The 72,089-nt window shown below is 46.6% G+C and overlaps 3 protein-coding genes across 3 annotated transcripts in view; 2 read left to right on the top strand and 1 right to left on the bottom strand.

Moving 5' to 3' along the window:
* Nucleotides 1–1,711, top strand: part of LOC103304369 (zinc finger protein 345-like) — a 12,157-nt gene extending 10,446 nt beyond the window's left edge. Inside the window, exon 3 of the mRNA XM_054713204.1 lies at nucleotides 1–1,711. This exon is cut by the window's left edge and continues 398 nt beyond it. Coding sequence (XP_054569179.1) covers nucleotides 1–1,405 — 1,405 coding nt within the window. The 3' untranslated portion in view covers nucleotides 1,406–1,711.
* An 11,817-nt stretch (nucleotides 1,712–13,528) lies between these two features.
* Nucleotides 13,529–15,281, bottom strand: LOC129148327 (zinc finger protein 135-like). The gene has a single exon (XM_054713179.1). It carries the CDS (start codon nucleotides 15,279–15,281, stop codon nucleotides 14,121–14,123), a length of 1,161 nt encoding a protein of 386 aa, XP_054569154.1. The 3' UTR covers nucleotides 13,529–14,120.
* A 24,997-nt stretch (nucleotides 15,282–40,278) lies between these two features.
* Nucleotides 40,279–50,360, top strand: LOC129148326 (zinc finger protein 271-like). Its single transcript, XM_054713178.1, is given in 4 exon segments — nucleotides 40,279–40,776; nucleotides 40,816–40,968; nucleotides 49,723–49,882; nucleotides 49,884–50,360. Coding segments are annotated over 4 exon segments (1,257 nt in total). The 5' UTR covers nucleotides 40,279–40,309.
* Nucleotides 50,361–72,089: the final 21,729 nt, after the last annotated feature.

Genomic DNA, 72,089 nt, shown 5'->3' with positions numbered 1-72,089 from the left:
TGAACATGAGAGAATTCATACCGGAGAGAAGCCTTATAAGTGTGGAGAGTGTGGCAAAGCCTTCAGGAGGTCCTCGAAGTGTCGTCGTCATCAGAGCATTCATACCGGAGAGAAGCCGTATAAATGTAGAGCATGTGGTAAAGCCTTCAGTGAGTCCTCGATCCTTAATCAACATCAGAGAGTTCACACTGGAGAGAGGCCTTATAAATGTAAAGAATGTGGCAAAGCCTTCAGTGCTGCATCAAGCTTTGCTCATCATAAGAGAGTGCATATTGTAGAGAAGCCCTATAAATGTGCAGAATGTGGCAAAGCCTTCAGTGTGGCATCAGCACTTACTATTCATCAGAGAGTGCATACTGGAGAGAAGCCCTATAAATGTGGAGAATGCGGCAAAGCCTTCACTGTGGCATCAGCACTTACTATTCATCAGAGAGTGCATACTGGAGAGAATCCCTATAAATGTGGAGAATGTGGCAAAGCCTTCAGTAAGGCATCAAACTTTGCTTATCATCAGAGGGTGCATACTGGAGAGAAGCCCTATAAATGCGGAGAATGTGGCAAAGCCTTCAGTGCCGCATCAACACTTACTTTTCATAAGAGAGTGCATACTGGAGAGAAGCCTTATAAATGTAGCGAATGTGGCAAAGTCTTCAGTGACTCCTCAAACCTTAATCGACATCAGAAACTTCATACTGGAGAGAAGCCTTATAAATGTAGAGAGTGTGGCAAAGCCTTCAACAGGTCCTCAATCCTTACTGTACATCAGAGAGTTCATACTGGAGAGAAGCCTTATAAATGTAGAGAGTGTGGCAAAGCCTTTACCAGGTCTTCATCCCTTACTTATCATCAGAGAGTTCATACTGGAGAGAAGCCTTATAAATGTGGAGAGTGTGGCAAAGCCTTTAGGAGGTCCTCAGTGTGTATTCTTCATCAGAGTAGTCACACTGGAGAGAAGCCTTATAAATGTAGTGAATGTGGCAAAGCCTTCTGTAACTCCTCAAACCTTAAGCGACATCAGAAACTTCACACTGGAGAGAAGCCGTTTAAATGTAGAGAATGTGGCAAAGCCTTCATTGTGGCAACAGACCTTACTTATCATCAGAGAGTTCATACTGGAGAGAAGCCGTTTAAGTGTGGAGAATGTGGCAAAGCTTTCAACAGGTCCTCATCCCTTACTGTACATCAGAGGGTTCATACTGGAGAGAAGCCTTATGAATGTAGACAGTGTGGCAAAGCCTTTAGTAAGTCCTCAAACCTTAGTAATCATCAGAGAGGTCATACTGGAGAGAAACCCGATAAATGTAGAGAATGTGGCAAAGCCTTTAACCAGTGTTCTTGCCCTATTGTACATAAAAGGGTTGATGACTCCTTGCATTTACAAGGAGTGACATTAGTACTTTACTAGCAGTGAGACCTTACTCAGCGCCATAGAATTCATGCTTGGATGAAGCCTTATGAATGTGAAAAATGTGGAAAAGCCTTTAAAGATATTCATGATTTACTGTACATGAGAGACTTCATAGTGGAGAGAAATCTTACAAATGTAAGGAGTGTGGCAAGTCCTTTCCTTGTCAGTGTGATCTTATTGAATATCAGATAATTCATTGTGAAGAGAAGCCTTCCAAATGTGAACAATTGGCACATTTTTTAATGACCATTGGTGTCTTTCTCAACACAATACAATTCGTACTGGAGAGAAGACCTATAAATATAGAAGTTTGTCAAAGCCTTTAATCAGGAGTGGTGTCTCACTCAACAAAAAAATATATAATGGAGTGAGACATTACCAAAGGAGAATGTGGCAAAGCTTTTAACCTGTATTCAAACTTACTAGTAATTGGAGGGAATCATTCTAAATAGAAACAGTAAAAATATAAAGAGTTTGCCCAGAGATTTAACCAATGTTCCAGTTTCATTGATCATGATCAAATTAAGCTTTATAAATTGTAACACATGTGCCAAAGTATATATTCTCATTTATATGTTATTCAACATCTGATAATTATTGCTGGAGTGAAGTCCAGCAAATATAAAGAATGTGGGGGAAAAAAAAAAGTGGCAAAGTTTCACTCGGTACATGAATGTATTTGAGATCAGAATTCATACTCTGGAGAAACAATGAAAAAGTAAACAATGTCCAAAAGTCTTTATTCCACACATAATTTATTCCTCACATTGAAATTCCTGGCAGAGGTAAACTCTAAAACCAAAGAATGTGGGAAATCCTATAGCTGGACCTTCAGTCTCAGTCATTATCAGGGATTGCAATGTGGACTTAATTCTGTGTTTTGGATTTAGGAGGAAAGACTTTTGTTAAAAAGATATGCTTCTCAAAAACCTAAAAAATTTTCCAAAGTATACATTTTAAATTAAATTTTAAAGTATCACAGAATTCACACCAGATGAATAGTCAATACTTTTCTAAATCAGAATACCTTTATAGAGGATAATCCAATGTTTAAATGAACATAAGTAATTTTTAGTATGCTTGAATATATTAAAAGAAGCAATGTTTCCATAAGTATAATTGCTTAGAGTGTTGTCTATTTTTTATTGACATTATTTGAGACATACTGAAAAGGAAATATTAATGTGATTCTGCTCCTATATCACTGATGATACCATGTTTTATTCCTGGTGTTGGTGTGAAATCATGGGGTTGTTACTGCCTTAAAGACCTGTGAAGTCTTATATATTGCGTGGGTTTCACTGACATATTCTTTTCCATGGAATATTGCATATATTGTAATGCACACTGCTTGAAGACCATCTAAATGGACATTGTGGTTGATTTAGAATGTTGTTTTATGTCATCACGTAGGGCATTATAAACTTTGACTAAATTTGCCAATTACACTTTCAGAAAAATATGGTGGCAGTTCATTAAAATCCTGATGTATCTATCTTCATAGTAGCCATAGGTAGAAGTGATGAACATTGGTTGATGTGGTGAAATAAAGAAGATATGAGGCATATCTGAGAACATATAAGGCAACTCATCCCTAAGTGCATAAAATTATTATACATTCATGTTTTCTAAATTTTTAGCCTGCATTCAAAAGACCAGATGAAGCACAGTTATTACATTATTATATCAGAATGCCACGACCTTCCCAGCGAGTTCAGGATGACTTGAAGGAGGGCCGACTACACAATAAATACACTATACAAAAAATATGAATTTAGAAGGCATTTGGGGGGGTCAGGTGAAACCTCTTTAATGAAGAAGAACGCCGAGATCGGGTCCTGCCCACTTTGAATACACATTTGCCCTTTAGCAATGCATACAGGCAGATCAAAGGTAAAGTTTGGTATACAATGTAAAGATTATCTATCAGGTCAGGAAATAGCCTGCATCCATTGTAATCAGAGCAGGGCAAACTTGTGCTGATATTCAGCTCTGCTGAATATCAAAGTCCATTGGCCTTCCAATGTCTCTTTTGCACTTTTATGCTAAGTGCTGTTTGCTTTAGCCTCCAGCTTCAGAAGATTAGTAATACATCTTAAATGTTTGTAATGTACATTTTGACAAATGGTTGCACTTACAGTATTGGTTTTCATACTTTATTTAGAGTATGGGTGAACTTCCTATTTTCTTTTTTTAAATATATTTTTATTGATTTCAGAGAGAAAGGGAGAGGGACCAAGAGATCAAAACATCAATAAGGAGAGAGATTTATTGATTGGCTGCCTCCTGCGTGCCCCACACTTGGGATTGAGCCCGCAACCCCGGCATGTTGCCCTGTTGGGGAATGGAATTGCGAGGTCGACGCTTAACCACTGAGCCATGCTGGCCGGGCTGTTTTCATTAATAAAGCTGAGTGAGTGTGGATGTGTCCATGTGTTCAACCTTCAAGGTTGTAGGTAACAGTATTTGGAGTTGGCAATGCAGTGTAGTTAGGTCAGTAGCAAACCCTTTTCCCAGTGGCCTTGAACTTTAAATAATGCGAAGAGATTTCTCCCTTGTTGATGTATTTTTCTTGTTCTTGTATCTTCGGGGACATCATGATGGTCACGATAAATATGACAAGTGTTTCTGAGAGTTGAGCCAAACTACGTTCTGATGTTGCTGCCATGGCCTTTATGTTCTCCAGCAAGGAGCCTTGAAGTGACGCCCCCCCTTTTCCACAATTGCCTGCACCACCTCAGGTCCTCTGTGCCCGCAGTCTGGCACCAGAGAAGCTCATGCAGGGGTTGGCGGCAGGTACTGGTCTGGGGAGCCCAAAGGGAGGATCGCTGGGGAGGGTACCCCGGCACCGCCTTGAGCACCAAGTGGCCTTGGTTCTGCAGTTTAGAGCCGCCAGGGGAGGAGAGCGGGAGCCGAGGCTCTGCCCCACTGCCGGGCACTATTGCCGGCTTTCTCCGCTTCCCTCCCTGTGTTAAGTCTTCAGAGTGTTCTAAATACCTCTTTTGTTCATAAGTGATCTTAATTTTTGCAGCTACTTATGATAACCATAATACAATGTGGTCCTAACTTCAAAAATGAGTGAGTTGATTTCCAGGCATTAATCAAAACGCATTTACACGTGATTCATCCCTGACTCCTACAACTTACCATTAGGAAATGATGTGAGGATCCATTTTGAAGTTAAAAGTCACAAGTCTGGCAAAGTCTAGATGTAGGACATAGCCCTGGTCCTTTTAATTTTGTTAAATACCATGACTTCTTTTTTTTTTTTTTTTTTAAAATACATTTTATTGATTTTTTTACAGAGAGGAAGAGAGAGGGATAGAGAGTTAGAAACATCGATCAGCTGCCTCTTGCACACTCCCCACTGGGGATGTGCCCGCAACCAAGGTACATGCCCTTGACTGGAATCGAACCCGGGACCCTTGAGTCCGTAGGCCGACGCTCTATCCACTGAGCCAAACCGGTTTCAGCTCCATTACTTGTTTTTAGAGATAGTCAACTCCTGATTGGATTCAGAATGTTACCAGATGGGGTCCATGCCCAGGGTAGGTCTGACTTAGCGCCCCTCCCTTTAGCGTGTGGGTTCTTGACTGTGTAGGAAAGATTTCACACCAGTCCAGGTGGCTCTTGAGAGTATGTTTATTAAAGCGTGAAACAAAGAGGGCTTAAGGGAGGAGAAGCAAGAGGAGAGCGTCAAGAAAATGGGGGCCTTAGAGCCCATTTCAGGGGATTAGTGTTCTATTGTAAATCAGCTAGCTAGACAGAAGACGCCTTAATCAGTGAGCCAAATTTTGGAGCGCTAATTACGCTAGAGGTCTCAGAGGAGTGACCTCCCGAATCTGAGCAAAAACATAGAGGAACCCCACGCCTTTTATATCTTTCCAGCCCTTTGTCTCCCAAATAAGGGTTTTTTCTGGACCTTCTGCGGACTTGACGAAGAGCTCTATGTAAGTTATTTTTGCAGGCAGCTTGTAAACCTGAGCACAGTACGTTCCAGACAACTAACAAATACCTGGTATGGGAGTAGTTAGAAGCGGCAACAGAGCGGCCTGCAAGGTCACATAGTTGAACTTATTTTCCCAATTATTTAAGCAAGCAAACACAGAAGCCAAAATAGCAGGGTTAAAATGTCAAACAGCAGATTTTTTTTTTTTTTTTTTTTTACAGAATAGAGATTATGGTAGCAAGATGGAGTGCTTATGCATCATTAGCCTGGGTCAAGCTGCGATTGCCCGCTGCTTACCTGGTTGCAAAACTCGTGACCCTTCGTGTTTAGGAGAAAAATAGCAAAGACGTAAGGCAGCACAGATTCTTGGAGACCAGGAAGCGGCTAGCGAGGAGTAGCAGTCACCTGGGTCTCCCGGGTCTGGTTTAAGGCAGTTCATTTGCACATGGGAATCCTGAGCATCACTGCAGGCGTTGAAATGCTCACTGCTGTGCCTCCGACAGCGGTGAGTCCACATCCATGGGGGATGCCCCACACCCAGCCTGCTTCCCCGCCCAGATGGAGGGTCTGTAGGAGGAAACTCCCTGTGGTGTCTCTGCTTTCTGGCTGTCACACACTCCCTGCTGTGTGGAGGGCATTCTGCTGCAAGCCCTTTCGGGACAGCCCTCCCACCCCACGAGGTTTAAAGCCTCGGGAGACGACTAGAGTTTAGTCCAACCCTTTGTGTGCCTTTCCCCACCATCTCTGCTCCAGGCCCTCATAGTCCTGATGGCTCCCCAACATGGGGATCTGCAGACCCTTCCGCCATGCACCCATTTAATAAGGGCCCAGAAGGGCGCATTTCAGATCTTGCCTCTGGTGTGTCATCAGTTTGCTTCAAATAGTTTAAATTGCCCCCTTCCCCAAAAATAATGAGCCTAGATTCCCAGGAAGAGCAGTCTTCAGGGGGCGGAACTTAGGGAAAAAAAACAGGGTATCCCCAGAACAGGTCACCTGCCTGCAAGGAGGGGTTTTATGGGAGCGGTGACTGCGAGGGGGTGGGGAACCAGGCTGGGAGGGGACAGGAGAGGGAATGAGAGAGACACATGGGAGGGAGAAAGGGTCAGTGAGGGGCCCCATAGGGGATGTGGCAGGGACTGGAGAGCGACAGTACGAGTGAGAGGGTAACTCGGGAAAGTGTAATGAGGAGGAAGAAAGGGGAGAAGAGGGAGGAGTCCCCGAGAGATGAAGGGGAGCTTATAGGGAGCGGGGCCTAGTGAGCAGAAGTGGAGCAACAAAGGAAAAGAAAGAGTGGTTCTGAGAAAAGTTGGAGGGATGGAATGCAGGGACTCAGGGATGAAAAGGGAGGGGGGGCCGAAACCGGTTTGGCTCAGTGGATAGAGCGTTGGCCTGCAGACTGAAAGGTCCCAGGTTCGATTCTAGTCAAGGGCATGGACCTTGGTTGCGGGCACATACCCAATGGGGGGTGTGCAGGAGGCAGCTGGTCGATGTTTCTCTCTCATCGATGTTTCTAACTCTATCCCTCTCCCTCTCTGTAAAAACATCAATAAAATATATTTTTAAAAAAAGAAAAGGGAGGGGGGTTTAGGGATGTTGGAGCAGAGGGAGAAACAGCATTGAGAGTCCGCCAGCTTGGGTAACAGGACAGACTAACAGCGGAAGCAGAGGAGACACAGGCATGGGGAGAGAAAGTCGCGGACCTGTGTGGAGATGGAAGCCATCAGAAAGACCAGGGAGAAAGGGTAACTGAAGGGACATAGGCTTCAGGAGTTTCATGGTCCAGGTGTAGGGACAGACAGAGAAAAGGGGAGAAAGAGCACGGGAGAGGGAGGTGAAAAATAGGAAAGGACCGCAGTGGAGAGAAAGGGAGCAGGGAGACAGAGACAGATCCACAGACAGAAATACATAGTAGTGGGAAGGAGGGGAACCCTGGTCTGAGTGAGTGGTGAGCTGATGGGATGTGGATGGTTAAGTTGTGATATATTGTCTTGTGACTTTATATGTTTAATTCAACATTAGCTGAATTGTTTAGTTAAACAGAGTTGAATGAGAGTGACAAATCTCCAGTTTATAAGGCTTAGGAATTTTTTAAAATATATATATATTTTATTGAATTTTTACAGAGAGGAAGGGAGAAGGATAGAGTTAGAAACATCAATGAGAGAGAAACATTGAATAGCTGCCTCCTGCACACCCCCTACTGGGGATGTGCCTGCAACCAAGGTACATGCCCTTGGCCGGAATCAAACCTGGGACCTTTCAGTCCGCAGGCCGACGCTCTATCCACTGAGCCAAACCAGTTAGGGCATGAATTTTTTAATTACTTGCTTCCAATTGCAAACCCTTATTCACTCAGCAGGGAGAGACTTGTATGTTGGTCAGGGGTCCCTTTTCATTTCCTGGGATGGCAACGAGGAGGTGACCTGGGACAAGAAATGCCTGAGTCTGTCTCAAGCTCATAAAATATCTTTAAAGGAAGAATTGCTCAGATATAGAAAACAAAAATAGAGGTAAAAATACTACCATTTTAAAATAAAAAGTAAACTTTGTAATTGTTCTCAGAAGGAACATATAATGAAATTGCAATTGCATTTAGATATGATTGACCCAAGTACATTATTTTATGATTTGAACAAGGTGGTCTTTTGGTTGGTTTGTTTGTTGTTTTTTTAAATTGATTTCGGGGAAGAAGGGAGAGGGAGAGATAGAAACATCAATGATGATGTTTCCTGTTGCACTCCCCACACTGCCTCCTGTACTCCCCACACTGGGGATTGAGCCCACAACCCAGATATGTGACCTTGACTGCAATCAAACAGTCACTTCCTGGTTTGGCGGTTGATGCTCAATCATTGAGCTACACTGGCCAGACTGTTTGCTCTTTTAAGAGTTTATTTGCCGGGAAATGAAAGCATGTGCTTGGGAGGAAGATCTCAAATATCCCCTGATTTGAAGGTAATTTATTCCAAGTGTGGTATAGAACAACAATTATCCTAAAAATTCAATTTATAACTTTTATTTTATTTTTTAATATCTTTACAGAGAGGAAGGGTTCTCCTTGTACATTCTTTTTTTTCTAAAGATATTTTATTGATTTTTTACAGAGAGGAAGAGAGAGGGATAGAGAGTTAGAAACATCGATCAGCTGCCTCTTGCACACCCCCTACTGGGGATGTGCCCGAAACCAAGGTACATGCCCTTGACCGGAATCGAACCTGGGACCTTTCAGTCCGCAGGCCAACGCTCTATCCACTGAGCCAAACCGATTTCGGCTCTCATTGTACATTCTTATCTACAAATATGTATAACCTAAATATTCCAAGTTTTAATGAAAGACTACAGAGATGAGCAGCTAGCACTGGCCTAGAGCAATTTGGCTTGCAATAGTACTTACAGAAGGTAATATTACAAACAACAATTGAAGTGTTGATCTTGTAAGAACAGCTCAGATCTTGTGTGATCTTGTAAGAACAGAACTTGTCTGTTCTTCCTCTGAATAGTTTTGGGAAAACATGAGAACCCTACCTCAGACCATGTCCCTCTTTTGTTCACAACCACTGATGGCCCCAGCATCCTGACATTGAAAGTATCAATCCAGCCGAAACCGGTGTGGCTCAGTGGATAGAGCGTCGGTCTGCGGACTGAAAGGTCCCGGGTTCGATTCCGGTCAAGGGCATGTACCTTGGTTGCGGGCACAGAGGGCCTGATCCCAGCTTTCTGGGGGGCTCAACAAGCCTCAGGAACACCCTGCAAAGTGGAGCTGTTGCCTCCCACATCTCCTCCTACTCACGACCACCAGTGTGGTGAAGCCCATGAGTTCATGACCAGAAGTCAAAATGTCCTCCATGAGGAAGATGCTGGAAGTACCAACCTCACGGGCTGCGCGCTAAAAATGCTTTCTGGGTAATGGAGTTTTCTCAACAGTCCAAAGGAGGGCTGTCATCCCAGGCAATGACCTTGGTGAAGAAAGGTCGTTGTAGCACAGCCAGTAGCTCTGGGGAAGGTCAAGATGGGACCAGAGGTCTGGTTAACTGGAACAGTCTAACAGGTCTCGGAGGGGAGGTGGGAGGGGAAGACTGGAAGAGATCCACGAAAGAATATATACCTGGTGGGGGAAGGAGAGGAAGGGGAAACATCTGTAATACCATAAAAAACAAAAACACTGGTTGTCAGTCAACCTATGTACCAGGAGGTCACCGTTCTATTTCTGGTCAGACACACATGTACTTTGCAGGCTCAATTCCCTGTGTGTGTGTGTGTGTGTGTGTGTGTGTGTGTGTTGAGGGGGAAGTGCAGGAGGCAGCTAATCAGTTGATGTTTTTAAGTATCCCTCTCCCCTCCTCTAAAATCAACAAAAATATACCGTATTTTCCGGCGTATAAGACGACTTTTTAACCCAGGAAAATCTTCTCAAAAGTCGGGGGTCGTCTTATACGCCGGGTGTCATCTTATAGGGCGGGTATATCCCAAACTCTATATTTTAACTGGAAAAGTTGGGGGTTGTCTTATACACCCAGTCGTCTTATACGCTGGAAAATACGGTATTTTAAAAAATGTATATACGTATATGCATAGCCCATGGACACAGACAGTAATGTGGTGAGGGCCTAGAAGCTGTGGGGGCTGGGTAGATGAAAGTAAAGGGAGAGTGTGGAGGCAGGAAATGGGGGATGTCTGTGAAATAAGAATTTTAGGGGTGAAATAGGCAGGTTTAGGAAATTTTAAAAATTAAGGGTCAATGGAAAACACACAGGGCTACAGAGAAGAGGTTACATTTCTATAAGATAAGGGAGAGGCAACAGTTACATTTACATAAGATAAGGGAACTGCCGGGACCGGTTTGGCTCAGTGGATAGAGCGTCGGCCTACGGACTCAAGGGTCCCAGGTTCGATTCCGGTCAAGGGCATGTGCCTTGGTTGCGGGCGCATCCCCGGTGGGGGGTGTGCGGGGGGCAGCTGATCGATGTTTCTCTCTCATCAATGTTTCTGGCTCTCTATCCCTCTCTCTTCCTCTCTGTGAAAAATCAATAAAATATATTTAAAAAAAAAAAAAAAAAAAAGATAAGGGAACTGAGAGTAACAAAAGGTCTATATTTACAGAATAAAGAAGGAGGAAGAAAGCCCAGAGGGAATAGGAGGACCATGAGGGAGGAGGGCCTCACATTCCCATGTGAGATTTGACCTTTGAACTCAGGGGTTACTATAGTAACCAAATTCAAAGGGAAATATTGACCAATCTGAGGGGATATCAAGGCACCAAGAATGTCAGCCTTTATAAACTGGAAACAGGAACTCGGTGGGACTCTTTCCCCCTCCCCACGTAGGTAGGAGTCTGTACTTGTTCTTCAATAAATTTCCACCTTTGCTATACCATCTTCCATCCGTGGATTCATCTTTGACTCTGACAGACCAAGAATCCAGGGAATCATCCTGCCCAGGGGAACTCCACGAGTCACAGCCCAAAAATCCTGTATCATAATTGGTGCAATGGCTAGGAATTTTGTCCGTCAACCCTCTTCACATCGAATGGTGAGTATACCCACGGAGTCTGTCCCTTTTCTGTCTCTTATATGATTTTGGAGGCTGACGGATGCCCACCAGCCACTTAAACTTGGCTGCCGTCTAAAAAGCGGGCATCTCTCTCTCTCTCTCTCTCTCTCACTGCTCCTTTCTGGATGTATTCTCCAGGGCCAGAACCACAGCTGGCATGGGTCAGTCAAGTAAAAGCCACCAGGGCTATTGCCGCTAAAAGAAAAACATCTCCCATGTCGGGATAAACTGGCGCTGGGTTAAGTGTTAGGCTGCCGCCAGTCTGAAGACAGAGCCTGGCCATCGACTGAATGAGTGCTTGGGTCCCTTCCAAGGCTCCAAAGAATCAGAGAGGCAAATTCCTCCCAGTGGTTCAAGAATCTTGAATGTCCTTACATGAGTAAAGACCCTGCAGGGGTGCTGGGAGAAATGTTTCCATGGCGTGAAGTCGGCCTCATAGAAACAATACATGTAATTAAATTCTGATCCGTCCAGGGGATGCATATAAGGATTGGTCACCCAGTATTCTGGGTCCTCGTGGCTGTCTTAGAGAGCTGGGAGAGAAACTGAGATACGATTCCAATCTGACCCACTACCTATGTCCACTGCTCTGGCCCAGATCCCAAGCAGGTTTTAATTGGGGAATCATCTGCCTTTTTCTTCTGCTCTCTATCTCAATCAGGTCAGATAGTATCCAACCAAGATGGCTGCCTCCACAGTCCAGATCCCACTAAGCTTAACTCCTACTTCTAGGCAGGAGTTAGGACAGGTGGGGCCAGCTACCGTATTTTCTGGCGTATAAGACGACTTTTGACTTTTGAGAAGATTTTCCTGGGTTAAAACGTCGTCTTATACGCCGGAAAATATGGTAACTGTTTTCTACTCCTGGCATATGAGCATGGCCCTGGATCTTCCCATCCGGCATAACAGGAGTTAATCACAGCCCTTAGCCACTCCTGCCACCACCCCTGTAGAAGTTTTAGCCTTTCCGAGAATTCAGCATTATAGCCAGACACAGCTGTTAAGTTATAGCCCATTAATGACTAGCCTCTCGCCTTCATTGTGATCCTGTAAAATGGGCGCCCGCTCTCAGGAGTGGTATTAAATGTTTCATCTTTGCCATGTTTTTGTTTCCCAGTCTTGTCATTTGAAATTCGGATAGGTGAGCCATTTCTCATAATTTGGGGATGCATCCGGGACTTCTATACCCATGGAGAGGGAAAAGCTGGTTTAAGGGGCGGCGCCCCATCTGATTTTGGATGGCCTCTGGGCCTGAGCCTCATTTCTTCACAGACGCTATAGAATAGGCCCAAGACTTTTTTTCTTTGGAAGATGGCAAAAATGACATGAAGGGAATATACGTGAGGCAACCAGGCAAGCCACATGCATGGGCCAAAATATTCCATTGGGAGAATACTGAGGTTCTGGGGAGGGTCAGTCCCCAAACCAGGGACAGGAGACATTGCTCTGCTTTGGTACTTTTTCAATGGAGTGGTGTCTGTGGGTTGTGCATTCTTGTAAACATTATGTATAAGAGTGTTTCTGTTGACGCTTGGAGCCATCTCTTTAAAGATGGGGTACATCCCACTTTGCTGGGGGCCCAGCTACTTGTGGACAGGCTGAACACATGGCAGGGATTGCAGGAGCTTGAAGGCAATCAGTGACCAGAAATTCAGGGTTTGAATTTTGAGAGACTTTTTGTCGGTGTGTCTGTAATAGAACTTTGGTTACTGATGTTCTTTGCTAGCTTAGTTTGCTCTTTGCTGTCTCTGCACTGTGTGGGCTTTGTGCCACTCAGAACCAAAGGTCATTTTGCTGCGCTGGGTTCAGATTCTAAGGCTAATCTGAAAGTGTAAATTTGTGAAGTTTGTGTGTCCAGCTGCAGTGGGAACATCTCAGGCAAAAGCAGGACAGAGTGAGGAAAGGTGAGTTATGCAGGCAGGGGCCCCTCCTCAGGGCACTGGGTGAATGTTTGGGGGTTTTTGGTAATCCCCATCTGAGGATATTTTCCCACTGATTTTTAGAGTGCAAGGGAAGAGCCAAAACCGGTTTGGCTCAGTGGATAGAGCGTCAGCCTGCAGACTGAAAGGTCCCAGGTTCGATTCCGGTCAAGGGCATGTACCTTGGTTGCAGGCACATCCCCAGTGGGGGGTGTGCAGGAGGCAGCTGATTGATGTTTCTCTCGCATCAATGTTTCTGGCTCTCTATCTCTCTCCCTTCCTCTCTGTAAAAAAATCAATAAAAATATATTTTTTAAAAAAAAAGGGAAGAAGGAGAGGGAGAGATTGAGAGATCAATGTGGGAGAGAAGGAAACAATAGATGCCTCCTACATAGCCCCATAGTGGCCAGGATCAAACCTGCAAATTAGAACTACCAAATCATGCGGTCTTTCAAAGTCCTGGGCACTATATGCCAATATTGGTTAAAGAATGATTGTCTGGCATTATACTGTCACTCCTGAAGCACAGAAATGATGGTATCCACACAATATTTGTTAACTCTCCATGATGATGATCACAATTGTGCTTGAAAATCATCCCTGGAAGTGAATATAACCAAAAAAATTAAAGGTACAAAAGATAAAAACACCTTTACTAAAAGATCATAAACCACAACAGAGAACAGAATGCAGTTGGTAGCTTGGTGAATTAGAACTTGAAACAATTCATCACAGCATAATGTGAGAGCCACACTGTCCCTGAAAGAGGCAGTAGTTCTTTTTTTTTTTTTTTAAGTATATTTTTATTGATTTCAGACAGGAAGGGAGAGAGAGAGGGAGAGAGAAATGGAAACATCAATGATGAGAGAGAATCATTGATTGGATGAGGATAGCTTCCCTGGAAGAATCCTGGGTCAGGTGCATTCCCTCGTCAGAGAGAAAGGAATGACGATCCTGTCAAGAGCTGGAGTAGTCATCATTTTCACAAGCACAAGTTCTCACACAGAATACATTTCCCCTGAGCACGCAGGGGTTGGGACTGATAGACACTCTTCAGAGGAGCCAGGTGGTAGAGGTGAAATCTCTTCAGCCACAAATCAACTGGGTAGTAGTTCTGGGCATGTCAGCAAGTGCAATGCAGCTCCTTTAAGCCTCACTTGTACCAGAAACTTAGGAGGAATCTAGCAGAGTGTATGATCCATTAAAAGGGGTGTAAATTCAGGAAAATAGATCATAAAGAGTTGTCTTCAGTGTTGTTATTCTAAGTGAGAAAAATAAAGCATTACTTGCACATTTAACACTGCTCTCCAGAGTGAACTCTTTTGAGGTGTGCAGTGAGGTGAGCACTTTGACGAAAGGACATCCCACACTTTCTACATTCGTACGGCTTCTCTCCAGTGTGAACTCTGTGGTGTTGTTTGAGATGAGACTTATAACTGAAGGACTTCCCACAATCGCTGCACTCATATGGCTTCTCTCCAGTGTGACCTCTCAAATGATGAATAAGGCTAGAGTTTTGCCTAAAAGACTTCCCACATTCAGTACACTCATATGGCTTCTCTCCAGTGTGGACTCTGAGGTGTACAGTTAGGTGATCACTTCGGCGAAAGGACATCCCACATTCTCTACACGCATATGGCTTTTCTCCAGTGTGAACTCGGTGGTGTTTAATGAGTTTAGTTTTTTCGCTGAAGAACTTCCCACAATCAGTACACTCATAAGGCTTCTCTCCAGTGTGAACTCTCTGGTGTTTAATGAGTTTAGTTTTTGCACTGAAGAACTTTCCACATTCACTACACTCATAGGGCTTTTCTCCGGTGTGGATTCTATGGTGTTGTTTGAGGTAAGACTTATCACTGAAGGACTTCCCACAGTCACTGCACTCATAGGGCTTTTCTCCCGTGTGAACTCTCTGGTGTTTAATGAGGGTAGTTCTTATACTGAAGAACTTCCCACACTCAGTACACTCATATGGTTTCTCTCCAGTGTGAACTCTGAGGTGTGCAGTGAGTTGAGCACTTTGACGAAAGGACATCCCACATTGTCTACACTCATAGGGCTTCTCTCCAGTGTGAACTCTGAGGTGGTAAGTGAGGTGAGCCCTTAGACGGAAGGACATCCCACATTCTCTACACTCATATGGCTTTTCTCCAGTGTGGACTCTGTAGTGGTTAATGAGCGTAGCCCTTTCTCTGAAGAACTTCCCACACTCAGTACACTCATACGGCTTCTCTCCAGTGTGAACTCTGAGGTGTGCAGTGAGTTGAGCCCTTTGACGAAAGGACCTCCCACAATGTATACACGCATAGGGTTTCTCTCCAGTGTGAACTCTAAGGTGTACAGTGAGCTGACCTCTTCGACGAAAGGACATCCCACATTCTCTACACTCATACGGCTTTTCTCCAGTGTGAACTCTATGGTGTCTAGTGAGGTAAGCCCTTCGACGAAAAGACATACCACATTCTCGACACGCGTATGGCTTTTCTGCAGTGTGAACCTGGTCATGTTGATTGAGGTTAAACTTCCGTGTGAAACACTTCCAAAAATCACTACACTCATACAGCTTTTCTCCAGTGTGAACTCTCTGATGTCGAAAGAGGTTCAAGAGTTGTCTAAAAACTTTCCTACATTTGTTACGCTCTCCAGAAGAGACACCCTGACATTGAGCAACATTCAGGTTGTCGCTGCAAGCGTTTGCACATTCACCCCACGGGTGGTGACTTTTTCCATCAAGAAATTCCTGTGAAAGCTCACTGCTGCAGTTTAGCTCCTCAGTGTTGAGAGAGGCCTGGTGCTGGGGAAGCTCTGAGTTGTATCGCAATTCTTCTCCCACCTCCCTGCTGATTGCAGGCACTGAAGATAAGTAGAAGTTGCACCTGCTCACATAGGATGCCCTGTCCATAGCTTCTTTCCAGGGCTCCTCCCTACATTCATTCCTCTGTTGCTGGTGAGTGTTTCCACGGAAACAGATGTTTCCAACACCTGTGTCACTACAGAAGGCTTTCTGCTCAAAGTATGCTGCATGTGAGTCAGTCAGGTGCAAAATATCTTTCAAAACAAAGAAACACCGCTTACACAGAAGGGTCTTCTGAGTGGCTGGAGCTCTCTTAGAATCTCTGACCTGTGACTCTCCTTGTATAGATACACTCTGCTCAGAACAGGTCTCCTTATCATCCGTTTTATGCCGACAACCTGAAAAGTGAGAAAGGGTGAGGAAATACATGTTGAATGTGGTGACAGGGGGAAGTCCCATTGCAAAAGTGTGTTGTACGTCACACGTTGGTCCCATGAAAATGTGTGAAAATAACAGATGTGCAGGAAGGATGAATAAGAGGCTCCTGTGACTTTCTGGGTTAATGAAAATCACAAAACGAGGGAGGCCTCCCCAGAAATATGACACAAACATGGCAAGTACCACATGGATGAGAATATGGATCTCTAGCTAACCCTTCAACTGACAGCATTCAGCATGGCTTGTCTGTTGGGGACAGGGGTGAGCTGTACAACAGGTTGGTTAGGTCTTACTCCAAGTAAAATTCAATAAAGGAGTAGCTGGTTTCATGGACTACTTAGCACGTAGGTGCACCTTGTAACACATGTGCAAGTCAATGTTGCAGAATACTGCAGAGGCAGCAATGCAGAGGAACAGGTGATGAAGAGGTGAGCAGTCAGCACTGGGCCAGAGCAACACAGCTTGCTATAGTATTCAGGGAAGAGAATGTTACAAACAATTGAACGAGGGACTTACAAGAACAGCCCGTGGTTCATGTAAGTAAAGACCATAACATGGCACAGGTCGTCACAAAGAACCTTTACCTAGAGAAAGCGTGCAGAAGTTGAGTCCATGCATGTGGACACGTGTCAGTTTACTATGAAGATAAACTGCAACCTGGGACCCATTAAGCTCACTGCAAGACTCCTGACTCCTTGAGACTTGTTGCACTTTTTGAGGGTATGGGTGTTAGGGATGTTCGTGGAGCCCTTTGCTCAGGACTCTATAGAGCTCATCCCTGGCAGCCACAGCACATTTGACAAGACAGTGGGGGAAGTTAGAAGAGGCCATGTTCTGGCTGTGGGAGTGAAAACACTATGGCTGAGGAATAAAGGAAGAGAGGTCATCACCTCAGGACACTGTGAGAATGTGAAGGTCTTACCGACAGATGACACAAGTGCAAACACTTCCAGCATCGCATCGCAGTACAGAAGTCTCTGAGCCTCATCAAGGATCTCCCACTCCTCCTGAGAGAAGGCAATGGCCACGTCCTCAAAGTTCATATCCTGTATTAATGGGAACAGTACAATCCATGATCAGATTCACTCCTAAGATTCTAGGTCTGTCATAGTCCCCACCCTCCACATCCGTCTGCTCTCTCCACTCTGAGCATCAGAGAAAATACCAGACCTTCATCCCATGAAAGCCAGTGTCTTCTTATATTCCTACTGATATTTTGTCTTCCCACAATAATAAAGGCAGCTGAGCAGATGGAAGTTGCCTGGACTCTGGACCTCTCATGTGAGCCACACTGACCCTAATCAATAGAGTGGGTGTCAAAAACAGGTTGCTAAAGCAGGTATGGCTCAGTGGATAGATTGTTGGCCTGCAGACTGAAGGGTCCCAGGTTTGATATTGGTCATGGGCACATGTCCAATTGAAGGCCTGATTGCCAGTAGGGGATGCGCAAGAAGCAGCCGATCAATGATTCCCTCTCATCATTGATATTTCAATCTCGCTCCCTCTCCCCTCTTCACTGAAATCAATAAAAAGTTATTAAAGAAAAATAGGTTAAAGAAAGATGCTGGCCATAAAGAGTGATTAAGTGATCTGATACCGGTCTTGTCAGGCAATACCCTTGTAGGCCCTCACATTGTTTCTCAAAGACACCAAATACATGGCATCACACTTTACGCTCTTGACCCGAATCCCAAGGTGACGAGGCCATTGCTTTGCACTGCCTGTTGCACATAGTTCTTTGAACAACACTTCTCTCACACAGCTTCCTTCCCAGAGGCACAACTTCCAAGGTAATGCATATTTGCCCTGGCGAGGACAGCTTGTTTCCTAATCACCTTCTTTTCCAAAATTATAGTTCACCACCTGCATAATCCATTTCCCCTTACCCTTCTCCCTTACCCGTGCCAGTGGAGATTTTGAAGCCTGGGTAACACTGATCTATGCTATCTCATTCTTATCAACCAGTTTGTCACCCCCAACAACAAAAGGCAGGTGGTTAGTTAAATGGCACCTAAGCTCTGTATTGTGGGAAACCACCCACTGTCTTCACTAGCAGAGGTTTGGACAAGGAACCGGAAGGCTGGAGACCTTGAGCTCTGGCAAAGATCAGAGCTATACACCCACTGTCTAGTTGAGACAAAGGGAGCTGAAGCAACTTCCACCTTTCAGTCTTATGTAAACCCTTGCTGATAGGCTATCACCAAGCTATTACTGGAATTGCCTGCCTAAGGGCGATGGGTGTATCCCAAACCTGAATAAAAGGGATCGCAAGGCCAGAGCAAAGTGGAGTCCTTCCTTGGGTTTCTGCCTGGCTCCCAATTTCCAAATTATCTTGTCTCTTTCATTTGCACACAGCCTCCTCCAGAGCCCGAACCCAAACCTGAAACCTGAACCCTGAGTCACGCGGGACGTGGGTCACTCGCAGCTGGTGCCTTCGACATGGGACCGCTGGAGGGGACGGTTTCACCTGGAGTGAAGAAAGGAAGATTTCACCGAATAGGTGGGGAAGAAATCACCATATAGGTGAGGAAAATTCACCACACGCAAAGCCCACAATCAGCTGCAGAAGTTGCAATCTGTAAGTAAGGTGGGAACATCTTTTTCAGCCAGGCTAATGGGGCAGTATCCTATCTAATAAAAGAGTAATATGCAAATTGACTGTCACTCCAACACACAAGATGGCTGCCCCCCATGTGGACACAAGATGGCCGCCACAAAATGGCCTGCAGGGGAGGGCAGTTGTGGGCGATCAGGCCAGCAAGGGAGGGCAGTTAGGGGTGACCGGGCCAGCAGAGGAGGGCAGTTGGGGGAGACCAGACCAGCAGGGGAGGGCTGTTGGAAGGGACCAGGCCTGCAGCAGGGAGGGCAGTTGCGGGCAACCAGGCTGGCAGGGGAGGACAGTTAGGGGTTACTGAGCCAGCAGGGGAGCAGTTAGGCGTCGATCAGGCTGGCAGGGGAGTGGTTAGGGGGTGATCAGGCTGGCAGGCAGAAGTGGTTAGGGGCAATCAGGCAAGCATTTGGGAGCCAGCAGTCCTGGATTGTGAGAGGGATGTCCCAGAATGGAGAGGGTGCAGGCTGGGCTGAGGGACACACACCCCCGTGCACAAATTTTGTGCACCGGGCCTCTAGTTCGATTATAAAGTAAACTTTATTATAGACTTTGGTTTTCATGCTTAAGGAATTAAAAGTTTCAGAAGGTATTCTCTTATAGTTTTTGCTTGATGTTATAGAACATAACTCTTGGTTTCCTGAGGAAGGTTCATTAGCTCTTGAATGTTTGGGAAAAAGTTGGTCGAAATTTGAAAAAAGATCAGCAGCAGGCAAAAAACTTGCCTCCAAACTGTGGAACACATGATTTTCCAAAATCTTTGATAACTTAAAGACTTTGGAACATTGCTGGGTTAAATGATAAACATCTAAATATTTTTAAATAGCATAAAATACTGAAACATTGACTGCTACACATGTTTTAATTCACTTGCTCTTAGTTTTTATTACAGAAGGTCTCTTGTACTTGGTTGAGTGTGTATTTTCTTGAAAGTAAGAGTGTGTTATTTGTGAATGCCTAGAAGGTTTGTGTTGTCCAGTGAGACAGGACCTCATCACCCCTGATATCCGAAGGGACCCCTTCTCTCCTAGTAAGCTAAAGTAGCCCCACCCACGCTCTCTCCTGTGGCTTAAGTCCTTATATCTGAGCCTAGACTTTCTTAATTTCCACCGCTCATTCAGAGTCCTTGACACTATCACTGAAAGCCTCAACAGGTCTTCCTGCTTGGTACTGAGGAACCTCTCTCCCCGTTTCTAGCCTTCTTAAAAGTCACACACTGCAGAGGACACCGAGTCAGGATTGATCCCGTAGTACAGGGAAATAACAAAGCAGACCAGGAGGCCAAGCAGCTCTTAGCTACACCCCATATAACACCCGAATACACTCCAGAGGAGCTTCAGTCCCTAGTAGCTCTTGGGGCTATGCAGGAAGATGCACGGTTAAAATTTCAGGGAAAATATATCCTTCCCCAGGGACAGGCCCGTGATATCTTACAGGCTATTCACAATTCCCTATGCATAGGATACATTTACAACTCCTAAAACCCCTCATCACATGTCCTAGCCTAGCCTTCCTACTACAAGAAGATATCACCAAAACCTGTTCTACTTGTTACTCAGTATCTCCCCAAGGACAGGTTAAATTAGACCTCCTTTCCCAACTAATAAGGCAAGGGGCCAAATCCCTGGACAAGACTGGCAACTGACTTCACTCACACGCCTCCTATTAAAAAACAAAACAAAACAAATATCTCTTAACCCTCGTAGATACCTTCTCAGGCTGGGTAGACGCATTCCCCTCTGCGTCTGAAAAGTCCTCCGAGGTCACACAAGCTCCCATTCAGCGTTATCATTCCCCAATTTGGCCGCCCCACCTCATTACAATCAGATAATGCAACTGCTTTCATAACTCAAATAACTCAACAATTCTCCTCCACTCTGACATCCAGTGGAACTTACACCCCCCACCAGTCCTAATCTTCAAGCAAGGTAGAAAAGCCCCACCTAACTAAATTAACTCTCCAAACTAAAGAACCTTAAACTACTCTCCTACCACTAGCCTTTATGCACATCAGGGCAATCCCCCCATGCACCCTCCTGTCTTAGTCCCTGTGAGCTCATGTATGGAAGACCCTCCTTATTAGGAAACTTCCCTTCCACAGAGACCCCCCTCGGAGACTATGTCCCCATTTTAAATCTCTTCCAACCATTACTGAGAGAGCATGCTGATCAAGTCCTCCCTCCACCTTCATCGGGAGCCATCCCCCCTGCTCCTCTACAGCCAGGGGACTGGGTCCTCCTAAAGGAAACCCACCCGGCGAATAATTCACAGCCCCGATGGCAAGGCCCTGATCGGGTACTGCTAACCACCCCACTGCAGCTAAACTCTCAGAGCAAACCCCGTGGTTCCACCTTTCCAGATTAAAACCCATCCTCAGAACACCTCCATCACGTGACCTGGAGTCCCCTAACTGTTACAGCCACCAGATCGGGCCCACCAGACCCCGCCTTACCCTCATCTATCGCTCACCCAGTGTAGATGCAGCCCCCCAATAATCAGTCTTTACCTGTCCCCGGAACCCACCATATCCAACAAAAAAGGGCGTTTCAGATAACCCCTCTCCCTCTGACCCTGGGCACCACAGCAGAGGTTGGACCTGGCACAGGGGGCCTAACCACTGCTCTATCCCCTTTGGAAATCCTGTCTCAGGACCTACAAGAAAGCGCAGGATGCGAGCAAGGGGCACAACTGGGAAAACAAGAACCTTGCCCCCAGGGTGACCTCCCCTCCCCCAGCCAATAACGAGGCAGGCAACCGAGACCCCCGATCTTTTCCCCTAAAGATCACATCTAGGCCTCGGCTGTATGTCAGCTCCAGGCCCAGAAAAGCAGCAAAGCAGACAAGTGACGCTGCGGCAGCCTCAGGACCAGCTTCCGCCTCCCGAGTCCCTCAACGGCACCGTTTCCGAGCCTTCCAGGAGGCCTCATGAATTCCTAATTCTTCACCCTTTTTGGCTCCTTCCGCGACCCTAACATCCATGTCCCCAACGTTCTGCAAAACCACACCTCATCTCTTTGTTGCCTTTAGACCCCAAACAGGCCCGGGTTTCCGAGTCCTCCCAGCTCAGTGTCACCATCACGTCCTCACAAGGTGGCACTGCAGCATTCCACCCTCTTCCCCATCACCCACGTGTCACCCACCAGGGACTCACCATTCTGGACGCTGGGACCTGGGCGGCAGGACCTGAGCGGCGCCGGCCCCCAGGCTGGAGGGTTCAGGGGGGTCAGGCTGCGGGAACGCTGTGAGCAGAGAGAGGCGTCCGGGAGGCAGGGGGACCCCGATCTCGGTCTGTTGGGGCTGCAGGAGCCTCAGACACACCCTGCACCGCAGGCAGCGGCCTCCCAGGCCTCCTCCTCCTCGCGATCAGCGCCCTGAAGCCTTTGACTCCGTGAACAAAAGACCTAAGAAGTTAAAATGACCACTCGGAGGAGGAAGGCGGAAGTCCCGCCCTAACCGGAAAGGCCGACACTAAAGTGTCCTTTAGCTCCGCCCACGTGGGCGCATTGCCTTCTGGGTAATGCAGTTTTCTCAACCGTTCATTGGCCTACTAGCACCCTAGTCAATAGTGAATAAATGCAAGTGACTCCTGGGGAAGGAGAAGGTGGGACCAGAGGTCTGGCTAACTGGAACAGACTGACGCATCTCCAAGGTCAAGAGGGTGGGGAGGACCGCAAGAGATCCACCAAAGGATATATACACATATTACAATAAAAAATACAGGGTTTTTTTTTTTGTTTTGTTTTGTTTTAAATATATTTTATGATTACAGAGAGGAAGAGAGAGGGATACAGAGTTAGAAACATCCATGAGAGAAACATCGACCAGCTGCCTCTTGCACACCCATTACTGGGGATGTGCTCGCAACCAAGGTACATGCCCTTAATCGAACCTGGGACCCTTCAGTCTGTAGGCCGACGCTCTTTCCACTGAGCCAAACCGGTTTCGGCAATACAGGGGTTTTTGTACTATTTAAAATAATGTAGCCCAGCTGGTGTGATTCAATGGTTGAGCCTTGACCTATGAACCAGGAGGTTAGGGTTTTTTGTTTTTTTTTAATTTATTTGTTTATTTTATTTATATTTAAAAATTCTTTATTGTTTAAAGTATTACGAATAGTTTACATATGCTTCCTTTTTCCCACCACTGAGCCCTCCCCAGCCATCCCCATCCCTCAGCACATGTCCTCAAACCGCACCCCGACCCCCGCCAGTGTCTGTGTCCATTGGTTATGCTTATATGCATGCATATAAGTCCTTTGGTTGATCCCTTAACCCCTCCCTCCCCTGACTTCCCTCTGAAGTTTGACAGTCTGTTTGATGCTTCTATGTTTCTGAATGTATTTTTGTTCATCAATTTATGCTATTCATTATATTCCACAAATGATGAGGTCATGTGATACCTGTTCTTTCCCTGGTCAGGGCACATACATGGGTTGCAGGCTCAATTCCCAGTGTGGGGGTGGAGTCTTACAGGAGGCAACTAATCAGTGATTCTCTCTCATCATTGATGTTTTTGTCTCTCTCTCTTCCCTTCCACTCTCTAAAATTAACAAAAATATTTTAAAGTATATACATACGTATATGCAGAGGCCATGGACATAGACAATAATGTGGTGAGGGCCCTAACTGGTTTGGCTCAGTGGATAGAGCCTCGGCCTGCAGACTGAAAGGTCCCTGGTTTGGTTCAGGTCAAGGGCATTTACCTTGGTTGCGGGCACATCCCCAGGAGGGGGTGTGCAGGACGCAGCTGATCGATGTTTCTCTCTCATCGATGTTTATAACTCTATCCCTCTCTCTTCCTCTCTGTAAAAAATCAATAAAATATATTTAAAAAATAATGTGGTGAGGGCCTAGAAGCAGTGGGGGCAGGGTAGAGGGAGAAAAATGGGGAAGGGGTCTGGGGGAAATTGGGAACATCTGTAAGAGTCAACAATTAAAAAAATAGTGTGCACAGCCAGTGGGGCTCAGTGGTTGGGCGTGTACCCATGAACCAAGATATCGATGATTCATTTCCAGGTCAAGGCACAAGCCCAGGGTTTTCCCAGAATGCCCATAGTCAGCTAAGAAGTGGTACCTCTTTCAGGGACATTGTAGTTCTCATATTATGCTGTGATGATCGGCTTAGGTTCTATTTCACCAATGTGAAATCTGCTTGCTGTACATGGCTCTGGTTTATGGTATTTTTGTAAAGGTGTTTTTCTTTTGTATCTTTAATTGTGTTGGCTCTATTCACTGCCTGGGATGATTTGCAAGCAGAGTTGTAATCTGTCAGCTTGTAGATGTGAACAGATATTATGGGAACATCAAAACTTTCTGTGCTTCTGGAGAAAGAGCATGCTGGTAGAAAATCACTCTTTGTCCAACATGGGTTTATTTTTCATTGAAAGAAAAAACAGAATGACTTTGTTATTTTAATGTTTAGCCTGGTACCTTTATTAGTGAGGTCAGTGGTCACCCTGAAGAGAGGGTCTTTTACGGTGCTTCTGTGAACAATATGAATTATGTTCTCTATTCACAGTATTACATGAGTCTTAGTAATGTGGAGGGGACCTCCTCCCCACATACTGCAAAGGAGCCATGGGCTGTGAAGTATGAAATTACATGGGATGCTGGCATTTGTTGTAAGGCTCTGAGGTTAAACTACTACTGAGACAGAAACACTGTATTCTTAGTGATGGGAGAGACTGCAATAAATTAGATGGAAAGTGCCTCCTCTGAACGTAAATCCTCAAATGTTCCCGGGCCTGTGGCTTGTGTGACCTTTGTGTACAGACATCCTCAGGATCTCCTTAACTGTTTCCTGTAGCTGAAGTCATTGGCAGGGGAAAGAATTCAGTGGTTTTGTGGATTCCCGTGGCCTCTCTATACGTAAGAACTCAAATCTAGAGGAAGAATAATCCTGTAATCAGTCCCAGGATGTGTCTTTTGTAACCAGTCAGCATTCCTATTGATTCCTATGGCACAATCTTCACTGCTTGCCAATATTTGCTGCCACTGAAGTAATGATGTTTCTCCCAGAATATAAGCACTGACATTCAAGAAAGTGCACTTTTCTAATGTGTGTTATTTCATGAGTCTTGACATAGAGGTAAAGCTGGGAAATCACTGCAAGTGAAATAATTTTATCTTTTTAAAAAAATATATTTTATTGATTATTTACAGAGAGGAAGGGAGAGCAATAGAGAGTTAGAAACATCGATGAGAGAGAAACATCGATCAGCTGCCTCCTGCACACTCCCCACTGGGAATGTGCCCGCAACCAAGGTACATGCCCTTGACCAGAATCAAACCTGGGACCCTTGAGTCCGCAGGCCGACGCTCTATCCACTGAGCCACACTGGTTAGGGCAACATAATTTTATCTTTAACTATATACAAGGTGTGGCAAAAGTAGACTTTCAGTCGTAAGTACACAAACCACAGCGCTTGTGCTTTTAAAAAATATTTTTTAAAATACCTCTATTTTATTTTATTTTTTTAAGGAAAGAGGAGGGAAGGGGAGAGAGAGATAAACCACACATGAGCTCCCTCCTGCACACCCCGTACTGGGGACACAGGTGGGGCTGTTCACTGACTGCAATTGAACCAGGACGTTTCAGTGCCCTGGATGACACCCACCCAGCTGAGGTACACGGTGAATGCAGAGTTTATTCCGGTATGTTTATGTATTAATTATTCCCCATCTCAACAACTCTAATCCTACATTTCCCACACTCTACATTGTCCTCCGACCCTTTTGTAATCTCTCTTTCTAACTTTCCCAGCCTTCCATGTAATCATTTTCCGTCTTTTAGTTCATATTTTTCACAATTGTATATGCACTACAAGGTATGTACTTTTTATCAAACACTGGTTTCCTTAATGCTATAAATATTTTGAGATCCAATACAAATGCTTATGTGAATACTAGAGGCTCGGTGCACGAAATTCGTGCATGGGTGTGTGTGTCCCTTAGCCAAGCCTGCACCCTCTCCAATCTGGGACCCCCTCGAGGGATGTCTGACTGCCCGTTTAGGCTCGATCCTGCTGGCTCCCTTCCTGACTTCCTGATTGCCCCTAACCACTTCTGCTTGCTAGCTTGATCACTCCCTAACTACTCCCCTTTGCCTGATTGATGCCTAACTGCTCCCCTGCCAGCCTGTTTGCCCATAACTGCCCTCCCCTGCTGGCCTGATCGCCCATAACTGCCCTCCCTTGTAGGCCTGGTCCCTCCCAACTGCCCTCCCCTGCTGGCCATCTTGTGGCGGCCATCTTGTGTCCACATGGGGGCAGCCATCTTGTGTTGGAGTGATGGTCAATTTGCATATTACTCTTTTATTAAACAGGGTTGAATTTGTTCTATTGCTGAGTAGTATAGTATTCTATGGATAGCAACTTCATCTATTGATCTGTCTATAACATTGGTTATTTCCAGGTTTGGGGTATTATAAATAAATCTGTACCTGGGCCGGGCTCCGCGCCACTCCTGCTAATCCCGGCCCCGCTGCGCCTGCAGCTGCAGCTATGTAGAGCACGGCCATGGAGGCGGGAGAGGCTGGCACTGCTGGGCTCCCCAGCTGTGAGCCTGGCATCTGGCACCATCAGAGGCGTTCCTGCCATGGGGGCACACTGACCACCTGGGGGCAGCTCCTGCGTTAAGCATCTGCCCCCTGGTGATCAATGCGCATCATAGTGACCGGTCCAAAGGTCATTCAGTTGTTTGGTCCATTAGGCATTTATATATATAGATGTCCATGGCCTATGTATATAGGTATGTACTTTTAAAAATATTTTTAGAGAGTGGACGGGAAAGGGAGAGATAAAAACATCAACGATGAGAGAAAGTCACTCGTTAACGGCCTCCTGCACCTCCCCATCCCACACTGGGAATTGAGCCTGCAACACACGTATGTGCCCTGAACAGGAAAAGACCCAGGGTCACATGACCTCATCATTTGTGGAATGTAATGAACAGCATAAACTGATGAACAAAAATAGATTCAGAGACACAGAAGCATCAAACAGACTGACAAACTTCAGAGGTAAGGCAGGGGATTGGGGACGAGGGGGTAAGAGAACCACCAAAGGACTTGTATGCATGCATATAAGCAGCACCAATATACACAGACACTAGTGAGGTGAGGGCCTGTGCTGGGGAGTGGGGATGGCCAGGGAGAAGCCAGTGGAGGAAAAAGGAGACATATGGCCCTAGCCGGTTTGGCTCAGTGGATAGAGTGTTGGCCTGCAGACTGAAAGGTCCCGGGTTCGATTCCAGTCAAGGGCACATGCCCAGGTTGTGGGCTCGGTCCCCAGTGTGGGGTGTGCAGGAGGCAGCTGATCAATGATTCTCTTATCATTGATGTTTTTATCTCTCCCTCTCCTTTCCTCTCTGAAATCAATAAAAATATATTTTTTTTAAAAAAAGGAGACATATGTAATAATATATGTAATACTTGAAACAATAAAGAATTTTAAAAATAAATAAATATATAAATAAATAAATAAAAGAACCATGACCTCCTGGTTCATAGCTTGAGCCACACCAGCTAGACTATATTATTTAATTAAAAAATGTATTTTTTAAATCTTTTAAAAATATATTTTGTTGATTTTTTACAGAGAGGAAGGGGAAGGGATAGAGAGTTAGAAACATCGATGAGAGAGAAACATCCACCAGCTGCCTCCTGCACACCCCCCACTGGGGATGCGCCCGCAACCAAAGTACATGCCCCTGACCAGAATCGAACCCGGGACTATGCTCTATCCACTGAGCCAAACAGGTTTCGGCTAATTTATGTTTTATTGTTGATGTCTCCCTTTTCCCCCCTGGGTATATATTCTTTGGTGGATCTCTTGCATTCCTCCCCACCCTCTTCACCTTGGCGATGCCTCAGTCTGCTCCAGTTAGCCAGGCCTCTGCTCACATCTTGTTCCTCCCCAGGCCTCACTTGCTGGGTCACAACACCTTGAGTCCCCAAGTCTTGGGCTGGAATGATTGTAGTCCCCTGGGTTTTTTGGAAAACTACATTACCCAGAAGGAAATGCGCTGATGTGGGCGGAGCTAAAGGGCAATTTGGTGTCTGCGCATCCGGATAAGGCGGGACTTCCGCCTTCCTCCTCGAGGTGGTCATTTTAACTTATCAAGTCTTTGTTCACGGATTCACAGGCTTCAGGGCACTGGACTGAGTAGGAGGAGGCCTGGGAGGCCGCTGCCTGCGGTGCAGGGTGTGTCTGAGGCCCCTGGAGCCCCAACAGACCGAGATCGGGGTCCCCGTGCCTCCCGGACGCCTCTCGGCTCACAGCGTTCCCGCAGCCCGACCCCCCTGAACCCTCCAGCCTGGGGGCCGGCGCCGCTCAGGTCCTGCCGCCCAGGTCCCAGCGTCCAGAATGGTGAGTCCCTGGTGGGTGACACGTGGGTGATGGGGAAGAGGGTGGAAGGCTGCAGTGCCACCTTGTGAGGACGTGATGGTGACACTGAGCGGGGAGGATTCGGGAACCCGGGCCTGTTTGGGGTCTAAAGGCAACAGAGAGATGAGGTGTTTGGGCTGCAGACATTGCACGGCTCCTCCGCTGCCTGGAGGCAGGAGCCTTGGCACAGAGGGAGGTCGAGGAGGTCACCGAACAATGGGCCGGTTGGAGTTTGGAGGGAGGTAGTGGGTCACGCTCCGGCCAGGCGTGCCCAGGCGTTGCACCTGTGCCCTGAGTTCCTTGGGAAACGGCTGACATAGCTTTTGCAACCTTCGGGTTGTCATTGTAACTGTCCTAACTCCCTCCTGTGGTTCCCGAGGATAAATTTGCTGTAACACCTGTGGTCTGCACGGCAGTGCGGCCTTGACCGCGGTGAAGTGCTGCAACTGCAGTCGCTGGCCAGCTTATATTCAAGGCTCATACATTTTTTTTTTCTATTTTATTGATTTTTTTACAGAGAGGAAGGGAGGGGGAATAGAGAGTTAGAAACATCGATGAGAGAGAAACATCGACCAGCTGCCTCCTGCACACCCCCTACTGGGGATGTGCCTGCAACCAAGGTACATGCCCTTGACCGGAATCGAACCCCGGACCCTGGAGTCCGCAGGCCGACGCTCTATCCACTGAGCCAGACCAGCCAGGGCTAAGGCTCATACATTTTGATCTCTGTCTCTGGTGGCCGTCTCTTGCGGGCCGCCCCAGAACAATCTTTAGGGGGGAAAAGGTTAGGGGGTCTCAGTTGCCTGACTAGTTATTGGCTGGGGGAGGGGAGGTCACCCTGGGGGCGAGGTTCTTGTTTTCCAGGTTTGCCCCTTGCTAGCATCCAGAGCAGGGGTCCTCAGACTTTTTAAACAGGGGGCCAGTTCCCTGTCCCTCAGACCGTGGGAGGGCTGGACTATAGTTAAAACAAAAAAACAAAACTATGAACAAATTCCTATGCACACTGCACATATCTTATTTTGAAGTAAATCTTCTCAAAAGTGTGTGTGTGGGGGGGGGGAGAGGGGGGTCTTATACGCCAGAAAATACGGTACTCACTCTCAGCTCCAGCACTGGGACAGCAGCTTGCGGGGGATACAGGTACCGTATTTTCCGGCGTATAAGACCCCCGACTTTTGAGAAGATTTTCCTGGGTTAAAAAGTCATCTTATACGCCGGAAAATACGGTAGTTTTCCTGCTGGGGCCCCTGTTTGTGGGAGGTGGGTGTCACAACACCCCATAGGGACAGAAGTTGTCATGTAGAGTGTGGGGGAGAGATCATGGTTTTGCCTTTAACCATGGGGCCAAGGCCTTTAAAAGATGCGTGGATGTGAGATTGATTGGAGGCTTGAAGAGTTATTCAAACCAGATGAGACCAGGGCTGATACATATTTATTTCTCTAAACTCTCACCAGGACTTTGTTGGGACCCTCGGTGTGGCCTGGCTGTGGGGAGTTACAGTCAGTCTTGTGGATTAGCTTAGAGGTTTGAGTGGTCATCTGTGAGACTCACTGGCCCCGGTGCAGAGAGAGGGCCATCGGGGCTGGGACTTGAGCGGCGTTAAGTGAGACATGTTGGCAAGCATTCTCTGGAACACACATGATGAGAAGGCCAAGGAGAGGACTATGGGGCTGGGGCGGAGGCAGTGTAGGTGTGAGAGAGGTGTGTAAAGACTGATGCGCACTCGCAGAGAGAACGTAAATTCATGGCCACGGCACCCTGACATTGACTCAAGAGGGAATGACGGGAGAGTCCATTTCTGGTGGTTTTTCTATGATCAAGTAAGGTTCATTTTAGGGTAGTTGCCTGTAAAGAGGCTGTTTTTGTACTGTATTCTCGGTACAGAGCTTAGGTGCTTTTAACTAACTACCTGCCTTTTGTTGTGGGGGGTGACACACTGGTTGATAGGCATGAGATAGCACAGGGGTCGGCAAACCGCGGCTCGCGAGCCACAGGCGGCTCTTTGGCCCCTTGAGTTTTTAGCAAAGGCCAGCTTAGGAGTGCCCTAATTAATTTAATAACAATGTACCTACCTATGTAGTTTAAGTTTAAAAAATGTGGCTCTCCAAAGAAATTTCAGTCGTTGTACTGTTGATATTTGGCTCTGTTGACGAATGAGTTTGCCGACCACTGAGATAGCATACATCAGTGTTACCCAGGCTTCATAATGCATTGGTAAGGGAGAAGGGTAAGGGGCAAGAGATTATGGAGATGGTGAACTATAATTTTGGAAAAGGAAGAGGATTAGAGTACAAGTTGTCCTCACCAAGGCAAATTTGCATTGCCTCTGGGAATGAAGCTGTGTGAGAGAAGTATTTTTTTTTTTCCCCCAGTGATTTTAGTAGGTTTTATTTTCTCATTGATAGTGAGCATTCAATTTCTGACATAATTGCCTGGTAAATACCTAGTACTTAGCAGTATACTCTACTGTATACGTTAGAAGAAGCTTAAGTTTAAAACATTTGGCTCTCCAAAGAAATTTCAATCGTTGTCCTGTTGATATTTGGCTCTGCGGACTGAGTTTGCCGATCATCTAGTGCATGCCTTCCGTCTGAGATTTCAGGAGTGTCTTCCCAGGAAACCAGAGTTTTCCAAAGTGTGAATTCCACTTGTTATATGTTCAGGCACTCTTCCAACGTGCTTTAATGGCATTCATTTGAGTTCATTTAAATGATGTTTCTTTCTGCCTGGCTGGTGTGGCTCAATTGATTGGGCGTCATCCCATGAACCAGGAGGTTGCCACTTCGATGCCTGTGGTCAGGGCACATGCCTGGTGGCAGGCTCAGTCCCCAGTAGAGGGCATGCAGGAGGCAGTCAGTCCATGTTTTTATCTTTCATACCTTCCTCTCCCTGGGGAAGCCTTCCCTCGCTGGCTCCATGATGCCTGGATTATCTCCGTGATCTGTGAGAGAAGTATCGTTGAAAGAACTATGTGCAGCAGGTCGTGCAAAGCATTGGCCTCGTCACCTTGGGATTGGGGTCAAGAGGGTGAAAGTGTGATGCCAGGTATTTGGTGTCTTTGAGAAACAGTGTGAGGGACTACAAGGGTATTGCCTGACAAGACTAAAATCGGATCACTTACACTTTCAATTTTTCTTTCTCAATGTTTATCCTGTGTACAATTTAAACCCACTTGTACTATACACTTACAGGTTGTTTTTTTTTTTTTTAATAAATATATTTTATTGATTTACAGAGAGGAAGAGAGAGGGACAGAGAGCTAGAAACATCTGTGAGAGAAACATCGATCAGCTGCGTCTTGCACACCCCCTACGGGGGATGTGCCCGCAACCAAGGTACATGCCCTTGACCGGAATCGAACCTGGGACCCTTGAGTCCGCAGGCCGACGCTCTATCCACTGAGCCAAACCGGTTTCGGCTACACTTACAGGTTTAATCTGAATTGTTATCATTCTCCGCCATTCCTATTTAAGTCTAAGCATTCAGGAATGCATTCAGTGAAGCCAAATTTGTAATCTTTGTTAATGTCCCCGGTGTAAATCCTCTCATGGTTTTGAGGTTCAGACTGCCCAAATGATGGCACTGAACATGGGCATGAAAAGATATTTCAGTAGCACATCATTATATTTTATTCCCAACATGCTGATGCACCAATGCCAGATATGCTCAAGCACTTTCATAATAAAACAGTAAAATCATTGCGAGCATTAACGTTAAGCCTTTGCTAAAGTTTTATTTAAGTAGAGTTGATGTAAAATGGACATTTAAAAAAAAGTGTTTTTGGTGTTTCCATACATGCCTGCACCGCTGAAACCAAGTTCCTCCTGCCCTTATCAGTGCTTCATTCTCAGCATAAAAATAATAGTCTGAAAAAAAAATAAATAAAAAAAAATAAAAAAATAATAGTCTGCAATAATACAGTCTGCCTTTGAAACAGCTTACTTGAAATATATCCATGTAAAAAAGACACGTGTGAAACCCTGTGACTTCTATTCCAGCCTTACACCACTTTTTGTCATCATGATGTTTTTTTTTTTTTTTAATATATTTTATTGACTTTTTACAGAGAGGAAGGGAGAGGGATAGAGAGTTAGAAACATCGATGAGAGAGAAACATCGATCAGCTGCCTCCCGCACACCCCCTACTGGGAATGTGCCCGCAACCAAGGTACATGCCCTTGACCGGAATCGAACCTGGGACCCTTCAGTCCACCGGCCGACGCTCTATCCACTGAGCCAAACCGGTCAGGGCCATCATGATGGTTTTTATGTATTTATGTATTCTCAGGTACGTTATTGGATTATTTCACTTAAAATTCCACACATGTCTGACCGAGCAGTGGGTCAGAGAATCTTCTCAATAACGCCAAGGTTTGCAAGTTTCATCCCCTGTCAGGGTGATTACAAGACCAACCAAAAAATGTATAAAAATATTGGAACAGCCCTAACCGGTGTGGCTCAGTGGATAGAGCGTCGGCCTGCAGACTGAAGGGTCCCAGGTTCGATTCCGGTCAAGGGCATGTACCTTGGTTGCGGGCACATCCCCAGTAGGGTGTGTGCAGGAGGCAGCTGATCGATGTTTCTAACTCTCTATGCCTCTCCCTTCCTCTCTGTAAAAAATATATTAAACAAAATATATATTGGAACAAAACAATTGCTGTCTCTCTCTCCTATCCCCCATTTTTCTCTCTCTCTAAAATCAATATATATATATGTTTTAATCACCCAGTCAGTCCACACACATGTGAAAACCAGCACAGCCCAGGGGCCGTATAGTGACCACCACCCGGGGTTCTAATGAGGGCAGAGCAGGCAGTGATGGAGAGAACAGTGTGGGAGGTGCCCTCTGCTGTCAGTGTAGCAGGAAACTTGAGGCCTGGACATGCCCCTTGTGGTCTCTGCACCTTCCAGCCAGGGGTTGAGACTGGGCTCTCTCAGATTCAGGTACTTGAGGAGCTCAGATTCCTCTCAGGTGTCAGGGCTGGGAGCAGCCGTGGCAGGTGGGCAGGTGAGTATGTGTGGGCAGGCAAAAGCCCAGGGCAGTGGCCAGGGAGAGTTGGTGCCGGTCCAGGCTGGTGGCTGCTCTGTTCTTTGGGGCCATGGCTGGTGAGAAATGGGGCAAGCTCTGCTGCGTAGGTTACTGGGGGGTCATGACCTGGGTGCCAGCATGTGCTCCGAGAAAATGCGTTTTTAACCCTACCAGACGGCTGTACCGATTTTTCGGTAATTTCCGAATCTGCCTCTATACCGCTGTACCTAATTGGCGCCAGATGAAAGGTAGACCTATTTTCTACAATGTCTCCAATTCCATCTTATTCTAACCACTTGTTTGCATGTAACTAACATTTTTCTATATCATGTTGATTTTTTCTCTTTAATGCTCAGGAGCCCAGGTATAGGGGACAGTTAGGTTCAGGGCCTCAGGTCTGGTGGATTTAATGAAATTGGATAGATTGTGTGTATTCTATCATAGACTGATTTTTCTTGTAATAATGTGCAATTGTTATATTAAAAATAAAAGAAATCTAGTGGCTGGAATGGCTCTAATGTTTGAGCATCCCCCCAGGCATAGAAAGGTTGCCCATTCAATTCCTGTTGAAGCACAAGCCAGGTTTTCTGACTGGATAGCCAGTGGGGTGGATAAAGGGCATGTGGGAGGCAACTGATCCAGAGCCGATCCACGTTTCTCTCTTTCCCTGTCCCTTCCTCTCTCTTGAAAAAAATAAAAAATATATATATATATACACATACACATACACATATATATATATATATCTATATAATAAAGAGGTAGTATGCAAATTGACCATCATGCTGTCACAAGATGGCAGAGCCCAAAGCAGAGCAGGGCCGGCTGATCCACACGCCTGCCGCTGGAGTCCCCTCAGCCCTGCTCAAGGGGCAGCAGGAGTCCCATCAGCCCAGCCGGGGGCCTTGGGTCCTCCTACACCCCCCACTGACTGAGGCTCAGGCAAGCCTCAGATGGCGGCTGCCCTGCTCAGGTTACCAGGGCTGGCCAAGGCTTGTGCTGCCGGCAGTGGCAGCAGCAGAGGTGTGATGGGGGCATTGCCTTCCCCTGATTGCCTGGGTCGCCTCCCACCCCTGTGGGAGGGTGTAGGCCAGGCTGAGTGACACCCCGAATTTTCATGCGCTGGGCCACTAATTTTGCTAGAATAAACTCAAAAAATTCTTTAAAGTTGTGAATGTTTGTTACATTAAGATCAGGAAGGTGAGGCCATCCATTATAGTGACAAAAACAAGGGATGTGGTCTGAGTTAGGGTTCTAAACATTTACCCAAAATGCTCAGAGGAAGAACCGACTGGAAGAGAGAGGAGAGCAGTTAGGGACAGGAAGGAGAAGTCCTGTAAAAGTAATGCATCCCTCAGGAGTGTGCACTGAGGACTGAGCCCTGAGGCAATGCAGGCATCTCCATGTGATCTGGCCCTAGGGCTGGTTAAGCATACTGAGCAGCAAAGGCCTTTGAATATGAATGGCCTGGTCCTTTGAACTCTAAAATTACCTAACAAACTGCAGCTGAGTCAGAGAGACCCAGAACATCCAAAAGAAGGCCCAAGGCCCCACAGCAGCTTGCATTGCTTCACCGCTGGGCCTCATCTGGGCACCTCCAAACCCCAAACAAAGAAGAGGAATCTGCAGATATCTCCATAGCTCCTGCTGGGTGGCCTCAGGCAGAGGCTAAATTTGCATCTCCTTGGAGATCCAAGAGCCAGTGTACCCAGGGGTCAGAGTAGGACCATCCAGATTACAACTCCTCAGATCCATAAGGGACACACTCAGGGGGCAGACTCAGTGAGCACCAAAGCCCCACTGAAGCAAGTCTTGCCTCATAAGGGTGTCTCCAACACAGAAGATCTCCCATCGTAGACATAGCTGATCCTCACAGCCAATTGGCCTGGATGTCAATTCCCCCCAGTGATACCAACAACAATCAAGGCTTAACTACAACAAGACTGTGCACACAGCCCACAAAGGGGTGCACCAAGAGTGCCCACCTCAGGTAACTGGGGAGGCTGAGCCACTGGGCCCTATAGGACACAAAGCCACTCTATCAACTCAGGGAAGCAGCCAAAATGCGGAGACAAAGAAACAGGTCACAAATGAAAGAAATGGAGGAAAGCAAACTACTGGATATAGAGTTCAAAACCACTGTTATAAGTTTTTTCAAGAATTTCCTAGAAAAGGCCAATATATTTAGTGAGACCCTCGAGGATATCATAAAGGACCAACTAGAAATTAAGCATACACTGACTGAAATAAAAAAAATAATATACAGAGATCCAACAACAGACTAGAGGATCGCAAGAATCAAGTCAAAGATTTGAAATACAAAGAAGCAAAAAACACCCAATCAGAAAAGAAAAAGAAAAAAGAATCCAAAAATATGAAGATAGTGTAAGGAGCCTCTGGGACAACTTCAAGCGTACCAACATCCGATTTATTGGGGTGCCAGAAGAAGAGAGAGAGAAGATACTGAAAACCTATTTGAAGAAATAATGACAGAAAACTTGCCCCAACTGGTGAAAGAAATAGACTTACAAGTCCAGGAAGCGTAGAGAACCCCAAACAAAAGGAATCCAAAGAGGACCACACCAAGACACGTCATAATTAAAATGCTAAGAGCAAAAGACAAAGAGAGAATATTAAAAGCAGCAAGAGAAAATCAATTAGTTACCTACAAGGGAGCACCCATACGATTGCCAGCTGATTTCTCAACAGAAACTATGCAGGCCAGACGTGAGTGGCAAGAAATATTCAAAGTGATGAATAGCAAGAACCTACAACCAAGATTACTCTACCCAGCTAAGCTATCATTCAGAATTGAAGGTCAGATAAAGAGCTTCACTAAAGGAGTTCATCACCACCAAACCAGTATTATATGAAATGCTGAAAGGTGTTCTTTAAGAAGAGGAAGAAGAAGAAAAAGGTAAAGATAAAAAATTATGAACAACAAATACATGTCTATCAACAAGTGAATCTAAAAATCAAGTGAATAAAAAATCTGATGAACAGAATAATCTGGTGAATATAATAGAATCAGGGGCATAGAAAGGGAGTGGACTGACAATCCTTGGGGGGAAGGGGGTGGGGGGCGTGCAGGAAAAGATTGAACAAAAATCATACACCCATGGATGAAGACAGTGGGGGGTGGGGTAAGGGCATGGGGTGGGGTGGGAACCTGTTAGAGTGGAGCTATGGGGTTAAAAAGGAGGAACAACTGTAATAATATGAACAATAAAGATTAAAAAAAAGGGAACAGGTAACAATGGGACAGGAGACAGATCTAGAAGAACTTTGTGACAACTTGTGTATCTGTTTTGCATGTTATGGGAGCAATGGGACATTTGGAGGAGTGGAGACACGTGATCTGACCAAGGTCTCCTTAGATTCTGTGGCTGCAACATGGTGGACAATATGGGCATTGAGGGAGGTGGTGGAAATACTAAGAAGATAGTCTTAGTGAGTGTGATGGGAACTGGCCCATGAAGGTGGCTGTGGAAGAAGAAGAAACACTTGCATTATGTATTGGTGTTTTAGGTGTGGCCACCCAAATATTCTAATTTTGAGGATGAGAGGCAGAGAGCGAGAGAAGAGTCAGAGAAGTCGTGGCATTTTGGATTTAGCAGCTGCAGTTCTGGAAGCACCATCAACTTAGATGGAGGAAATCATAGTAGAAGAGTGATATTCACTGGGGACACAAACACTTTTCTTTGTGGCCTGTTAGAATATGAGATTTCAGAGGGCAGTTCATGAGCATCTTTGACTCTGAGAGGTAGTTTAGGATGAAGACTTCTTCAAAAGCTTGTGGAGAATTATGGGCCAGGAAGGAGTTTAGATAATTTTTTAAAATTGGAGGCTGACGAGTCATTCAAACAAGTTGAGGCTGGGGCTGGTGCATATTCTAAAACATCCACCAGGAACTTTTTGTGCCTTTGGGTGTGGCCTGAGGGGTTGCAGTCAGTCTTGTTGATTTGCTTAGGGCCATGAGGGGTCACCTGTGAGACTCACTGGGCATAGGGGAGAGGGCCATAGGTGATGGGACTTGAGTGATGAAGGCTGTGACTGGGGAAGGGACATCAGGTGCAGCACCAGTGGAGGTGGGCTATAGACATCTGAGATGTGATGTGGTTCTCAATAGGTGAGGTCGAAGGAATAAACAGTCAGGGAGGGAGGTCTTCATAGCAGGTTCAAGACTGTTGCTATGACTGTGGACTATCAGAGTTGGTGGAATACTTGGTCTGCTTTGAATTTGCCAAGCACTCTCTGGAACACACATGCCGATTACTGAGTAGAAAACCTAGGGGATAACTATGGGGCCTGTGGCTCTGCGAGTTCAGGAGTGAGAGCGTTGTAGTAGAAAGAGTGATTGGCACTTAGAGAGGGCGTGTGAATTCATGAAGGCAGGGCACTAACATTTACATATGAGTGAATGAAAAGGGATTCCATTTCTGATGGTGTCTTTATGATATGACATGGGGAATTTTAGGGTAATTCCTAAGAAGATGGATTGCTGTGGTGCTACATGCAGGTCCAGAGCTTAGAGGCCATATATGTGCCCACCTGTCAATTCTTGTTGAGGGCTGACCCAGTGAACACTAGGAATGAGAGAGCATACATCAGTGTCACCTGCAGTTGAAAATCCCCACCGGCATGGGGCAAGGAGAAGAGAGAAGGGTGAGAGAGAAATGTATTCCAGAGGTGGTGAACTAGAATTTGGGGAAAGAAGCTGATTAGAAAACACCCTGTCCTCGTCATGCCATATATGTGTTACCAGTGAAGTTGTGCCTCTGGGAATGAAGCTGTGTGAGACAAGTGTGGATCAAAGAACTATGGGCAGCAGGTAATGCAGAGTGATGGCCTCAGCCAACTGGGATTGGGGTCAGAAGTGCAATGGGCATTACTATGTTGTTTGGTGTCTTGGAGGGACAATTAGGAGGACAACATGGGTATTGCCTGACAAGACCAGAGTCAAATCCATCACATTCCCATTATGTGCAACATCTCCTCCGACCCTATGTTCCTGACACCAACTATTTTTGAAAGGGGGCAGTGTGACTCCTATTTGAGGATGAGAGCACAGGGAACTTGTATCTGTTCATCTGCCTTTATGTTGTGGGAAGACACAGCATCAGTAGGAATATAAGGAGAGGTTGACTTTAATGGGACCAAGGGCTACTGTTTTCTCTAATGTGGGGAGTAGAGGGAGCCAGGTGGGGAGTATCACAGGCTTGGAATCTCAAGAGAGAATTTTACCATGGGATGTTCTGTCCCCATTTTGACAGGATATGAACTTTGGGGACGTGGCCATTGCCTTCTCTCAGAAGGAGTGGGAGATCCTTGATGACTGTCAGAGACGTCTGTACTGTGATGTGATGCTGGAAGTGTTTGCACTTGTATCATTCATAGGTAAGACCTTCACATCGCTCCTAGTGTCCTGAGGTGATGCCCACTCTTTATTTATTCTCCAGACTTAGCACTCTCTCTCTCTCTCAAACCCGACCATGGGCTCAGCTAATTTCCCCCACTGTCTTGTCAAATGGGCTGTGGCTGCCAGTGCTGAGCTCTGCAGAGAGCCCTGAGCAATAGACTCCATGAACCTCCCTGACACCAGTTGCCTTAGAAACTGCAGGAAGTGTCTGGATGTCAGCATTCTTACAGACCGCTTAATGGATCCCTCCTGCTCTTCCACTTCAGGGAGGGTGACTCTATCCAGATCCATGGCTTCCACTTCTGCACCTTTCCTGTAGGTAAGGACCTTGGTGAATGCCTGTGCCAGGTATCTTCTTTCTATACACGGACCAGGGGCTGTTCTTGTAAGACCGTCCTTCAATTGTTGTTTGTAATATTACCTTCCCTGGATACTATTGCAAGCTGAATGCTATGGGCAAGTGATGGCTGCTCCCCTGTTGTCTTTCATGGATACTCAGAATTTTTAGTTTGCACATATCTCTAGAGAAGGAGGTGCAGGGAACATCTTGGGTTTTTCCAGGGTGAACGTACAGGATGGTCCTAGAGGATGCTTAGCCCGGCTGAGTGGCAACTGGGGGGAGGTATGACATAAGGCTGGTGTTCCGCTTGTACCAGGAACCTGCTCCTGTACAACAGTGTTTGGTGTAGGTTCCAATGGCCACACCTCATTTATACCTTTCCTTTTCCATTTTTGACACTTTGCTGACTTGTCCTTTTTACATCACCTATTCCTCTGCACATCTCTTTCTGCAGTATACTACAACATGGACCTATGCAAGTGTTATGAGGAGCACATTCATGCTTAAACACCCCTCAAACACCTGCTACTTGTTTATTGAATTTTACTTGGAATGAGATGTAACCAACCTTCTGCACAGCTTGCCCATGTCACCAGCAGAGAAGATCTACTGAATGCTGTCAGTAGCAGAATGAGCTGGACAGTCCGCTTCTCTTCCACGTGGTGCTTGCCATGTTTTTGCTCTATTTCTGTTGAAGTCTCCCTTGTTTTGTGATCTCCGTGGTCAAGAACTTCACAGTGGCCTCTTATTAATCCATCTTTCAGGTCTTTTATTTTCAGCCAATGTCTTATGTGCAACACAGTTTTATAATGGGACTTCCCTCTGTCACCAGAGTCAACATTCATTTCCGCATCATTCCTCTGTTTTCAGGTCCTTGGCATAAAATGGATGATGGGGAGGCCTATTCTGAGCACAGTGTATCTGTAGGAGACTCTCAGGTCAGGGCTTCCAAGACAGCTGCAGCCACCCAGAGGACCCATCTGTGTAAGCCGTGCTTCTCGGTGTTAAAAGATATTTTGCACCTGACTGGGTTACAAGTGGCATACTTTGAGAAGAATGTGTTCTTAAGTGATGCATGTATGAGAGACTTGTGTTTCAGTGTAAACTCTCACCAGCAGCAGAAGGATGCCAGTGGAGAGAATCCATGGAAGGAAGATATGGAGAGAGCCTCGCTTGTGACCAGTTGCTGCTGCTTCTTATCTGGGGTGCCTGCAGCTAGTAGACAGGTTGGGAAAGACTCCCCAGCCATCTCAGGGCTTCTCCAGCATCAGGCCACTCTTAACACTAAGGAGCCACACAGAAACAATGAAATTTCACAGGAATGTCTCAGTGGAAAATGTGAAATGTCCCAGTGGGTTGAATGTGAAAGAGCTGCCAGCCAGAAACTGAAAGTTGCTTCTCAGAAAGGTCTCTGCTCTGGAGATATGATTTCTGAGTCTAATAAATGTGGGAAAGTGTTTGGTCGAATCATGGACTACCCTCAACATGGAAGAGTTCACACTAGAGAAAAGTCCTGTGAGTGTACTGATTGTGGGAAAGTCTTCAGTAAAAGCACTGAGCGCATTAAACACAGCAGAGTTCACATTAGAAAAAAGCGGTATAAGTGCAGTGATTGTGAGAAGTCCTTCCATTACAAATCTGACTTCACTAGACACCGCAGAGTTCACACTGGAGAAAAGCCATATGGGTGTAGCGAATGTGGGAAGCATTTCAGCCAAAGGACTGACCTGACTACACACCACAGAGTTCACACCGGAGAAAAGCCATATGCGTGCAGTGAGTGTGGGAAGCATTTCAGTCAAAAGACTGACCTCACCAAACACCACAGAGTTCACACTGGAGAAAAGCCATACGAGTGTAGTAATTGTGGGAAATCCTTTAGCAAAAGCTATAGCCTCAGCCGACACAGGAGGGCTCACACTGCTAAATGTAGTGAGTATAGCGAGTGTGGGAAGTCTCTTGGCTACAAACATAGACACCTGAGAGTTCACACTGGAGAACAGTCGTATGGGTGTCGCGAATGTGGGAAGCACTTCAGTCGAAGGGCTGAGCTCATTATACACCACAGAGTTCACACTGGAGAGAAGCCATATGAGTGCGGTGAATGTGGGAAGTCCTTTCGTCAAAGGTCTAGCCTCACCGTACACCACAAGAGAGTTCACACCAGAGAAAAGCCGTAAACGTGCCGGGAATGTTTCCTTTTTCTCACTTGGAATAAGAACACTTAAGGAGACTCTATGGGACCCATTTACATGAATGTAAACCCCTTTTATGGGAACATACACTCTGCTGGATTCCTTATAAATTTCATGTACAAGTGAGACTTGAAGGAGCTGCATTGCACTTGCTAACATGCCCAGACCTACGACCCAAATGAGGTCACTGTGAGTGTTCGTCGCTGAAGAGATTTCACCTCTAACACCTGACTCACCTGAGGAGTGTGCATCGGTCACCGCCCCTGGGTGCTCAGGGGAATGTATTCCGTGTTCTCACTTCTGCTGGAAGTCATTATGGTTCCTCCACGCTCTTGGCAGTATCTTCATTCATTTCTCTGTGACTAGAAAATGGACCTGACCCAGGATTCATCCAGAGCACCCCTTCTCAGCTAAGAAGTGCCACCTCTTTCAGGGACATAGTGGTACTCACATTATGCTTTGATAAATTTGGGGGGATTCTTATTCACCAACCTGCAAACCCCTTGCTCTCCTCTGCTCTGGTTTATGATCTTTTGTTCAGGTGTTTTTTACATTTGTACTTTAATTTTGGTTTTATTCACTGCGACAGATGATTTGCAAACACAAATGTGATCTTTCAGAATATAGAGATGAATATTGTGTTTATCTCAAAATTTCTGTGGTTTGGAAGGGACAGCATAATGGCAGGAAATCACTTTCTGTCCAATATTGGCTTATTATTTATTGTAGCCCATGGGCTTGAAAGACCACATGACTTTGTGCATTTAAGTTACTCACCAGGCAAGAAGTCAAAGCTAGAGTTAGGATAATCCTATAATCTGTCCCAGGATGTGTCTTTTGTAAGCAGTCAGCATTCCTGTTGATTTTGATGGCAATAGTTTTTTTTTTTTAATATATATATTTATTGATTTCAGAGAGAAAGGGAGAGAGAGAGAGAAATACCAATGATGAGTGGGAATCATTGGTCGGCTGCCTCCTGCACGCCCCGCTCTGGGGATGGAGCCCACAACCTGGGCATGTGCCCTAACCGGGAATTGAACTGTGACCTTATTCATAGGTCCATGCTTAACCACTGAGCCACACCAGCTGGGCTCATGACAGTAGTCTTTACTGCTGGCCAATATTTGCTGCCACTGAGGCAGGGCTGGTCCTCCCAAGAAATGAAGAGAGGGATGGTTGTGTCTATATACCGTTGCCATCTTAATTTTCTTTTTCTTTTTTTTAAATATATTTTATTGATTTTTCACAGAGAGGAAGGTAGAGGGATAGAGAGCTAGAAACATCGATGAGAGAGAAACATCGATCAGCTGCCTCCTGCACACCCCCTACTGGGGACGTGCCCGCAACCAAGGTACATGCCCTTGACTGGAATCGAACCTGGGACCCTTCAGTCCGCAGGCCAACGCTCTATCCACTGAGCCAAACCGGTTTCAGCAGCCATCTTAATTTTCTAACAACAGAGGGATATCTAGGATTTATACGGAACCACGTTGCAAGGCTCACGTATATGTACAAATGACGAGCAAGGGGATGGTCGTTTCTAATGTGCAGTATTGGTGAGGTTGAACATACAGATAAAGCTAAGAATCCATCACAGGTGAAGTGGGCTTCTCTGTTACCCACATCCATGTTGGGGAAAAAGTAGGCTTACTGTTGTGAGCGTGCCAAACACACAGTTAATTCTCTTTTTCAAGTTACTATTTTATATCTTTTAAAATGTATTTTTATTACATTTTGAAAGGAATGGGGGCGAGAGAGAAACAGCAATCATCTGCCTCATGCACGACCACTCCTGGGGATTCAGGACGGCGTGTGCCCTGCCCTGGAATCAAACCAGTGGCTTTCAGTGCACGTGATCATGCCCAGCAAGATGAGGCACAAATGGCCAATGGGAGTTTATATTTGTGTTGTTATTAATTATTATTTCCCATACCAACAATTGTAAACCTACTTTTACCACACCCTGTATTTTCCTCCAGTCCTTTTGTAAGCGTTCTGCCTCCCAGCCCTCCATGCAGGCATTGATTTACCTTCCTTTACAATAGAGTAGTACATATTTTTCAAAATTGTATTGGCACTATAAGGTGAATTCTCTTTAAGAAACACTGGCTTCCTTCATGCTACGCAGATATTTTGAGATTCAGCACTAATGTTTATGTAAATGGTTAATTTTTTATTTCTAGGAAATACTGTATTCTATGGATAACCACTTGAACTATTGAGCTGTCTATGGTTTCAGTTATTTCTACATTTGGGGTTTTCTGAATAAACCAGCTGGGACTATTGTGTTCAGTTCTTCCTACAAGTACATGTCTTACTTATCAAACTGTTCCTAGAGACCAACTCTTCATGGAAAATCCATTATCGGGTCCTCCCTCCCCATGCAGGGAGTCTGAATCTGCTTGCAATAAATTCACCACACTTTGGCTGAAATCTTCTGGTCTGTGATTTCATTCTTCGGCTGGGTGAGACAAGACCACGGGAACAATCTTCTGCTAACCTTCCCATTACAAACTGGGGTAGGAATTCCAACTGTGAGGCCTCAAGCAAGAGGCAGTGCACCTAATGATGGCTGGGTTTAGCCCATGAAAGCCAGCGAGGAGGCATATTATCCAGGTGCTCACGGTTAGGGCAGGACATCCTGTGTTTTCACCTGGTGGTCAAGTTGACCTCTTTGCTTTGTTCCTAGCGACAGAGACATCAGAGCACCAGGCCTCCCTTAGGTCCAGGCTTCGGAGGCAGCTTCATCCCGTGGAGTGGTGTGTCTGAGGCTTGTTGAGCAGAGACGGGTGTGGAACGGGTCCTCTCTGCCTCCCAGACTCCTCTGTGCTTCCTGAGATTGGCTCAGCCTCACCGGGTTAGACCTCCAGCCTGGGGTGTGAATGCCTCTCAGGTCCGGTAGCCCAAGTCACAGCTTCCAGAACAGAGAGTTGATCGCGGATGACAAGGCATGATGGGGGGAAGAGGGCAACCGGTGGCAATGCTACCTTGTAAGGGCGTGGTTGTGTGTCTGAATCAGGAGGACTCAGGAATTCAGACCCTGTTTTGTGTCTAAAGGAAACCGAGACGATGAGGAGATGTCTCCCATTTTCGCCTGTGCATATATTCTTTGGGGGATCTCTCCCAGTCCTCCCCACACCCCTCTCCTGGGAGGTCTGCCCATCTGTTCCAGTTAACCAGGCCTCTGGCCCCACCTGGTCCTTCCCCAGGGCCACTTGCTGAAACACATCACCATTATTGACGAATTTCATTGGCTGGGAAGCTAGCCCTCCTCTTGGCCTTGGAGAAAACTACATTACCCAGAAAGCAATGCGTGCACCTGGGCAGAACTAAGAGGCACTTTTGGAGTGAGAAAACTACATTACCCAGAAAGCAATGCGTGCACCTGGGCAGAGCTAAGAGGCACTTTTGGAGTGAGAAAACTACATTACCCAGAAAGCAATGCGTGCACCTGGGCAGAGCTAAGAGGCACTTTTGGAGTGAGAAAACTACATTACCCAGAAAGCAATGCGTGCACCTGGACGGAGCTAAAAGACACCTTTGGAGTTTGTTCATCCGGTTAGGGCGGGACTTCCGCCTTCCTCCTCCCGGCGGGCATTTTGAACTCTTCAGTTTCTTCCAGGACTCACAGGCTTCAGCCCACTCGTGGTGAGTAGGAGGAGGCCTGGGAGGCAGCGTCCTTGCGGTGCAGGGTGTGTCTGAGGCTTGTTGAGCGCCGTCAGGCCGGGATGGGGGCCTCCGCGCCTCCCAGACGCCTCTCTGCTCACAGCGTTCCCGCAGCCTGACCCCATTGAACCCTCCAGCCTGGGGGACCCGCGCCTCTCAGGTCCTGCAGCCCAGGAGGCCGCACCCAGAACAGTGAGTCGCTCCGGGGTGACACAGGGTGTAAAGGGGGGAAGAGGGCCACAGGCTGCAGTGCCACTTGGTAAGGACTCGGGGGTGGGGCTGAGCCTGGAGGCTTAGGAACAACCAGGCCTGTTGTTTGGAATCTAAAGGCAACAGGTGTGGATTTTGCACGAGGAGATTTACTTCGATTCTCAGAACGCTGGGACCATAGATGGTTGTGAAAAAAGAGGGACATTTTCTGATGTAGGGTTCTAACTTTCCCTAACATTGCTCAGAGGAAGAACAGACTAGAAGACAGAGGACAGCATTGCAGACAGGAAGGGGAAGTCCTGTAAATGACAAGGGAACTGGCAGGAGTGAGCACTGAGGGCTGAGCCCCGAGATCACACAGGCATCTGGAGGGCACCTGGCCTCCGGGCTGGGCAAGGGCACTGAGCAGCCTGAGCCCAGAGAGCCTGGTGGTTGCCAGGCTCCCAACAGACCATTTTCTTTCTAATGCGGAATCGATCAGGTGTGCGGGTTTGTGGAGCTTATTTCAGGGCCTCGCACACCTGCGGCCTCTGATAGCGTGGCGTGCTGGGCCTACCCAGCTGCTCTGATAGCTATTGGACCTGGGCACTTGGAACAGACACTAGGCCCAGACTCCTAAGGGCAGGGCTAGGGATTCTTGAAGTGGACCTTTATTCTGTCAACCAGTGTAATGAGTGGGGGGTCCTCCAGGGCATAGGTTCCGGAATGTGCCAAGGCTTGGAGTGAAGGGTGAGCTGATTCAGGAACTGAGAGGTATGTTTTGGGCAGGGGTCCTCAAACTTTTTAAACAGGGGGCCAGTTCACTGTCCCTCAGACCGATGGAGGGCTGGGCTATAGTTAAAAAAAAAAAACTATGAACAAATTCCTATGCACACTGCACATATCTTATTTTGAAGTGAAAAAACAAAACGGCAAAAACACCCGCATGTGGCCCGCGGGCCGTAGTTTGAGGACGCCTGGTTTTGGGGATATATCTATATCTATATATCTATCTATATAGATATATCTATATCTATCTATATATATATATAGATAGATATAGATAGATATAGATATATATAGATAGATATAGATATATATTTAGATGTAGAAAGGAAGGGAGAGAGACAGAGAGGAGAGAAAGAGAGAGAGGGAAACGGTGATGAGCAAAAAAGAAGGATCAGTTGCCACCTGCACAAACCGTACTGTGAGTCCCGCCCACAACCTAGTCATGTGACCTCACTAGTGCTCAACCATGTCAGACATCAGCCAGGAATGTAGATCACTTTAGTTCAGGGAATCAAGGTCAGGATGGGACAGTGGGAGCCTGAGTGCTAGCTTTCCTGCTGGGGCCACTGCTTGTGGGAGGTGGGTCACAGCACAGCCTAGTGACGGAGTTCTCCTGTAGCGTATCGGGGAGAGAGAGGTTTTGCAGTGGCCAAGGTCTTTAAAAGATGAGAATACCTGAGATGAATTGGAGGCTGAAGAGTAATTCAAACAAGATGAGATCGGGTTGGTACATATTTATTTCTCTAAACCCTCACCAGGATTTTGTTGTGACCCTTCCTGTGGCCTGGCTGGGGGAGTAACAGTCAGTCTTGTGGATTAGCTTTAGCGGCTTGAATGGTCATCTCTGAGACTCACAAGGCATGGGCCAGCGCAGCTGGGACGTGAGTAACAGTTAAGTGGAGAGATGTTGGCTGTGACTGGTGATGACTGGTGAAAGGACATCGAGTGCAGCATCAGGGGAGGTGGGCTCTGAGTATCTGAGATCTGACTGTGGTTCTTCATAGGTTAGATTTAAGGGAAAAACAGTCCTGGAGAGAGGCCTTCAGAGCAGGACTCCAGGCTGCCTCTGTGAGTGTGGACTGTCAGAGTCTGGGCAGTACTTGATCCTGTTGGAATTTGACAAGCATTCTCTGGACCACACATGCTGAGTAATGAGTAAGAGGGTGAGGAGAGGATCACAGGGGGCGGGACTGTAGCAGTGCAGGTGTGAGAGAGGTGCGGCAGGAAGAGTGATGAGCACTTGGAGAGGGAGTGTGACTTCATGGCCAGAGCACCATGACTTTGACATAAGAGTGAAAGAAGGGAGAGTCCATTTCTGGTGGAGTCTGGATGATAAAATAAGGGTGATTTTTGGATAATGCCTGGGAAGGGTGATGTTTTGGTGCTACCTGCCATGTTCAGGGCTTGGATGACCTTTATGTACCCACCTGCCTTTTGTAGTTGGGGGTGACACAGTGATGGTTAAGAATGAGATATTATACATCAGTGTTCCCCAGGCTTGAAATTCTCCATGGGCATGGGTAAGGGAGAAGGGTAAGAGAGAAATGGATTATGGAGATGGTTATCTATAAGTTGTGTCTCCGGGAATGAAGCGGTGTGAGAGAAGTGTTGTTCAAAGAACTATGTGCAGCAGGTAGTGCAAAGCTATGACTCAGCACCCTGGGATTGTGGTTGTAAGGGTGAAGTTTGATGCAATGTATTTGGTGTCTTTGAGGAACAATCTGAGGGACTACACAGGTATTGCCTGATAAGACCAGTATCAAATCACTCACACTCCCTGTATGGCCGACATCTCTTCCTACCCTATGTTCTTGACACCCACTCTACTGTCAAGAGGAAGTGTGGCGTACATGTGAATCCCAGAGCTCAGTTATCTTCTCTCTGCTCAACTGCCTTTATTGTGGGAAGACAAAATAGCAGTAGAAATATAACATGACAATGACTTTCTCTGGTATCTTCTCTGGTGTGGAGTGGAGAGAGCAGATTGATGTGGAGGGTGGGGACTATGACAGAGTTGGACCCTTAGGAGTGAATCTGATCATGGGCTGTACTGTCCCCATATGACAGGATATGAACTTTGAGGACGTGGCCATTGCCTTCTCTCAGGAGGAGTGGGGGCTCCTTGATGAGGCTCAGAGACGTCTGTACTGCGATGTGATGCTGGAAGTGTTTGCACTTGTATCATCTGTAGGTAAGACCTTCACGTTGTCCCAGTGTCCTGAGGTGATGACCTCTCTTCCTTTATGGCTGAGCCGTAGCTTTCTCTCTCCCACAGCCAGGACATGGCCTCTGCTAATGTCCCCCACTGTCCTGTCAAATGTGCTGTGGGTGTCAGGGATGAGCAGGATGGGGAGCCCTGAGCAAAGGACTCCACGAACATCCCTAACACCCGTAACCTCAAAAAGTACAGGAAGTGTCAGGGAGTCAGGCGTCTTGCAGTGAGCTTAATGGGTCCCAGCTTTCACTTCCTTTCCATGGGAGGCTGACAGTGTCCACATGCAGGGCTTCAACTTCTGCCCTCTTCCTCTAGGTAAGGGTTCTTTGTGGCAGCCTGTGCCATAGTATGGTCTTTACCTACATGAACCATGGGCTGTTCTTGTAAGGCCTCATTCAAATATTTTTAATAAGTTTTTTCCCTGAATACTATAGCAAGCTGTGTTGCTCAGGCCCAGTGCTGACTGCTCACCTCTTCATCACCTGTTCCTCTGCACTGCTGCCTACGCAGTATTCTTCAACATTGACTTGCACATGTGTTACAAGGTGCACCTACGTGCTAAGTAGTCCATGAAACCAGCCACTCCTTTATTGAATTTTACTTGGAGTAAGACCTAACCAACCTCTTGTACAGCTCACCCCTGTCCCCAGCAGACAAGCCATGCTGAATGCCGTTAGTTGAAGGATTAGCTGGAAATCCATATTCTCATCCATGTGGTGCTTTCCATATTTGTGTCATATTTCTGGCGAGGCCTCCCTGTGTTGCGATCTTCATTAGCCCCCAAAGTCACAAGAGCCTCTTATTAATCCTCCTGCACATCTTATTTTCACACGTATTCATGGAACCAGCGTGTGATGTGTAACACCCTTTTACAATGGGATTTCCCCCGTCACACATTCAACATTCATTTCCCCGCCGTTTCTCACTTTTCAGGTTGTCGGCATAAAATGGATGATGAGGAGGCCTGTTCTGGTCAGAGTGTATCTGTACAAGGAGAGTCACAGGTCAGGGCTTCTAAGACAGGTGAACGTGTAAGCCGTGTTTCTCTTTGTTACGACATATTTTGCACCTGACTGGGTCACCTGCAGCATGCTTTGAGCAAACAGTCTTCATTAGTGACGCATATTGTGGAGACTTCTGTTTCAGTGCAGACCCTCAGCAGCAACAGAGGAATGACTGGAGAGGATCCTTGGAAACAAGCTATGGACAGGGCCTTCTTTTTAAAAAAAATATATTTTATTGATTTTTTTACAGAGAGGAAGGGAGAGGGATAGAGAGCTAGAAACATCGATGAGAGAGAAACATTGATCAGCTGCCTCCTGCACACCCCCCACTGGGGATGTGCCCGCAACCAAGGTACATGCCCTTGACCGGAATCGAACCTGGGACCCTTCAGTCCGCAGGCCGACGCTCTATCCACTGAGCCACACCGGCTTCAGCCAACAGGCCCTTCTTTATGAGCAGATCCAGCTTCTTATCTCCGGTGCCTTTAACCCGCAGGGAGGTCGGGGTAGACTTGCAATACAACTCAGAGCTTCCCCAGCACCAGGCCACTCTCAACACCGAGGAGCTACACTGTGGCAGGGAGGTTTCACAGGGATTTCTTGATGGAAAAAGTCATCAGCAGTGGGGGTGACTGTGAAAACGCCGCCAGCCACAACCTGAAAGTGGTTCAATGTCAGGGGGTGTGTTCTGGAGAGCTGATTTATGAGTGTAAGAAATGTAGGAAAGTGTTTAGACGAAATATAAACCTCATTGGACATAAGAGAGTTCACCCTGGAGAACAGCCGTATGAGTGGAGTGAATGTGAGATGTCCTTTAATCGAAGGCTGGACCTCACTGCACACCTCAGAGTTCACACTGGAGAGAAGCCATATGCGTGGACTGCATGTGGGAAGGCTTTTAGCCAAAAATGTAACCTTATTACACATCTGAGAGTTCACACTGGAGAGAAGCCATATGAGTGTAGTGAATGTGGGAAGTCTTTTATCAAAAAAATCTAACCTTATAATACATCTGAGAGTTCACACAGGAGAGAAGCCATATGAGTGTAGTGAATGTGGGATGTTTTTCAGAGTAAGACCTGCACTCATTAAACACCAGAGAATTCACACTGGAGAGAAGCCATATGAGTGTACTGAATGTGGGATGTTTTTCAGAGTAAGACCTGCACTCATTAAACACCAGAGAATTCACACTGGAGAGAAGCCATATGAGTGTACTGAATGTGGGAAGTCTTTCATCAAAAAATCTAACCTTATTAAACATCTGAGAGTTCACACAGGAGAGAAGCCATATGAGGTTAGACATTGTGGGAAGTCCTTCAGTAATAATTCTGCCCTGTAACAACACAACAGAGTTCACACAGGAGAAAAGCCATATGAGTGCAGAGAATGTGGGAAGTCTTTTAGCCAAAAATCTAGTCTTATTAAACATCTGAGAGTTCACAGTGTAGAGAAGTGTTAAGTGTGCAGGGAATGTTTTATTTTACTCACTTGTAATAGCAACACTGAATTCGACTCTTTTGGACGTATTTTCCTGAATTTAAACCCTTTTAATGGGACATACACTCCGCTAGATTCCTCATGTGTTTCCGGTACAAATGAGTCTTGAAGGAGGTACATTGCACTTGGTAAGATGCCCAGATCCACTACCTGGTAGATCTGTGGCTGAAGAAATTTCACCTCTACCACCTGGCTCCCCTGAAGACTGTGTATCAGTCCCAGCCCCTGCGTGCTCAGGGGAAATGTATTCTGTGTTCTCACTTGTGCCTGAGAACATGATGATTACTCTGGCTCTTGACAGGATCTCCATTCCTCTCTCTCTGACGAGGGAATGCAGCTGCCCCGGGGTTACTGAAGGGCACCCACCCTCAGCTAAGAGGTGCTGCTGCTTTAAGGCACATTGTGGTTCTCACATGACGCTGTGATGAATTGTTTCTAATTCACCACCCTGCGTGCCGCTGGCTGTCCTCTGTTCTGGTTTATGATCCTTTATTTATTTATTTATTTTTATTTTTAAAAATTTCTTTATTAATTAAGGTGTCACATATTTATCCTCATCCCCCCATTCCCATCCCACACCCCTCCCCACGGATGCCCCCACCCCCCTGTTGTCCTTAACCATTGGATAGGCTCGTATGCATGCACCCAAGTCCTTTGGTTGATCTCTCCCCCCTACCCCCACCCTCCACTACCCTCCCTCTGAGGCCCGACAGTCCGATCGATGCCTCCTTGTTTCTGGGTCTGTTCTTGTTCATCAGTCCATGTTGTTCATCATTTCCCCTAGATGAGTGAGATCATGTGTCACTAGAGATATACTTATAAGAACTGAATGTGAGACGAGCAATAATAGTTATGCTGACAGGCAAATGAATCAGTCTGTAGTGAGTTTCTTTCTGGACCAACAGTTCTTTTGAGACCCAATTTCAATGTCCACCAGTTCCTTATGTGTACATGTCAGCACTGACTTTTCAGTTCTGGATGGTGGACAAATGGTGGTAACGGAGGGCCGACTCCCTCTGGTTTGGTCTCGCCCGGACCCAGGGGTGCGGCCTCACCCGGACCTGGGACCCAGCAAGGTTTATGATCCTTTTAATAACGTTTTTTTTTTCTTCATTTGTATCTTTAATCTTTTTGGTTATATTCACTTCCAGGGGATATTTTCAAGCACAGTTGTGATCTATTGTCATGTAGCGTTAAGAGATACTGAGTGGACCCCAACCTTTCGGTGCTTTAGGACGGACAGCATCGTGCCAGAAAATCATTCCCTGACCAGTGTTGGTTACAGTGCATTGCTGCCCAAGCCTTGAAATAAAGACGGTGACTTTGTGGTTGTAATCTGCAGCTTTGATCCCGGCCCCTAGGGGGCTATGGAGGAGGCATCTAATTTTTTTTCTTTTCTCTCAATCTCTCTCTTTCTCTCCCCCTTCCCTTGCACTCTGTCTAAAGATCAGTGGGAAAAGATCCTCAGATGGGGATTACCAAAAAAACCCCCAAGCATTCACCCAGTGCCCTGAGCTGGGGCCTCTGCCTGCTCAGCTTCCCTTTGCTCACTCTGCCCTGCCTTTTCCCGGGCTGTTCCCACTGCAGTGGGCACGCTGTCTCCTTCCCAGGGTTTGGCAGGGAGGAGGCCCATGTAAGGCCCTGAGGGGAATTTGGGTTCTGTGTCTGCCTGCGATGTGCTGGCCAGGGCTCCGCTGTCTCCATCCAGAGTCTCTCTCCAGCCTGCTCTTCCCCCAGGCACCTGGCCTGCTGCAAATGAACCTACTTCTGTATCTGGGAGAAGCCCCCTGATGCTCTGGGCCCCCCGATCAGTTCATCTGTAGACAATCCTGCCTCCCGCCACCCCACTCACACCTCTGAGGCCCACTGGTGTTTGAGTCTCTCTCTCTCTCTCTCTTTTTTTTTTTTTTTCCATTTTAGGGATTATTTTACACTTCATTTTTTTTTTAAATAAAGCCTTCCTCTCCCCTACCCCCTCACCCAGCCAGTCCTGGAGGTAGTGTGGATTCTCTAGGAGATGGTGCTGTGTATTTTCAGTGGTGAGAACATTCCGCAATACAAGCATTTCCAGAAGGAGAGGCTTGGTCTCAATGTAATTCCACATTCAGAGGATGATGAGCTGTGGTTGGGGTGCCCCCTCCCTAAGTATTTCCTGTGCATACAAGACCTGAAGTGAGGGGATAGTTCCTGGATTCTGGGGGATAGTGTGATGCTGGGGTGGGTGACTGAGGGGGCAGAGAGGTTGAATGCCTGTTACCGTGTTTTTGCCAGCTCATGGGCCAGGTTCCTGGAGTGGGTGGGCTGAGGGAAGGCTGTAGGGATGAGGACTTGAATGAGGCTGGTTGGAGGGGCAGCAGCCATGGGTGGGCATAAGGGACACATATAAAGACCGAGGCTGTGGATACTGTTGAGCCCACCTGTTTCAGACGCCCCAAATACAGAGTCCCCTGTCCTTGGGAACTGGCATTCTAGTGGAGGACAGTCCGCAGAGAATGGCCCAGGATACCTGTGACAGGTGACAGCAGCGATGGGGGAAGGAGAAACCAGCGTTGGTCAGTGGGGTCTTCACTGAGGAAGTCTGGGAAGGGGGGGCAGGCTCCAGGTCAGAGCCTGCAGGGAGCATGCCCTGTGCATTTGCGAGCTGTAGGGAGGCGCTCTGGCTGGTTTTAACAGCAAGGATCAGAAAGTGATGAAAAATAAAAATGACATAAATGGTGGCCGAACAGGCAGAGGTCTTGTGCATCTCGTCCTGAGCCAGACTGGAAATACCGCTCAATCGAAGAACCTCCGAATGGTATTAACAAACCTCATGCAGCCGAGGAGACAGCTGACAGCAGGGAAGGGCAGGGGCCGCCTGGAGAACGGCCAGAACGGGGAAGTGGGCTTGAGAGGGACAGCCAGCCGGGGCCAAGAGGGTGAGGGGAAAGCTGTGTTGCTCCAAAGCTGCGTCCCTTCACGACGTGGGTAACATCCAACCGGGTCATGGCAGAGCCACAGGGCAGCTGCTGCGGGGGAAGCTGGACCAAAGCCCCGAAGGCTGCCCGGGAAAGGGGCCCAGACAGCGCGGTGCTGGGGAGAGACAGACGAGCACTTTCATTGCTGTGGTTTGGTTGTGTCTTTGCTTTTGTTCTCTAAGCCCAGAGCACAGGGCTTTTCTGTTGCAAACACGCACCCGGGGCTGGGAGGGAGGCACAGACTTGAGGTGCCTGAGGACAGGCTGACGAGCAGAGCAGGGCGGGGGACATGGCCACGAGTCCTGCATTGGGACATATTTTAAAAATTTTAATTATTTTTTCAATGATCACATAAGTCTCCGCTCTCCTTCCCCCCGTTGACATCTCCCTGGCTGCTCCTGCCCCCCAGCGCATACCCCCACCCCCTTGCTGTCTATGTCCACTGGTTATGCTCACATGAAAGCATACAAGTCCTCCAGCTGATCTTTTACCCCCTCCCCTCCCTGCCTGCCCTCTTAGTTGGGACGGTCTGTTCGATGCTTCTATGATGCTGGCGTATTTTTGTGCATCAGCTTATGTTGTTCATTATATTCCACAAATGAGTGGGATCATGTGATATTTATCTTTCTCTGGCATCCTTATTTCCCCATAGCATAATGCTCTCCAGGTCCATCCGTGCTGTTGCAAATGGTAAGAGTTCCTTCTTTTTTACAGCAGCGTAGTATTCCATTGTGTAGATCAGGCGTCCTCAAACTACGGCCCGCGGGCCACATGTGGGTGTTTGTGCCGTGTTTTTTTTTTTTTAATTACTTTATTGATTAAGGTATCACATATTTGTCATCACCCCCCCCCCCCATTCCCATCCCAAACCCCCCCACACGCATGCCCCCCTCCCCCTGTTGTCCGTGATCACTGGTTAGGCTCATATGCAAGCACACAAGTCCTTTGGTTGATCTGTCTCCCTTGTCCCCACCCTCCCCTACCTTCCCTCTGAGGTCTGACAGTCTGATCGATGCTGTTCTTGTTCTTCAGTCTATGTTGTTCATCTTTTCCCCTAGATGAGTGAGCTCATGTGATACTAGGAACACACTTATAGGAACCGAAAATGAGACAAGCAATAATGGTGATGCTGAGAGGCAAACGAATCAGTCTGTAGTGAGTTTCTTTCTGGGCCACGTTTTGTTTTTTTAATTCAAAATAAGATATGTGCAGTGTGCATAGGAATTTGTTCATAGTGTTTTTTTTTTAAACTATAGTCTGGCCCTCCAACGGTCTGAGGGAAAGTGAACTGGCCCCCTGTTTAAAAAGTTTGAGGACCCCTGGTTTAAAAAAATATATTTTATTGATTTTTTACAGAGAGGAAAGGGAGAGGGATAGAGAGTTAGAAACATCGATGAGAGAGAAACATTGATCAGCTGCCTCCTGCACGCCCCCCACTGGGTATGTGCCCGCAACAAAGGCACATGCCCTTGACCGGAATCGAACCTGGGACCCTTGAGTCCACAGGCCGACGCTCTACCCACTGAGCCACACCGGTCAGGGCGTACCACAGTTTTTTAATGCACTCATCTGCTGATGGGCACTTAGGCTGTTTCCACATCATAGCGATTGTAACCACGATTGTGCTGCTATGAACATAGGGGTGCATATATCCTTTCTGATTAGTGTTTCTGATTTCTTGGGAAATATTTTGCTAGAACTGTGGCATTCTCAGCTTCCAAACCTAAGTGGCCATTTCTCCCCAGAAGAAGAGCTGGCCCCTCTTAGTGGGCTCAGGGCAGGAGATACTTCCTGCCACACCCTGCATTTTGAGTTTTACCGAGGAAGCAAAGGCAGAGGCCAAGCTTCTGGGTCTGAATAGCCCCCAAGAGGCCTCAGTGACTGGATTGGAGGAGGGTCTGGTCACCCTGCTATTCGGGGAATCAGACTGATAAAAACTCCAGGTTGCCAGCCAACCCCATTGGTCTCCACACAAGGATCTCTGACCAGCCAAGGCCAGAGTAATATTGTGGGGCACACGTGGAGGATCAGCTCTGGGTGAGGAAAAAACACCCATCTTATTCCCTGAAAGAAAATCAGCACCATCCCCACCTAAAGCCCTGCCAGAAACACATGCTTGAGTCATTCAGACTGACGGCCAGCGGACAGGCCAAGAGGGCCGATTGGCCCTGCCTGCTTGCAGCCATGGCCTGTGCAGACGGACACACGCAGACCTGTGGTTTGCGTGGACTTCAAGCAGGGAGCTAACAGCCAAAGACTGACTGACAGGGCCAGCACCTCAGTACCTATGACGAAGCCCCAAATTAGCAGACAGAACGCAAGAGTGGGGTCTTACACCAGCAGCCATGGGGCACCAAAACTCAGCTGAAGTGCATGACACTTCATATTTTTATCTCTATTAATTTAAAATTTTTATGAATGTTTTTAATTTTATCTCCTTTTTTTTTTGCTTTCTCTTTCTCACTCCTCTTATTCCTGTTTGCAGCTCTTTTACCCATTTTACTTTTCTTATTTCGTTTCTTTTCCCCCCTTTTTACAAATGGATCTCCTTTCTCTGCTTTATTAATGTGTTATTATTCTAGTGTCTGTTGCTTTATTCACATATCTATTCCTCTTCCTGATCCTACTTCATTTCCCCTTCTCTTTACTTTGCTTTTTATTTTCTTTCTCTCTTGTCTTGCTCTTTTCTTCTCCTAATTTTTAACTTGGTTCATTTCTTAAATTTAGGCCTTTCTGCTGTCTCCTCTACTCTCCTTTGCAAAAAATATTTATTTCATTTTTAAATTTTCTTTTTGCCTTCTCATTTCTTTTCTCCATCCTCTGTTGTAAACTGTGGTCCTTCCCCTAGTTATCCAATTGCTTAACTTAATTTTCTTAATTTAAGCTCAGCATATATAGACTCTGCCACCCCCATTTTTTATCGGGAGTCTGACTTATGTTTACCTTTTTTGGGGACACTCCATGTTTATGTTCTATAGGGAGTCATTCATGTTTATTGGTAGTTTGACCTCTGTGTACCTTTCGTGGGGGACACTCCATGTTTATGTTCTAGTAGAGGCCCGTTGCACGAAGAGATTCGTGCAATAGACCTTCCTTCCCTTGTCTTCCAGCACAGGTGTTCCTCCGGCACCAGGGACCCAGGCCTTCTCTCTGGCCAGAGTCTGCCATCTTCGTCTTCGCTGCACACTCTGGAATTTGCAGTCTTGTCTTCGCTGCGGCACTCTGCTCCTGTAGATCCCATCGCGCCCTGCCCTCCCTCTCATCGCAGGCATCATGCTCCACCTGGCCACTCCGCACTTGAAGCAGTTGGACAGCCACCATCTTTGGCCTTCTAATTTGCATACTCTCTCTGATTGGCTGTGGGCATAGGAGAGGTACAGTCAATTTACATATTTGTCTATTACATAAGATAGGGAGTCATTCATGTTTATGGGGAGTCTGACCTCTGTGTACTTTTCTTGGGGGACACTCCATGTTTATGTTCTATAGGGAGTCACTCATGTTTATTGGTAGTCTGACCTCTGTGTACCTTTCGTGGAGGACACTCCATGTTTATGTTCTATAGGGAGTCACTCCTGTTTATTGGGAGTCTGACCTCTGTGTACCTTTCGTGGGGGACACTCCATGTTTATGTTCTATAGGGAGTCACTCATGTTTACGGGGAGTCTGACCTCTGACTACCTTTCGTCGGGGAAACTCTACGTTTAGGTTCCATAGGGAGTCACTCATGTTTATGGGGAGTCTGACCTCTGAGTACCTTTCGAGGGGACACTCCATGTTTAGGTTCTATAGGGAGTCACTCATGTTTATGGGGAGTCTGACCTCTGTGTACCTATCGTGAGGGACACTCCATGTTTAATTCTATAGGGAGTCACTCATGTTTATTGGGAGTCTGACCTCTGTGTACCTTTTGAGGGGACACTCCATGTTTAGGTTCTATAGGGAGTCACTCATGTTTATGGGAGTCTGACCTCTGTGTACCTTTCGAGAGTGACACTCCATGTTTAGGTTCCATGGGGAGTCACTCACGTTTATGGGGAGTCTGACCTCTGTGTACCTTTCGAGAGGGACACTCCATGTTTAGGTTCAATAGGGCGTCACTCCTGTTTATGGGGTGTCTGACCTCTGTGTACCTTTCGAGAGGGACACTCCATGTTTAGGTTCTATAGGGAGTCACTCATGTTTATGGGGAGTCTGACCTCTGTGTACCTTTCGAGAGTGACACTCCATGTTTAGGTTCTTTAGGGAGTCACTCATGTTTATGGGGAGTCTGACCTCTGTGTACCTTTCGAGGGGACACTCCATGTTTAGGTTCTATAGGGAGTCACTCATGTTTACGGGGAGTCTGACCTCTGAGTACCTTTCGTGAGGGACACTCCATGTTAGATTCTATAGGGAGTCACTCATGTTTATGGGGAGTCTGACCTCTTTGTACCTTTCGAGGGGACACTCCATGTTTAGGTTCTATAGGGAGTCACTCATGTTTATGGGGAGTCTGACCTCTGTGTACCTTTCGAGAGGGACACTCCATGTTTAGGTTCTGTAGGGAGTCACTCATGTTTATGGGGAGTCTGACCTCTGAGTACCTTTCGAGGGGACACTCCATGTTTAGGTTCTATAGGGAGTCACTCATGTTTATGGGGAGTCTGACCTCTGAGTACCTTTCGTGAGGGACACTCCATGTTTAGGTTCTATAGGGAGTCACTCATGTTTATGGAGAGTCTGACCTCTGTGTACCTTTCGAGGGGACACTCCATGTTTAGGTTCTATAGGGAGTCACTCATGTTTATGGGGAGTATGACCTCTGTGTACCTTTCGTGAGGGACACTCCATTTTAGGTTCTATAGGGAGTCACTCATGTTTATGGGGAGTCTGACCTCTGATTACCTTTCAAGGGGACACTCCATGTTTAGGTTCTATAGGGAGTCACTCATGTTTATGGGGAGTCTGACCTCTCAGTACCTTTCGTGAGGGACACTCCATGTTTAGGTTCTATAGGGAGTCACTCATGTTTACTGGGAGTCTGACCTCTGAGTACCTTTCGAGGGGGACACTCCATGTTTAGGTTCTATAGGGAGTCACTCATATTTATGGGGAGTCTGACTTGAGTACCTTTAGAGGGGGACACTCCATGTTAAGGTTCTATAGGGAGTCACTCATGTTTATGGCGAGTCTTACCTCTGTGTACCTTTCGTGGGGGACACTCCATGTTTAGGTTCTATAGGGAGTCACTCATGTTTATGGGGAGTCTGACCTCTGTGTACCTTTCGTCAGGGACACTCCATGTTAGATTCTATAGGGAGTCACTCATGTTTATCGGGAGTCTGACCTCTGTGTACCTTTCGTCAGGGACACTCCATGTTTAGGTTCTATAGGGAGTCACTCATGTTTATGGGGAGTCTGACCTCTGAGTACCTTTCGTGAGGGACACTCCATGTTTAGGTTCTATAGGGAGTCACTCATGTTTATGGGGAGTCTGACCTCTGTGTACCTTTCAAGGGGACACTCCATGTTTAGGTTCTATATGGATTCATACATGTTAATGGGGAATCTGACCTCTGAGTACCTTTCTTTGGGGATACTCCATGTTTAGGTTCTATAAGGAGTCATTCATGTTTATGGGGAGTCTGACCTCTGAGTACCTTTCGTGAGGGACACTCTATGTTTAGGTTCTATAGGGAGTCACTCATGATTACCGGGAGTCTGACTTCTGAGTACCTTTCGAGGGGACACTCCATGTTTAGGTTCTATAGGGAGTTACTCATGTTTATGGGGAGTCTGACCTCTGAGTACCTTTCGAGGGGACACTCCATGTTTAGGTTCTATAGGGAGTCACTCATGTTTATGGGGAGTCTGACCTCTGAGTACCTTTCGTGGGGGACACTCCATGTTTAGGTTCCACAGGGAGTCACTCATGTTTATTGGGTGTCTGACCTCTGTGTACCTTTCGAGAGGGACACTCCATGTTTAGGTTCAATAGGGCGTCACTCATGTTTATGGGGTGTCTGACCTCTGTGTACCTTTCGAGGGGGACACTCCATGTTTAGGTTCAATAGGGCGTCACTCATGTTTATGGGGAGTCTGACGTCTGTGTACCTTTCGAGGGGACACTCCATGTTTAGGTTCTATAGGGAGTCACTCATGTTTACGAGGAGTCTGACCTCTCAGTACCTTTCGAGTGGGACACTCCATGTTTAAGTCCTAAAAGGAGTCACTCATGTTTCCGGGGAGTCGGACCTGTGTGTACCTTTCGAGGGGGACACTCCATGTTTAAGTCCTAAAAGGAGTCACTCATGTTTCCGGGGAGTCGGACCTCTGTGTACCTTTCGAGGGGACACTCCATGTTTAGGTTCTATAGGGAGTCACTCATGTTCATAGAGAATCTGACCTCTGAGTACCTTTCGTGAGGGACACTCCATGTTTAGGTTCTATAGGGAGTCACTCATGTTTGTGGGGAGTCTGACCTCTGTGTACCTTTCGAGGGGACACTCCATGTTTAGGTTCTATGGGAGTCACTCATGTTTATGGGGATTCTGACCTCTGTGTACCTTTCGAGGGGACACTCCATGTTTAGGTTCTATAGGGAGTCACACATGTTTACGGAGAATCTGACCTCTGAGTACCTTTCGTGGGGGACACTCCATGTTTAGGTTCTATAGGGAGTCACTCATGTTTACGAGGAGTCTGACCTCTCAGTACCTTTCGAGGGGGACACTCCATGTTTAGGTTCAATAGGGCGTCACTCATGTTTATGGGGAGTCTGACCTCTGTGTACCTTTCGAGGGGACACTCCATGTTTAGGTTATATAGGGAGTCACTCATGTTAATGGGGAGTCTGACCTCTGAGTACCTTTCGAGGGGACACTCCATGTTTAGGTTCTATAGGTAGTCACTCATGTTTATGGGGAGTCTGACCTCTGTGTACCTTTCGAGGGGACACTCCATGTTTAGGTTCTATAGGGAGTCACTCACGTTTGTAGGGAGTCTGACCTCTGAGTACCTTTCGTGAGGGACACTCCATGTTAGATTCTATAGGGAGTCACTCATGTTTATTGGGAGTCTGACCTCTTTGTACCTTTCGAGGGGACACTCCATGTTTAGGTTCTATAGGGAGTCACTCATGTTTATGGGGAGTCTGACCTCTTAGTACCTTTCGTGAGGGACACTCCACTTTAGGTTCTGTAGGGAGTCACTCATGTTTATGGGGAGTCTGACCTCTGATTACCTTTCAAGGGGACACTCCATGTTTAGGTTCTATAGGGAGTCACTCATGTTTATTGGGAGTCTGACCTCTCAGTACCTTTCGTGAGGGACACTCCATGTTTAGGTTCTATAGGGAGTCACTCATGTTTATGGAGAGTCTGACCTCTGTGTACCTTTTGAGGGGACACTCCATGTTTAGGTTCTATAGGGAGTCACTCATGTTTACGGGGAGTCTGACCTCTGAGTACCTTTCGTGAGGGACACTCCATGTTAGATTCTATAGGGAGTCACTCATGTTTATTGGGAGTCTGACCTCTGTGTACCTTTCGAGGGGACACTCCATGTTTAGGTTCTATAGGGAGTCACTCATGTTTATGGGGAGTCTGACCTCTAAATACCTTTCGTGAGGGACACTCATGTTTATGGCGAGTCTGACCTCTGATTACCTTTCAAGGGGACACTCCATGTTTAGGTTCTATAGGGAGTCACTCATGTTTATGGGGAGTCTGACCTCTGAGTACCTTTCGTGAGGGACACTCCATGTTTAGTTTCTATAGGGAGTCACTCATGTTTACCGGGAGTCTGACCTCTGAGTACCTTTAGAGGGGGACACTCCATGTTAAGATTCCCTAGGGAGTCACTCATGTTAATGGGGAGTCTGACTTGAGTACCCTTACAGGGGGACACTCCATGTTAAGGTTCTATAGGGAGTCACTCATGTTTAGGGCGAATCTGACCTCTGAGTACCTTTCGTGAGTGACACTCCATGTTTAGGTTCTATAGGGAGTCACTCATTTTTATGGGGATTCTGACCTCTGTGTACCTTTCGAGGGGATACTCCATGTTTAGGTTCTAGAGGGAGTCACTCATGTTTATCGGGAGTCTGACCTCTGTGTACCTTTCGAGGGGACACTCCATGTTTAGGTTCTATAGGGAGTCACTCATGTTTATGGGGAGTCTGACCTCTGAGTACCTTTCGTGAGGGACACTCCATGTTTAGGTTCTATAGGGAGTCACTCATGTTTACGAGGAGTCTGACCTCTCAGTACCTTTCGAGGGGGACACTCCATGTTTAAGTCCTAAAAGGAGTCACTCATGTTTCCGGGGAGTCGGACCTGTGTGTACCTTTCATGGGGACATTCCATGTTTAGGTTCTATAGGGAGTCACTCATGATTACCGGGAGTCTGACCTCTGAGTACCTTTCGAGGGGGCACTCCATGTTTAGGTTCTATAGGGAGTTACTCATGTTTATGGGGAGTCTGACCTCATTGTACCTTTCGACGGGACACTCCATGTTTAGGTTCTGTAGGGAGTCACTCATGTTTATGGGGAGTCTGACCTCTGAGTACCTTTCGAGGGGACACTCCATGTTTGGGTTCTATAGGGAGTCACTCATGTTTATGGGGAGTCTGACCTCTGTGTACCTTTCGAGGGGACACTCCATGTTTAGGTTCTATAGTGAGTCACTCATGTTTATGGGGAGTCTGACTTGAGTACCTTTAGAGGGGGACACTCCATGTTTAGGTTCTAGAGGGAGTCACTCATGTTTATGGGGAGTCTGACCTCTGAGTACCTTTCGAGGGGACACTCCATGTTTAGGTTCAATAGGGCGTCACTCATGTTTATGGGGAGTCTGACGTCTGAGTACCTTACGTGGGGACACTCCATGTTTAGGTTCTATAGGGAGTCACTCAAGTTTACGGAGAATCTGACCTCTCAGTACCTTTCGAGTGGGACACTCCATGTTTAAGTCCTAAAAGGAGTCACTCATGTTTCCGGGGAGTCGGACCTCTGTGTACCTTTCAAGGGGACACTCCATGTTTAAGTCCTAAAAGGAGTCACTCATGTTTCCGGGGAGTCGGACCTCTGTGTACCTTTCGAGGGAACACTCCTGGTTAGGTCTATAGAGAGTCACTCCTGTTTATGGGGAGTCTGACCTCTGTGTACCTTTCGAGGGGACACTCCATTTTTAGGTTCTATGGGAGTCACTCATGTTTATGGGGAGTCTGACGTCTGTGTACCTTTCGAGGGGACACTCCATCTTTAGATTCTATAGGGAGTCACTCATGTTTATGGGGAGTCTGACCTCTGAGTACCTTTCGTGAGGGACACTCCATGTTTATGTTCTATAGGGAGTCACTCATGTTTATGGGGAGTCTGACCTTTGTTTACCTTTCAAGGGGACACTCTATGTTTAGGTTCTATAGGGAGTCATACATGTTAATGGGTAAGCTGACCGCTGAGTACCTTTCTTGGGGGACACTCCATGTTTAGGTTCTATAGGCAGTCACTCATGTTTATGGGGAGTCTGACCTCGGTGTACCTTTCGAAAGGACACTCCATGTTTGGGTTCGATAGGGAGTCATTCATGTTTATGGGGAGTCTGACCTCTAAGTACCTTTCGTGAGGGACACTCCATGTTTAGGTTCTATAGGGAGTCACTCATGTTTATGGGGAGTCTTACCTCTGAGTATCTTTCGTGAGGGACACTCCATCTTTAGGTTCTATAGGGCGTCACTCATGTTTATGGGGAGTCTGACTTGAGTACCTTTAGAGGGGGACACTCCATGTTTAGGTTCAATAGGGCGTCACTCATGTTTATGGGGAGTCTGACCTCTGAGTACCTTTCGTGAGGGACCATCCATGTTTAGGTTCTATAGGGAGTCACTCCTGTTTATGGGGAGTCTGACCTCTGTGTACCTTTCGAGGGGACACTCCATGTTTAGGTTCTATGGGAGTCACTCATGTTTATGGGGAGTCTGACCTCTGAGTACCTTTCGAGGGGACACTCCATGTTTGGGTTCTATAGGGAGTCACTCATGTTTATGGGGAGTCTGACCTCTGAGTACCTTTCGTGAGGGACACTCCATTTTTAGGTTCTATAGGGAGTCACTCATGTTTATGGGGAGTCTGACTTGAGTACCTTTAGAGGGGGACACTCCATGTTTAGGTTCTATAGGAAGTCACTCATGTTTATGGGGAGTCTGACCTCTGTGTACCTTTCGATTAGGACACTCCATGTTTAGGTTCTATGGGAGTCACTCATGTTTATGGGGAGTCTGACCTCTGAGTATTTTTCATGAGGGACACTCCATGTTAGATTCTATAGGGAGCCACTCATGTTTATGGGGAGTCAGACTTCTGTGTACCTTTCAAGGGAACACTCCATGTTTAGGTTCTATAGGGAGTCATACATGTTAATGGGGTATCTGACCTCTGAGTACCTTTCGTGGGGGACACTCCATGTTTGGGTTCTATAGGGAGTCACTCATGTTTATGGGGAGTCTTACCTCTGTGTACCTTTCATGGGGACACTCCATGTTTAGGTTCTATAGGGAGTCACTCATGTTTATTGGTAGTCTGACCTCTGAGTACCTTTCATGGGGACACTCCATGTTAAGTTTCTATAGGGAGTCACTCATGTTTATGGGGAGTCTGACCTCTGAGTACCTTTCGAGGGGACACTCCATGTTAGATTCTATAGGGAGTCACTCATGTTTATGGGGAGTCTGACCTCTGAGTACCTTTCGTCAGGGACACTCCATGTTAGATTCTATAGGGAGTCACTCATGTTTATGGGGAGTCTGACCTCTGAGTACCTTTCGAGGGGACACTGCATGTTTAGGTTCTATAGGGAGTCACTCATGTTTATGGGGAGTCTGACCTCTGAGTACCTTTCAAGGGGACACTCCATGTTTAGGTTCTATAGGGATTCATACATGTTAATGGGGAATCTGACCTCTGAGTACCTTTCTTGGGGGACACTCCATGTTTAGGTTCTATAGGGAGTCACTCATGTTTATGGAGAGTCTGACCTCTGTGTACCTTTCGAGGGGACACTCCATGTTTAGGTTCTATAGGGAGTCACTCATGTTTATGGGGAGTCTGACCTCTGAGTACCTTTCGTGAGGGACACTCCATCTTTGCATTCTATAGGGAGTCACTCATGTTTATGGGGAGTCTGACCTCTGTGTACCTTTCGAGGGGACACTCCATGTTTAGGTTCTATAGGGAGTCACTCATGTTTATGGAGAGTCTGACCTCTGTACCTTTCGAGGGGACACTCCATCTTTAGATTCTATAGGGAGTCACTCATGTTTATGGGGAGTCTGACCTCTGAGTACCTTTCGTGAGGGACACTCCATGTTTATGTTCTATAGGGAGTCACTCATGTTTATGGGGAGTCTGACCTTTGTTTACCTTTCAAGGGGACACTCTATGTTTAGGTTCTATAGGGAGTCATACATGTTAATGGGAAGTCTGACCGCTGAGTACCTTTCTTGGGGGACACTCCATGTTTAGGTTCTATAGGCAGTCACTCATGTTTATGGGGAGTCTGACCTCTCTGTACCTTTTGAAGGGACACTCCATGTTTAGGTTCGATAGGGAGTCACACATGTTTATGGGGAGTCTGACCTCTGAGTACCTTTCGTGAGGGACACTCCATGTTTAGGTTCTATAGGGAGTCACTCATGTTTATGGGGAGTCTGACTTGAGTACCTTTAGAGGGGGACACTCCATGTTTAGGTTCAATAGGGCGTCACTCATGTTTATGTGGAGTCTGACCTCTGAGTACATTTCGTGAGGGACCATCCATTTTTAGGTTCTATAGGGAGTCACTCCTGTTTATGGAGAGTCTGACCTCTGAGTACCTTTCGAGGGGACACTCCATGTTTAGGTTCTATGGGAGTCACTCATGTTTATGGGGAGTCTGACCTCTGAGTACCTTTCGAGGGGACACTCCATGTTTGGGTTCTATAGGGAGTCACTCATGTTTACGGGGAATCTGACCTCTCAGTACCTTTCGAGTGGGACACTCCATGTTTAGGTTCTATGGGAGTCACTCATGTTTATGGGGAGTCTGACCTCTGAGTATTTTTCATGAGGGACACTCCATGTTAGATTCTATAGGGAGTCACTCATGTTTATGGGGAGTCAGACCTCTGTGTACCTTTCAAGGGGACACTCCATGTTTAGGTTCTATAGGGAGTCATACATGTTAATGGGGAGTCTGACCTCTGAGTACCTTTCGAGGGGGACACTCCATGTTTGGGTTCTATAGGGAGTCACTCATGTTTATGGGGAGTCTTACCTCTGTGTACCTTTCATGGGGACACTCCATGTTTAGGTTCTATAGGGAGTCACTCATGTTTATTGGTAGTCTGACCTCTGTGTACCTTTCGTGGGGACACTCCATGTTCACGTTCTATAGGGAGTCACTCATGCTTATGGGGAGTCTGACCTCTGAGTACCTTTCGAGGGGACACTCCATGTTAGATTCTATAGGGAGTCACTCATGTTTATGGGGAGTCTGACCTCTGAGTACCTTTAGTCAGGGACACTCCATGTTAGATTCTATAGGGAGTCACTCAAGTTTCACTCAAGTTTATGGGGAGTCTGACCTCTGAGTACCTTTCGAGGGGACACTGCATGTTTAGGTTCTATAGGGAGTAACTCATGTTTATGGGGAGTCTGACCTTTGCTTACCTTTCAAGGGGACACTCCATGTTTAGGTTCTATAGGGAGTCATACATGTTAATGGGAAAGCTGACCGCTGAGTACCTTTCTTGGGGGACACTCCATGTTTAGGTTCTATAGGGAGTCACTCATGTTTACGGGGAGTCTGACCTCTGTGTACCTTTCAAGGGGACACTCCATGTTTAGGTTCTATAGGGAGTCACTCCTGTTTACGGGGAGTCTGACCTCTGAGTACCTTTCGTGAGGGACACTCCATGTTTAGGTTCTATAGGGAGTCACTCATGTTTATGGGGAGTCTGACCTCATTTTACCTTTCGAAGGGACACTCCATGTTTAGGTTCTGTAGGGAGTCACTCATGTTTATGGGGAGTCTGACCTCTGAGTACCTTTCGAGGGGACACTCCATGTTTAGGTTCAATAGGGCGTCACTCATGTTTATGGGGAGTCTGACGTCTGAGTACCTTTCGAGGGGACACTCCATGTTTAGGTTCTATAGGGAGTCACTCATGTTTATGGGGAGTCTGACCTCTGTGTACCTTTCGAGGGGACACTCCATGTTTAGGTTCTATAGGGAGTCACTCTTGTTTACGAGGAGTCTGACCTCTCAGTACCTTTCGATTAGGACACACCATGTTTAGGTTCTATGGGAGTCACTCATGTTTATGGGGAGTCTGACCTCTGAGTCCCTTTCGTGAGGGACACTCCATGTTAGATTCTATAGGGAGCCACTCATGTTTATGGGGAGTCAGACTTCTGTGTACCTTTCAAGGGAACACTCCATGTTTAGGTTCTATAGGGAGTCATACATGTTAATGGGGTATCTGACCTCTGAGTACCTTTCGTGGGGGACACTCCATGTTTGGGTTCTATAGGGAGTCACTCATGTTTATGGGGAGTCTTACCTCTGTGTACCTTTCATGGGGACACTCCATGTTTAGGTTCTATAGGGAGTCACTCATGTTTATTGGTAGTCTGACCTCTGTGTACCTTTCGTGGGGACACTCCATGTTCACGTTCTATAGGGAGTCACTCATGCTTATGGGGAGTCTCACCTCTGAGTACCTTTCGAGGGGACACTCCATGTTAGATTCTATAGGGAGTCACTCATGTTTATGGGGAGTCTGACCTCTGAGTACCTTTAGTCAGGGACACTCCATGTTAGATTCTATAGGGAGTCACTCAAGTTTCACTCAACTTTATGGGGAGTCTGACCTCTGAGTACCTTTCGAGGGGACACTCCATGTTTAGGTTCTATAGGGAGTAACTCATGTTTATGGGGAGTCTGACCTTTGCTTACCTTTCAAGGGGACACTCCATGTTTAGGTTCTATAGGGAGTCATACATGTTAATGGGGAATCTGACCTCTGAGTACCTTTCTTGAGGGACACTCCATGTTTAGGTTCTATAGGGAGTCACTCATGTTTATGGAGAGTCTGACCTCTGTGTACCTTTCGAGGGGACACTCCATGTTTAGTTTCTATAGGGAGTCACTCATGTTTATGGGGAGTCTGACCTCTGAGTACCTTTCGTGAGGGACACTCCATGTTTATGTTCTATAGGGAGTCACTCATGTTTATGGGGAGTCTGACCTTTGTTTACCTTTCAAGTGGACACTCTATGTTTAGGTTCTATAGGGAGTCATACATGTTAATGGGAAAGCTGACCGCTGAGTACCTTTCTTGGGGGACACTCCATGTTTAGGTTCTATAGGCAGTCACTCATGTATATGGGGAGTCTGACCTCTGAGTACCTTTCGAGGGGACACTCCATGTTTAGGTTCAATAGGGCGTCACTCATGTTTATGGGGAGTCTGACGTCTGTGTACCTTTCGAGGGGACACTCCATGTTTAGGTTCTATAGGGAGTCACTCTTGTTTACGAGGAGTCTGACCTCTCAGTACCTTTCGATTAGGACACTCCATGTTTAGGTTCTATGGGAGTCACTCATGTTTATGGGGAGTCTGACCTCTGAGTCCCTTTCGTGAGGGACACTCCATGTTAGATTCTATAGGGAGCCACTCATGTTTATGGGGAGTCAGACTTCTGTGTACCTTTCAAGGGAACACTCCATGTTTAGGTTCTATAGGGAGTCATACATGTTAATGGGGTATCTGACCTCTGAGTACCTTTCGTGGGGGACACTCCATGTTTGGGTTCTATAGGGAGTCACTCATGTTTATGGGGAGTCTTACCTCTGTGTACCTTTCATGGGGACACTCCATGTTTAGGTTCTATAGGGAGTCACTCATGTTTATTGGTAGTCTGACCTCTGTGTACCTTTCGTGGGGACACTCCATGTTCACGTTCTATAGGGAGTCACTCATGCTTATGGGGAGTCTCACCTCTGAGTACCTTTCGAGGGGACACTCCATGTTAGATTCTATAGGGAGTCACTCATGTTTATGGGGAGTCTGACCTCTGAGTACCTTTAGTCAGGGACACTCCATGTTAGATTCTATAGGGAGTCACTCAAGTTTCACTCAACTTTATGGGGAGTCTGACCTCTGAGTACCTTTCGAGAGGACACTCCATGTTTAGGTTCTATAGGGAGTAACTCATGTTTATGGGGAGTCTGACCTTTGCTTACCTTTCAAGGGGACACTCCATGTTTAGGTTCTATAGGGAGTCATACATGTTAATGGGAAAGCTGACCGCTGAGTACCTTTCTTGGGGGACACTCCATCTTTAGGTTCTATAGGGAGTCACTCATGTTTATGGAGAGTCTGACCTCTGTGTACCTTTCGAGGGGACACTCCATCTTTAGGTTCTATAGGGAGTCACTCTTGTTTACGAGGAGTCTGACCTCTCAGTACCTTTCGAGTAGGACACTCCATGTTTAAGTGCTAAAAGGAGTCACTATGTTTCCGGGGAGTCGGACCTCTGTGTACCTTTCATGGGGACACTCCATGTTTAAGTCCTAAAAGGAGTCACTCATGTTTCCGGGGAGTCGGACCTCTGTGTACCTTTCGAGGGAACACTCCTGGTTAGGTCTATAGAGAGTCACCCCTGTTTATGGGGAGTCTGACCTCTGTGTACCTTTCGAGGGGACACTCCATGTTTAGGTTCTATAGGCAGTCACTCATGTTCATGAGGAATCTGACCTCTGAGAACCTTTCGTGAGGGACACTCCATGTTTAGGTTCTATAGGGAGTCACTCATGTTTGTGGGGAGTCTGACCTCTGAGTACCTTTCGTGAGAGACACCCACATTTATGTTCTATAGGGAGTCTGACCTCTGAGTACCTTTCGAGAGGGACACTCCATGTTTAGGTTCAGTAGGGCGTCACTCATGTTTATGGGGAGTCTGACCTCTGAGTACCTTTCAAGGGGACACTCCATATTTTGGTTCTATAGGGAGTTACTCATGTTTATGGAGAGTGTGAGCTCTGTGTACCTTTCTAGGGGACACTCCATGTTAGATTCTATAGGGAGTCACTCATGTTTATCGGGAGTCTGACCTCTGTGTACCTTTCGAGGGGGACACTCCATGTTTAGGTTCTATAGGGAGTCACTCATGTTTATGGGGAGTCTGACCTCTGAGTACCTTTCGTGAGGGACACTCCATGTTTAGGTTCTATAGGGAGTCACTCATGTTTATGGGGAGTCTGACCTCTGTGTACCTTTCTAGGGGACACTCCATGTTAGGGTTCTATAGGGAGTCACTCATGTTTTGGAGAGTCTGATCTCTGTGTACCTTTCGAGGGGACACTCCATGTTTAGGTTCTGTAGGGAGTCACTCATGTTTATGGGGAGTCTGACCTCTGAGTACCTTTCGTGAGGGACACTCCACTTTAGATTTTATAGGGAGTCACTCATGTTTACGGGGAGTCTGACCTCTGAGTACCTTTCCTGAGGGACACCCATATTTATGTTCTATAGGGAGTCTGACCTCTGAGTATCTTTTGAGGGGGACACTCCATGTTTAGGTTCTATAGGGAGTTACTCATGTTTATGGGGAGTCTGACCTCATTGTTCCTTTCGACGGGACACTCCATGTTTAGGTTCTGTAGGGAGTCACTCATGTTTATGGGGAGTCTGACCTCTGAGTAACTTTCGAGGGGACACTCCATGTTTAGGTTCAATAGGGCGTCACTCATGTTTATGGGGAGTCTGACGTCTGTGTACCTTTCGAGGGGACACTCCATGTTTAGGTTCTATAGGGAGTCACTCTTGTTTACGAGGAGTCTGACCTCTCAGTACCTTTCGAGTAGGACACTCCATGTTTAAGTGCTAAAAGGAGTCACTCATGTTTCCGGGGAGTCGGACCTCTGTGTACCTTTCATGGGGACACTCCATGTTTAAGTCCTAAAAGGAGTCACTCATGTTTCCGGGGAGTCGGACCTCTGCGTACCTTTCGAGGGAACACTCCTGGTTAGGTCTATAGAGAGTCACTCCTGTTTATGGGGAGTCTGACCTCTGTGTACCTTTCGAGGGGACACTCCATTTTTAGGTTCTATGGGAGTCACTCATGTTTATGGGGAGTCTGACGTCTGTGTACCTTTCGAGGGGACACTCCATCTTTAGATTCTATAGGGAGTCACTCATGTTTATGGGGAGTCTGACCTCTGAGTACCTTTCGTGAGGGACACTCCATGTTTATGTTCTATAGGGAGTCACTCATGTTTATGGGGAGTCTGACCTTTGTTTACCTTTCAAGGGGACACTCTATGTTTAGGTTCTATAGGGAGTCATACATGTTAATGGGAAAGCTGACCGCTGAGTACCTTTCTTGGGGGACACTCCATGTTTAGGTTCTATAGGCAGTCACTCATGTTTATGGGGAGTCTGACCTCGGTGTACCTTTCGAAAGGACACTCCATGTTTGGGTTCGATAGGGAGTCACTCATGTTTATGGGGAGTCTGACCTCTGAGTACCTTTCGTGAGGGACACTCCATCTTTAGGTTCTATAGGGAGTCACTCATGTTTATGGGGAGTCTTACCTCTGAGTACCTTTCGTGAGGGACACTCCATCTTTAGGTTCTATAGGGCGTCACTCATGTTTATGGGGAGTCTGACTTGAGTACCTTTAGAGGGGGACACTCCATGTTTAGGTTCAATAGGGCGTCACTCATGTTTATGTGGAGTCTGACCTCTGAGTACCTTTCGTGAGGGACCATCCATGTTTAGGTTCTATAGGGATTCATACATGTTAATGGGGAGTCTGACCTCTGTGTACCTTTCGAGGGGACACTCCATGTTTAGGTTCTATGGGAGTCACTCATGTTTATGGGGAGTCTGACCTCTGTGTACCTTTCGAGGGGACACTCCATGTTCAGGTTCTATAGGTAGTCACTCATGTTTACGGGGAGTCTGACCTCTGAGTACCTTTCGTGAGGGACACTCCATGTTAGATTCTATAGGGAGTCACTCATGTTTATGGGGAGTCTGACTTGAGTACCTTTAGAGGGGGACACTCCATGTTTAGGTTCTATAGGGAGTCACTCATGTTTACGGGGAGTCTGACCTCTGAGTACCTTTCGAGGGGACACTCCATGTTTAGGTTCAATAGGGCGTCACTCATGTTTACGGAGAATCTGACGTCTCAGTACCTTTCGAGTGGGACACTCCATGTTTAGGTTCTATAGGGAGTCACTCTTGTTTACGAGGAGTCTGACCTCTCAGTACCTTTCGATTAGGACACTCCATGTTTAGGTTCTATGGGAGTCACTCATGTTTATGGGGAGTCTGACCTCTGAGTATTTTTCATGAGGGACACTCCATGTTAGATTCTATAGGGAGCCACTCATGTTTATGGGGAGTCAGACCTCTGAGTACCTTTAGTCAGGGACACTCCATGTTAGATTCTATAGGGAGTCACTCAAGTTTCACTCAAGTTTATGGGGAGTCTGACCTCTGAGTACCTTTCGAGGGGACACTGCATGTTTAGGTTCTATAGGGAGTAACTCATGTTTATGGGGAGTCTGACCTTTGCTTACCTTTCAAGGGGACACTCCATGTTTAGGTTCTATAGGGAGTCATACATGTTAATGGGAAAGCTGACCGCTGAGTACCTTTCTTGGGGGACACTCCATGTTTAGGTTCTATAGGCAGTCACT

Source organism: Eptesicus fuscus, chromosome 25 (assembly GCF_027574615.1).
Source record: "Eptesicus fuscus isolate TK198812 chromosome 25, DD_ASM_mEF_20220401, whole genome shotgun sequence".
Lineage (NCBI taxonomy): Eukaryota > Metazoa > Chordata > Mammalia > Chiroptera > Vespertilionidae > Eptesicus > Eptesicus fuscus.
The sequence above is the reverse complement of the archived record's forward strand: the minus strand, read 5'-3'. Positions and strand labels throughout refer to the sequence as shown.

What these genes read in the sequence shown, in the direction of transcription:
- LOC129148327 (XM_054713179.1), bottom strand. Translation starts at nt 15,281, where the DNA reads ATGTCTTTTCGTCGAAGGGCTTACCTCACTAGACACCATAGAGTTCAC.